Below are 72,089 nucleotides of genomic sequence, written 5' to 3' on the forward strand. Positions count from 1 at the left end.
GGCAAAGAAACGCGCGGCGGAGACAATTTTCGCGTCCCCGCGACTACCGTGCTGCGGGCCGCCGCTGCTTGATCCCGTGTTCGAGGCGCGCGTGCACGCCAGCGACACGGAGGCAAATTGCACGCTTCAAACAATCGCCCCGCTCGGGCTCTTTCCGCGCCACTTAAAAGGAAACCGGCTGAGGTTGGGACAGTTTCCAGTTTACTGAACCCGTCTGCTCGGCGGGTTACAAAAAGATGCCTTCCCGACGAGCGGGCCGGCCGGGAATGCTGATCGCAGAAGGAAACGAGCTGCTTGGCGGCGGCCATCGACGTGGCGCCGGGGCCTGCCTCGCTAAATACCTGCCCGCTGCGCGCCCATGCATTAGTGCGCGCTGTCACGCGCTGGTGTTGGCGCTTCGCGCCCGCTTGAAGCAGGCAGTGCAGTGGTGCTGTCCCTCCACCTTCCTGTGATAACATTTGGTCCGCGGAATATCCGCGTCACGTACCATTATTCAGGTCCCGCTTTGGATACGAAATGACACCTGTCGAAAGTTACCGATATCTCATGGATAACGTGTGACAGATATTGGCACATACTTGGGGAGGGGGGGGGGGGGGGGGGGAGATATACAGAAAAAAAAAAAAGCTTCTCCCAGTAGCTCAGATTTTCCTTTTCCTAGTCAGGGAAATTGTTTTCCAACCCAACCCAGCCCATGTGTTATCACTGCGTTACCTAATTAAATGTGGCATAGGCGACTGCTTGCTCGACGTTCAAATAAGGGGACATTCCAGTTGAGATTGAACTTAAGTGCGTAAGTACGCGCGTGCACCAGGCAGGTGTCTGATATTTATAAGCGACGTAATTTCTGGGCGACTTGTTCTAGGTTGACGCCGCGGAATGGCACATTGCATGCAAAGCATATCGCGTCGGCCTGGAGCGTACGATGTACACTGCGGTTGAGCTTTCTAGCTTTCTGACAAATGTCGATGACATTTCTGTTATGCAGGAGCTCTCACATGACGTTATCGGTGAAATAGCCCGTATGGAATGTCTAAGCCAGTGCCGTATACAAACTGGTTCTGGAACATTGCCAAGACCGTTGGCATATTCCTTTAAATGTATCCAGTATGTCCCTCATGCACGTGCCAGAAATATTCACCGTATGCGGGAAATGCAGCAGAACGATCATACGAGAGACGTCCTCGGGACGCAATAAGCCAGTAGCGCACTCAGGATCTCTGTCAGGGGGGAGGGGGGGGGGGGGGAAGGAGCAAGCACTTTGCATAATATTCAATTTCCTTGCTTTAGCCAGAGGAATGCAACACCAAATAAGATGCCTAATAGTTATAATAATATAATGACACCAAGGATGATGACGATGTTTATATCTTCACCGTTTTACTCAAAGTAATTCAAAAGTGAATGAATAAATACGAGGCAGTGATAGAGTGTTTTTGTTAATGAGGAAAATTCGACCTCAAGCCACCTCCTGAATTGTAATGGCAACGTGAACAGAGCACTGAAGCTACACGTTGGACTGGTGGGGCTGGACGCGTGGAGGGGGGGGGGGGGGGGGGGATGTTTACAACACCCGGAACCCCTCCCCCCGTCGGTGCGCCACGGCATTAAGCACACCCCACGGACATCCATATTGTTGCAGTGCATGTCTAAAGGATATTCACTGGATATCATTTTGGTCACTGGTATATCGCATTGAGGACCGCCGAATGGTTTTAAAACAATTTGAAGCTTTCTTATTTTAAGGCGTATGCATACGCCTATTTTAAGGCGTATGCAATTATCCCGACTTCTAAAGGGCCACGAGAGCTCCGTATATTTCGATTTGAATATGTCTTCAGTGCCCGAATGGACTACTTAAATATGGGTAGGAGAAGAATCAGGGGAACCAAGAGGCTCCATTTATTTTTAGTAACGAGCAAATGAAGTCAACAGATAGTGAAGCGAAGGAAGGCACAGAAAACATTGGCTATGTGTGTCTCTTTTAATTGAAATGCAAAATAGTGATGAAAAGTAAAATGAAATTACGTGAAATAAAAGACAACGTGCCGCAGGCAGGAGACGAGCCCACAACTTCACGCGAGCAAATCTCTAATTCAGCTCAACCGCATGGGACTCGACGTCTCTTACACACACCCACGACTTTAAATGCAATCTTCAGCTATTAGACTCGTTAGTGTGTTCACTGTGCAATGTACCTGAGGCCTCGCAACAAGTTTTATTCGATTGCAGTCGATATTCATCAGACAGATAATCCATGAAGGCTCTACTGCATTTGCGCCATGACCATGGCTTAAAACTGCGGGACTGCCTTGGTTCATGGTGAAACACTCAAGCAACAAAAGCGTTTCTTACATTTTTTTTTTTTTTTTAGTACTACGGGACTTAATGCGACTTCATGAACAGCGTTGTGTGTTCGTTCGATGACCGAGTGTATTATATAACTTTCATCGCATACCTGGAGTAGTACGGCCAGGCATACATCTCCGGTTTTCATTAAAGAGAGTATCTCTCTCTCTCTCTCTCTCAATTCAGCTACGGTGGCGGCTATGCTCGGCCCATCTTTTCGGGCTCATAACGTGTTCATCAATTTCTCCTAATGTCTGTTGCCATGCTCTTTCGTTCTTATGCAAGTTGAAAAGAATGGACCCTCGTCTGTTGATCAGCTTTCTGAAGCGCCGCGAGAATTCGGCGAAACTGAAAACCACTCACACTGACTTCACCGTGAATACATCTACACTTCTGTTGTCGGTCAATCAGGACTGGCGTTTCGGGTGCGAGAACATTGCTTGCAGTTTTGCGGCCTTTGGGAATACACGTTTCGTCAGTGTCTTAAAAGCGCACCTCGCCACAGTACGCCAGTATCCGCAGTTGTAAATAAATAAAAAAAATAAAAAAAATAATGCAGATCCAGCGCACATGCTGGCATCTATTTGAAGTTTTAGTGCAGCGGTTATTGAAATGCTATGAAACTAAATGCAATGCGTACAATTGTGTTTATTTTCATCTTATGCAACGTGTAATCTCATGCAATGTTTATTTCTTGCTTCGGGACAGCTTATACGACAGGCCCGAAGCACAGCATAGGCCACAGGAGCCCTGGACAGTGGGCCCCTCTGCGCGCAGGCTGAAGTGATCTCTAATTACATAGCTGTTACTTGCTCCTCATACTTGCACTACACTGTTCACAAGCTATGCCGAAAAGCAAGAACTAAATGAGGCGGATGCACTGCGCGATACGTCGACACAGCGAAGTCAGGGAGGACGGAGCCGATGTGTGATGCTTTTCAGGGTAAGAGAGAGAAAGCAAGGAGAGGAAAGGCAGGAAGGTCAATCTGACGAGAGTCCGGTTTGCTACCCTACACTGGGGTTAGAAAGAAAGGGGAAATAGAATGGTGATTAAAAATGGAGGCATCAGAGCAGTACGACAAGTACATAAATACAATGAAGGATTCCGTAGCCTTTGTGTCACAGGGGTACGTATCCAGTGGTAGACACCCAATGGCCCAACGATGGTGTAGTCAAAAATATAAGCAATTTAAGAAAATCAATTAAGCCGTTAAAGATCAACCGCTATTCCATTAAGAGGTATGTGCGCTTTATAGATACCCATGAGGCTACGTTATATGTGTCGATTTTATGCCGTGATTTATTGTCTTATTCAGCAGAAAAGAGGTGCACTCATTGGCACTACTTCGTCGGTCAAAATTTCGTGGTGCGCTGACACAGACGCGACGCGCGAAATCGTGTGAAGCAGACAAATAAATCTTTGCTTCAAGAAAGGCTGGTTAAAAAAAAAAAAAAAAAACACCGCCCAAGCACTCCGTACAAATGGTTAACCAGCGAAGCTGAAACGTGTGGCCCCGGTGATTAGCAGTGGGTTAATCCCGACGCTGTATTGAAGCGTTTCTCAATTATTGGTTACATATGTTTGTGTTTCTAGTGGAACGCAAGCGCCAATGGTGGGCGGATGCTGCGAACCACGACGCCGAGCTAACTCGAGATATCGAACGCATGCGACAACGGCGAGCCGCGGAGACGGCGTTGCGGGCAGAGCAGCGTCAACGTGGCAATGGCGGGAACGCGTTCGCTAACGACGTCACTAACAGCGCTGCCAATGGCGCGCGCGCTTGGGTGCGACGTAGAGAACGACGTAACTAAAGGCGCCGCCATTGGAGACGTTTAGCGAAACATAGGACGAACGGTTTTTAGTTTCGCCCAACCATATAGAGCTTTCGCTGTAAAACATAGAGCGGAGATCGACAGTTAGATAGCTATAGATGTCATACTCTGAGGGCCGAAACAGGCGAAGGAAACGCTGGCATTTCTCCGCGTTCTGATCCCGTTCGTGAAGCGCTACACATTATTTTGCCTGCATAGAAGATGAGCGCTTTCAGTGTTGTTCAAACATCTGAAGCAATAGAAAGACTTGTAGTGATTTTCCTGTATTCACTGGGTGGCAAGTAAGAAATATAGATATCAAGAAAAAATGTCACAGTTTCGCCCTAAGGGCGAAGCAATGAATGCGATAGCAACACAGCAATGTCATACGAAGTACGGTGAGCGGCTTTGGTAGCAATATGAATTGTAGTAAACATGAGCTGATTAAGTAAGCAGGTGTGCTGTGGCGTAAGTCACCGACATGAAGAGAGAGACTCGATGACCACGAGAAGGCGCGTGTAAGACGGTGGTGTTGATGAGAAGCGCTTCCCGTGAGCAGCGCGTGCGAAGGGACACACCTGTAGCGCTGCACTGCCGATCCGTGCAGCATTGCATGTGTAGCGTGCGTTGGAAAATGTGGCCCTGACTATTACTAACTGAATGAACAAGCGTGGTGTGAGCGCGCACAAACAAACATGAATAGGTCACACTGAATGACTACAGACAACGACTGTCAAAACGCTGGCAGCAAGCGCATACGCCGCAGCAGGGCGAAGGTACGTGCGGTCTATCGCTTCAACGGAAACTGAGCGGCGAATGCACAGCGCATACAAAGGTCAGAGCCGTGTGGAGATAAGAGACGGTGCGGGCGAGCGACGAGCGCGGTTGTTGGCAGAGTAGAAGTGCGCCCCCCTCCCCCTCGCTCCCTCCGGCGCTGGCTTCCCCCTTGTTGGCAGAGTAGAAGTGCGCCCCCCCCCCCCCCCCCGCTCCCTTCGGCGCTGGCTTCCCGCTTCCTTGCTTGCGCGTGGAAGATTGAGTGCGTTCGCTCTCCGTGATAGCGCGCGCTCCCCGCACGCTTCCGCTCGGGCATACGGCGCGCGGCGAAGATTTTATCTATACGGAACCTCACGGCGACGGCGATGCCGACGGCAGAAATCCGGTTGAAGTGTCCATATAATTGCTATCGCAATAATATTCCGCCTTGTTCGTACGACATATTGCTGGGAAATAGCGCATATAAAACAATTCGACTTTGTCATGTCCTTCCTCAGTCAGTGTTTTATTTGCTCATGAACGATGTCTAAGTCTTGTCGTTCGCCCCTGCCCGGCTGAATGCAATCAGATTAAAGGGACCAGACGATCAGGCGTCCCCGGGGCATCCTTCTTTTACCGACGGTGCCGTCCCTATTTCGTGCCATGGCTGACGCCAGAGTATATGTTCGCTCGTAAGACGGGCGCAGATACCGTGAGCTGCAATTAGAGCACTGCACGGGCCGATTTTTTCAGCCAGGGCCTGGCCCGGGCCCGGTTTTACTTTGGGCTGCCCGCCCGAGCCCGACCAAAAGTTTTATGGCGAGACCCGGGCCCGGCCCGGGCCCGTAAATAATCTGTGTTACCTGCCCGGCCCGGCCCGCCACCCCTTTACCTAGGCCCGAGCCCGGCCCGAACCCGGCCCGAGACCGAAAAGATCACCGAGTGGCATTAAAAAATAAAATAAAGAAGAGAATGAAAGGAACTTATTCTTAAGGCATAAATACGTGTCATATGCAATTATGAACACCATTTGAGCGGTCTGAACACAAATACCAGCGCGCGAAGTAGTACGAATGACCTGCCGAGCAGTATCGTCAGCAGTTTCCAACGGCGCGACCTTGATGCGGCCCAATCCACTTCTATCGCAGCGCCGCCACAGTAGTTTTCCACGTTGGGCGCCTCACTGCAAAGCATGCGCCGCCCCAGCCGGTTGTCCCACTCAACCGTATTGTGTACACTATAGCCGAAGCGCAGCCATGACCAGTCGTGAGCGCAGCGCATGGATGGAGTAAATGGAGAAAGAAAGCTTCTCGTTCCTCCATGGTGCAGCGTAATGCGTTGCTGCTAGGCGGCTAATTGAGAACATGCGTGCAATCATGGATGGACGCAGTGCCATATTTCAGCCGCGTGACGAATTATCTTATCTTACCAGTCATCGTTTTACTAATTCGCCTTTGAAGAATCAGCAAGTCGCGAACGCGCTTGCACTGCGCTGAAAGCATTAATTACATTGATTTAGGTAAGGAATACAATGACATCCTTTGGTTTGAGGTGAGTTCGGTCTTTCTGGACTTTTACATTCTGTTCAAACAGCACAAAATACGACGGAAGAAGAAAAGGGAAGTACACAGGAGTAGCACTGCTAGCTTCCAGCTGCGCCGGGGCAACAGGTTTTTCAGAGTCGAGACGTGTGAGGATAACTCGCTGCACGTTACATGCACACACCAAAAAGTTCAAGCCCAGCCCGGGCCCGCATAAAAATACCCGAGCCCGGCCCTGGCCCGGGTCAAAAAGCACATGCCGTGCCCGAGCCCGTTAAAAAACTGCCCTACCCGGCCCGGGCTTTCCGGGTAAGCCCGAGCCCGTGCAGTGCTCTAGCTGCAATGCCCCCAACGCTGGCTCTGGCATTGAATTCTGCTATGAAACAGCAAACAGCCTGCTGCAAATCGCCAACTAGAGCTGTGTGAGGGTATTATCTCGGTCATTTTGCGCACGTTCAAACACCCAGAAAGAAAGCGCGCCAGTTTGTGTACAACATTGAAGCTCCCCCTGTGCACATTGCTCTCTCGCACCACAATTGAAATAAATGTGGCACTTGTGAGTGCAGGTAAAAAAAATAAAAGATGACGCGACGGGCCATGTTTGGCTCTAAGCTTCATCAACGTTCAACGTGTTATCGGTGTTGTTCTGTGTTAGTGCATGCCATTGATGGATACTAAACTGCTCCGCCCTGTTCATACTGCACGGACAGTAGGTTCTCAAAACTGGCACGCACATGAAGCACAACCCGCTTGTGTCACCCATCTGCCCTCGAGTTAAAGCTATCAGCGCATTTTCGTTCCCCCATGATGGATACTATAACCAACCAGCCTCGGCTCAAGCTAGACCATATTATGTTTTGCGCTCAACTGCGCCTGAGATGAAACCAGATAAGATAGTTCAGCTTTCTTTTAATAGCGAAGCTGTTTAAGCTAGAGGTAGTCCGGTGGTGTATGCTCAAAATGTGGGCCAATCCTGGAAGTAGTGCAGAAAAGGCACATACCCCTGTGAACTAGCGAAGCTGTTTAAGCTCGAGGGTGGTCCGTCGAGTGTACGTCGCAAAACCTCCGCTGGCGATGACGTCACTATGCGTCGCCTAGCAACGCTTCGCCCCAGCTGCGCCGACCGCGCCGAGCCTCGCCTTAGCTTTGCCGAGCCATGACGTCCCCGCGCCGTGCGGAGGGGCTGCCGCGGCTGCGCAGAGGTGGAGCTAAGCCGTGACGTCACTGCGCCGACCCACGGGATATATAGCTCCGCGTCGCCGCCACGGCGACACAAAAGCCCCGCCGTCTCCGCGCCGAACACATCGCCGCGAAGATGGCGCGGCCGAAGAAGAGCGTCACTCCCGAAGAAAAGGAAGCGCGGCGCGATAGCGGCCGCGCCGCTATTCGAGAGTGAGTGAGACGACTTCGGTCCGATCCCGCCTATCGCACCGCCGAAGCGGCGGCGAAACTTCGGCGATTCGCCGAAGATCCGGAGTTACGAGCCCGCAAAACCGAGCAAAACCGTTTGAGCGTCCAGAAGCCTCCAGATACTTTAATGACTGAGTGTTCGTTGCCCTTTGGTCTGCCGATGATTCTGGGGTGATCTTGTGCAAAACGTGGCCGAGTCTCGAAGCATAACCTCGCAAAAACTTGTCCGAACCGAAATAAAGCTAGGTGGGCCCGGGGTCGCCAGCTTCGCTGTTTGCCCAGTCTTCGCACCACTAGTGTGAAGCTGCCCCTAACTTTTTTTTTATTGGGGAGAGACAGAGAGGCCTGGCTGGGGACAAAGGGTGTACGGGCATGGTAATATATGGAAATGTCTCACGAAATCGTATTCCGGAAGCTAAAGCGTTTCATAGCGACCCGTGATAATCAATATAGGCTTTCATATCTTCAACTCTAGAGGAAGCTGTGTTTGTGCAAGCGGTATAAGATACATTTTCAATTCGTCTTTTTCTTCAACTTCTTTTTTGTATGCCCTGCCAGCGTATGAACCAGTGTTTCAACCGAGGTCAGGGGAGAGGCTGCATCGTTAGACGACCGTAAATACCTCCAGCGGAGTTGACGGTCGCCACCGTCAGTGGTCGAAGCTTCCGCAAGGCCTTACGCCACACAACTCGGCGCGATAGGCGAGCGCATGCCCACGCTGCGTGCGCAGAATGCAAAGCTCACAATGAACTTCGCCTTCCAGATACGCGCGGCTCCGCCCAAAGGGAACGTACGTTGTTGTCTATAAACTTGTTTCGAACGAAACGATCTTGAGTCACTAAATATTCAATGGCTGTTGAGTTGATTTTGCTACACCTGATGCGTATCGAATTGCCCGTGCATCGTCCGAGCGCATACGAAGGCAGATTTTAGCCGAACGCCACGGCAGCGCGAGTTTTCCTTGAAAGTGCCACGTCAATCTGGGTTTTTTGCCATCTGCGATCCGTAGCCGCGGCGAAGGCTTGCCTCTGTTCGCAGTTGGTAGCGTGTCGCCCTTAGGCGTACTCGAGAGGAATTATCGTTCACTGCATTCTTTACGGTTGCTCGGCAGCTCTTTCGCGACCACTCGTGGGAACCAAAGCGACATTTATAATCCGCGGAGTCTTATTTTTTGTGATGTATGGACGACATATTTTGATATCCTGATAACGTTGTTCTCTCGAGAATGTTCACCTATGTCGGCATGCAAACGTAAGAGCCGAAAAAAAGGGGAAAAAAAGAAAAAAGATTATTCATCATAAATTGAAAAGAAATATCAAAATGCAACTATATAGATTGGAACTGCATATATACGTACTTTTATCTCACTGCAAATCTGAATTGTGCGGCCTAAATACGCATGATAACAGCATTGTCTGATATGGTCTCTCTTAATTCACTCTTCACTCCCCATTCGTGTCGTGGAAATCCAGGCTAAAGAAGGCGTATCGTCAATGCGTTGGTCATAGGAAACGGGAGACGTTCACAACTTTGCTTGATGGAAACCTCTGCGACTGCTCATGGCAGAAATTTCAAACACGGAAAGCGCCACTGATGATTTAGAGGAAGTGCTTCAATTGGTGCACCACACACCGCTCCGCACTCAGGTAACCACTTCACTTCGGAATTCTGAGCTTGTATAATCCCTTCCGAAGGCCTTCTTTCGCGTCGCGTGATGGAACCGCGCAGTATGTGACTATGTGCGCATATTTAGTGGATTACAGTTTATGTCATGTTCGATTTGACAAGAGTTCGTTCCTGTAACAAAGCTAACTTGAAGTCTAAGACAGCTTCGTTTCTCTGTATATCGGGACACGAACACGCATTTGACATCATTCACCCTCTGGCAACCAATTCTTGACGTTAAGGTAAACTGAAATGTCATTGTGAGGAATTTCCTTCAAAAACCGTAGAGATAAAAGAAAAAGTCCCGTATCTCTCAAATGTTACTTTAGGGCTATAGTGTTCCCTGATGTGCTCAACCAGAGACGAGCGGTTCAGTGCAGTTTTGCGACTCGCGCTCATCGGTTCCGAAAACCTACGTTTCCCCAAGACTTGTGACTCTCGCCTGAACATCACTCACGCTTGAGGTTTGACGTCTCATCCGCGTCAATAGGCCTTGAACACTGTCTCAGGTCTTGTCAACAGCGCTCATTGACTCCACTCGCACGCAGCTTCCTCCCGTCATTTGCTTGCTCCCTATACAACCAAGTAACCTGCAGCGTTGCAGACTACAAAGCTGTCTTCTCGAAGCTGTCCTTGCGGCATGTCAGGATTGAAACATGGCGACTCGAAGACGCCGGCGTCGAAATACATTCACCGACATTTGGCGCCCACTCATGGTGTTTTTAGATCAGCAAGCTGGAATGCCATGTGGACGTTGCTTCGGTCCTGCTAAAGCCCTGCAATGCACAGGGCTTGTGGAAATTGTGAAACATATGACGTGACATTGGGCTATAAAGAAGGTGTTCTATACAAGCAATCCAAAACAATAGAACACATTCAGCAACATATTTTTATTTGTATCTCAGATTATACGGCTGTGTTGCTGTGCACGAGTTGTTGAGTTACGTAGCTCGCAGTCCGGGTGGCTTTTGTAATTAGCTGAAACAAACGTTTATGCACGACTGCAATAATGTGTAAAGAAGAAGCTGCATAATCACCTCGTTATCGAAGTAGCCAACAATTCAATTCAACCAGAATCATGCTACTCAATTTCTCCTTTTTCTACAGCCAAAAATAAAGGAATAAATTAATAATATAGTACAACAGTAACAAATAAATGAATTTTAAGAAATTGTCATGAAAATAATAATAATAATGATAATGTTGCCGCAACGTGAGTCTATTCGACATCGTCTCTCCGCGCCCTCTCTGACTAGGCCATAACAGGATTTTAGTACCGTCCTTACACCCCAAGCCTATGTCACCTGGTGATAGAAAAAAAGTTATCACGCCTGCTTACAGGCAAAACGGCTACACGAATTAAGTGTCCAAGAACATTTTACATTACGTGTCATACAATATACGTCTTTCTCTGATATCAGATGACACCAAGTAGAACGACATATGTGCCGACATATGTAGAACAACATATGGCGTCACGTGTTACGTGACGCCATCGGGCTAAAAAGGATGTTCCACCTCCGCCCACCATGGTTCTGAGTCGCGCTTGCTAACACTCCTAGGGCTAGATCTAGTAAACATAAATACCCAAGTTAGTGGACGAATTGATGGCCGTCTCTGTAGCACAATTATTGGTAGTGCAACTCACGCGTAATGCGGAGGTTTCGGGTTCGGCTCCCGCCGGCGACAAATTGTCTTTTCATGCACTTTCATTTCCCTTTTCTTCATTATTATCTACATTCCAATTTCAACCACAGTTAATTTCCCCGATGCTTTTCTTGGCTTCATTGTCTGTTGGCTTTATGTTGTGTGATCCATGTAGTTTACAAACGGCATAACAAATCAATATTTTTACCAAGATTAAAAAATAATTCTATATTTGCTCTCTACATTCCTTCGGAGCGCTGGGGGTTAGGCGCGAAGCTCATGTGTGTAACTATGACATGCTTCCGCGTCGGGGTGGTTTGTCTTGTGTTTAACTGGGAATTAGGCGGGATGTGCACCATAAGATGGGAGGCCACAAAGGAGTTAAACTGCAAGAGAAGCTCGATCCAGTGAATTTGGTTAAACCATAAAAAAAATAACCGGTAAATTAATATACTATAACTAAACTATAACGAAACACTATAACAGTACTTTATCATTCTGCCCTCTTATACCCGAAGTAATCAGTAAGGGATTCACTGATTCCCGTTCAAAGTAGGGCAAATATGCATTTTCTTACGCCTAGAATCAAGCATACGTTTTGGGGTGCTACAGCAATCCTGTTTTGTATGTGCATTCTTTTTTTTTTTTTTTTTTTTTTTCAGTCTTGTCAGAAATGTTTCAGTATGCACGAACAGTCATCCTTCCCAGTCTCTCGCGCGTTGAATACGGGTCTCATTAAGCAAAGATCTGAGGTGATTCGAACTTTGCTGCGGAGTTCAGTCAAGTTGTAATCGTCCATCTGATATCCGACGGCAACGGGTGCACGAAATATCTCACCACATATGTCATAATCGGAAAACATGCCAATTGCCGGGGCGTCATTGTCGAGCTAATAGCTAATAGTTGATCGTACTGATGCCTTCCTAGATTTATTGTCACTCGCGACGTGTAATTACCTTTCCCAGCAACTTTATCAACAGGTGTGTACGTTGCTTTGCTAGATGTTACATAGTCGAGAAGTGGGGACAGCCCCAAAGGTACAAGCACTGATCGATTTGATTGATTCTGGGGTTTTACGTGCCAAAAACCAGTTCTGATTATGAGGCACGCCGTAGTGGAGGGCTCCGGATTAATTTTGACCACCTGGGGTTCTTTAACGTGCACTACAACGCAAGCACACGGGCGTTTTTGCATTTCGCCTCCATCGAAATGCGGCCGCCGCGGCCAGGATCCGATCCCGCGATCTCAAAGGTATAATCGTATAAATTGTAACGATTATGCTATTCACAAAGCTGAAAATATTTGCGTATTTTTAAACGATATTCAGATCATTCAACGCCTCTTATTATTGCAAAAGTTGTAAAGGGCACAATTACAGGACAAAATTCTGGCGTAATTGAGTTTATTAAACACCTGGCATATCAACCGTGGCGCCAGTAAACCACTCGTTTAGTGGAAGGCAGGGTGGTGCAGGATACTACAGCCACCTCTTGAGCGAAAAGAAAAGCTCAACACATGACCTGTGCCAATCTTGGAGGCTATGCTTTATGTGAGCTTCCCATTTCTTCAACGTCATCGCGATGAAATATCTAAGTCAGCTCTGCCTGGCAAATAACTGTCTAGCGTCGTTGTACGTCCCTCTCCCTTATGTATTGCGTGGTGCCCATAACACCCTGATAATCCGTCTGTCTCGCCTTCACGCGTGCATTCGTTGCCAGAATTTCTTGACGTGCATCTGTGATCTCGGAGTTTCCTGATTTCTCGAGTTTTGCAGGAGTGACGCGCTGTGTCGCGGCTATCTGCTCCTCATTAAAGCCCCTTGATGTTAGAAAGTAGCGACACGCTTTGATCTACGCCGCAACACCCTCGCCGGCGCGGTCAACCTCCTCTTTTTCTCCCCCTCTTTCGCGGAGGCAGCGCATCCGCCACGCTGAATGGCTGCGGCGCTCGAGACTACCCCGTCAGGTGACCCCGACGTCACGAAAACGGCGCGAAACTTGCTTTCGCGCGCCTTTAGTTTCTCCCGCTCGCCATGAGCAGTCCAAGTGGTGGTCGCCCTGCCGCTCCGAACGTGTGTTTCCCAAGTTTTTCCATCCTTTCGTAGGAATCTGAGATTCGTTCTCCGTGAAAATGCCTTGCAGCTGCGCGTTTCAATGCAGCAGCAGGCCAGAGAAAGGGCAAGCCTTATTTTATATCCCCCGAGGTGAACGGAATGTCGTGCATCGGAAGCAGTGTCTCCATAACATCGGGAGAAGGGATTTCGCCCCTTCTAAGCACGCATTATTTGCGAGATGAATGTTGCAGCTTTCCTCATATTTGTGGATGAAGTTGCATGGAGATTTTAATGCTCTTCGCATAGCCGGACTCTTCGTTCAGTTTAATACAGAGCACCGATAACTGTGCATATGGTTTTTTTTAAGTGAGTCGGCTGAAATTTTCGTTGACTCTTCGAGCCGTGACAAAGCTTTTTGTGTTTTCGCGCGTGCGTTAGTTTTCAAATGTATGTAATTTGTGAGTTAATGCCTGTAACTCATATTTTGTAGTTGTGTGCGTGTGTGTGTGCGTGTTTGTGTATGTGCGTGCTTGTGTGCGTGTATGTGTGTGCATGTATGTGTGTGCGTGTGTGTGTGTGTGCGTGTGATCCTTGCGCCTGATACTTGTGAAGCCAAGGAACTATTTTACTCTTATTGCGTGCTTATTGTATCTTTGCAAAGTTTCAATACTGCGAGCAGTTTTTTTTCTTTATGTACTTTATGTTGCGAAGGCATGAACCGCAATATATAGGTAGATAAGTGGTATTATGTATTATTCGCGCATGCTCATTAAGTACAAGCCACGCGCTTCTGATAATCTCCCTCAATTCTGATAAACTTGACATCTTGAAGTCTGTAAGTTAATAATCAAGTGCCAGTCTTAGCAGTTTCCGTGTAAGCAATCAGCCTTTTTTTTTTTTTTTTGAGAGAGAGACTTAGGTTACTCCCAGAAGTGATGGAATGTAATTTCTCGTCGTTTCATAGTGACGGAATACAGGCGCGTGTGTAAAGTTCTATGTTGGCTGTTTCGCAAACACAGCACGTATTTCGCACAGTGGCATTGGTACAAAGGCTTTTGGCCCACTCATTTTGGCGAATTCACTTTAAGTAAACTATCACATTTCTTCTTGGTTACCTTCTCTGAGCCTTTTAAGAGCGAAGATAGTGAACCAAATTCTCGTTTATACTCTACGCTGCTTATATTGTATGCACCCAATACACCTCCGCGTTATGGACAACCCAAGTGGCGACGTAGAGGTAAACAGCTCAGCCACTGCTTGGTACTCAATTTCTCGGAGCGCTTCCGCTTGTATTTATCGAAGCGTCCTAAAAAAATGGCACGACGTTCTATCGGAAACGTACTTTCGTCATGACAGTTTCACAAGGGATAAATTCCCATACAACGCTTCAAAGGGCCGAATAAACAAGCGCGCGCATTGATTCTAATGCGGCTGCGGCGAGCCACTGGAGGGTTCAGCGCCGCGCCGGCCCGGTGAGGGGGAGAAATCCGAGGAGAATTGAGGAGGAAAGCGCGCGCGTGGGGGAGAGTGTCGCTACTTTCTAACATCAAGGGGCTTTACTCCTCATGGCTTTACTCCTCACAGGCTCACTCGGACTAGAGCAGGGCCACGCTTGCGAAGGCTGCCTGGACGACGTAATGTTTCTTCCTAGTTTATTTCCTTCATCCATGGCTAATAAACGGAGAGTCACGTGCAAACAGTTTCAACTTTGAGAGCGCACTCCTCTGTGTACAGAATGTTTGATGCAGTCGGTCACTCAGTTATTTGATGTATAGTATGCCTTGTTGACCCCACAAGCGCAGGAGGTTGGACTATTATAGACGTTCTTCCATGATTACACTCGTTCAGTACCTTCCACCGTTGGCCAATATGTTTGTGCGCACGTGCGGCTCGTTCTTGCGCTAAAATCTGCACATGTAAAGCAATGCAAGGCAGCACATTATATTCAGTCACCAGAAATCTAAATATTTCTGTACAACAAGATTGTCCAGCGACTCTTCTGCTCTTGAAAAATACACGGTGCTTTTTTTAACTGCACCAAATTTTTATACATTTCCTGCGGCAGATAGTACAATACTAACCATATATTTACATGATCAGGTGGCCACTACACACCAGGAATCAAAATGCTTACTTAAATAATTACCATAATTACGCTAATGAACTGTTTAATTAATTACTTTACGGCACACATTTTAATCTGCGAAATGTAGCTAGTGAGCATGCAAGGCATATCGACTTGCAATGAATTCTGAGGATGGCGCCGGTTTCGAGATATCTGCCGTCAAACTCGCGCTAAAAATACACTGTTGTTCCACTTACTTTTTAAAGAAAACTGTTTTATGCACTGAAGCACATAAGTAACTGGAACGCCAATGCATTTCGTCGAACAAATTGAAAATTATTATCTCGAAACAGACGTAGTCCTGTGAATTCTTACTAGTTACAATTCGTAGATTGAAATATGCGCCGTAATGTAGTAAATAAAAACTCAATTACCGTAATTATGATAATTACTCAATGAAGTGTTTTTTTTTTACTGATTTCGCTTGTGACTACTGTTACGAAAAATATTTTAAGCAAGTGATGACGGTTTCGGAAACTCTTTTCTGTGCGCCTTTCACTATTTCATCAGGTGCCCCCATCTCTTCAACGTCATCACAACGACATATGTAACTCAATTCTGCCTGGAAAATATCTGTCTGGCGCTGTTGTCCGTCCCTTTCCCTTATGTATTGTGTGGTGCCCGTGACACCCTGATAATTTGTCTATTTCGTCGCGCTCATTCTGATAGGCGCGAGATGCAAAAACGCTTGTGTACTCAAATTTAGGTGCGCGTTAAAGTACTTAGATTTAGTGGTCGAAATTTTCTGGAGTCCCCCACTACGGCGTGCCTCATAATCAGATCGTGGTTTTGGCACGTAATACCCCATAATTTTTTTTTTCACGTTAAAGAGTCACAGGTGATCAAAATTAATATGGAGTCCCCCACTACGGCGTCCCTCAGAATCAAATACCGGTTTTCGCACGTAAAACCCAAGAATTTAATTTTATTTCGTCGTCATTTCGTTCCGACTCTGTGGTGTCTCGCCCGCTTGAAATGTGTCCCTCGCCGCCAGCCCCCACCCGCCTCCCCTCGTTATCCGGCAGGGCACTCGCCTCGCCACCTGCATTCGAACGTCCGGTCGCCCGTCTCTCATCTGAGCGCGAAGCTCACTTCAAAGAACGCGAGGTCTGAATAACCTGGGAGCTACGTTGATCAGAGTTTCCCAGTGTCGCGAAGACAGGAAAAGTGGCGTATTTCCAGAAACAGCAAAGTTCTTCTTGGATGTTATATGGTAAACCATTAACGTACGTATAACATGCGTACTCTTTCTTCCTCTTATTTACGTAATTATGCGGAGTGGTCATTTTGAAGTTTTATGGAATTTTTAAAAATCGCCTGTGGCAGATGGCATAATTCTTCTCAAACTTGAGCTGGATTATTCGATGATGCGCAGGCATTATTAGCACGAGAAATCGAAACACATATCCAACTAATTACCCGCGATTAATTAATTAACCTCCTAATTAATTACCATACTACGCATATGGCAATTTACGAATTGTAGCCGGTGAGTTGCAAAACGTATCCAATTAAAATGAATTTTCAGAATGACATCAGTTCTGTCGCTGCTGGCTGGGTGCTGATGTCTTGCCGAATAGCTCATACTTAAAACAAAAAGAATAGAATTGCGCGCCCGATGCAGGCATCGAACCTAGGTCCCCCAACATAGCAGCCCGATGCTCTAACCATTAGGCCACAATCGGTTTTCATGTTCATGAGGATGATGATTTTTCTACTACGGCACATACTCACTACGGGGAATCGGCCAGGAAGTGGGCGGTGCATTTAAAATAATTATGAAGAAATAAAGAAATGCAAGGTTATGTAACAGTCGCCACACTGCCTATAGCACGGGTGCGCGAGAGCACATGCGCGCGCCCCAGTTTGCTTTACGCCAAAGACGCAGAAATGAAATGGTCACATTTATAGCATTTCATTAATCGCTTCACGAAAGCTTCGCTTCGCATATATTCCAAAAGGTGCGTTGAATCTGCGTAACCTTTTTCCTTGTTTTATATTTATGTGCGCCAATTTTCCGACCTCTGGTTGTTTTGGCACACAACATTAACATTGATTATTATTATTATTATTATTATTATTATTATTATTATTATTATTATTATTATTATTATTATTATTATTATTATTATTATTTTTTGTTATTTCCGAAACTTGGCTCTGCAGTGAAATTTCCTCCTCAGATTTTTTTCCGCCACATTATGACGTATTTCGCAGTGACCGGGACTTCAGTGGAGTTAAACAAAAAGGCGGTGGCGTACTTATTGCCGTTGACGGCTCACTGACATGTGTAAGGCGCAGCGGCATAGAAAGTGTACAGGAATCGATTTGGCTTGAAGTCAGCCTAGCGCGCTGTGAAAAATTGTTAATCGGAACCTTCTACGTTCCACCGAATATTTCTCCTGTTTTGTTTGATGAGGTGATCTCTTCTATTGAAAGTGTCTTATCCTCCCATCGAAAGCACAGAGTATCCTTCTTGGTGATTTTAACACACCAGGAATTGATTGGAAGACGCTTACATATTCTCATTGTAATCATTACATAGAGAACAAATGCAGCCTGTTGTTAGACTTTCTGCCCTTCTGTTCTCTTCAGTAGCACAATTTGATCGCCAATTCCTATGGCAACGTTTTAGACCTTTGCCTCTCGAATGCTCAAGCTATAGATGTCTCCCGTTCTGACATTTCCCTTGTCCGTCCCGATAAGTTTCACCCCTCACTGAAGATAACTGCCTCTGTGTCAGCCTTGAGGCAGAGCTTCTCCACTGGCATTAATGAATCTTCTCGATTTGCTTTCAAGCGGAGTGATTATGTTGGCTTGTATGATTTGAATGGGCTTGGCAACACCGCAGCTATGGTCACGGCCACTTACCTGCAACGCCTTTTCGTCTTGCAGGCATTGATATGGTCCCGCGCTCTACAGTACGACGACGTTCTCCCTGGCCAGTCCCCGGAGGCGCCCTTGCTTCCGGAACGGACGTGTGCTGATAACGGCACGGACCCGCTCCCTCAGCTGGAGCATCTACGAGCACTGACACTGATATGACCCCGCGCTCTACAGTGCAACGACGTGCTCCCTGGTCAGTCCTCGGGGGCGCCCTTGTACCCGGAACGGTCGCGCGCTGGACACGGCTCGGACCCGCTCCCTCAGCTGGTGCATCTACGAGCACCGGTACTCTCAACTTTGCCGCCCCGATGCCCAGTGCACGAGCCAACACATCCACTATCGCCACCACCTCACGTGACCCCAACGATTGCTAATCTTCGGATTACATCCTCCTTGCCACCGGAATACATATATATCTCCAGGCCCAGCGCGGCCTTCAATGGGCTTGGCAACACCGCAGATATGGTCACGGCCCATTACCTGCAACGCCTTTTCGTCTTGCAGGTAAATAATCAATATTCACTATATGCACGTCACACTCGTTATGCGGTGCTTCTGGTGCTGCCAAGCCCACAGTGTTGTTTTAAAGTTGCAATTGCTTGTGCGCATGTCATCAAACAGATGCTAGCGTTATCAGACGACATAGAATTAAACCCAGGTCCCACCACCCATTCTAACGAGACGCAAACACCCTGCGACATATTTACGGCACTCTGCGAAATCCAGTCTAGTCAAACTTCCATGCTGCAAGAACTTATATCCATCCAGCGCAAGCTATCGCAGAATGACAGTGCTATCAAAAAGATTAACGACCGGCTAACTGAAATAGAAAACGACTGCAAATCGATAGTGGGTATAAAAGAACAAATCGACGATATCCAAGTTCTTTGTGACCAAAACGCGAAAGATATAGTAACAATCAGAGCAAAATTGGACGACTCAGAAGACCGAGCACGCCGTTGAAACAGTATTTTTTGGTTTTTCAGACATCTTCTTTCTGGGGTTTTACGTGCCAAAACCAGTTCTGATTATGAGGCACGCCGTAGTGGAGGGCTCCGGATTAATTTTGATCACCTGGGGTTCTTTAACATGCACAAAAACGCAAGCACACGGGCGGTTTTGCATTTCGCCTCCATCGAAATGCGGCCGCCGCGGCCGGGATCCGATCCCGTGATCTCGTGCTGAGCAGCGCAACGCCTTAGCTGACTGAGCCACCCCGGCGGGTGGTTTTTCAGACAAAGAACGTGAAACATGGTCCGAATCTGAAGCCTCAGTGTTACAATTTTGCAGTAAAGAACTAAACGTAACAATTGATTCATTGGATATCGAAAGAGCCCATCGGCTAGGGAAGTACAAAACAAACAAAAACAGACCAATCATTGTTAAATTTGCACATTTTAAAATTAAAGAGAAAGTTCTATCCAATGCCTATAAACTGTAGGGTTCCCAGTATCGAATTTCGGAAGATTACTCCCCCAAGACACTTAAAGCAAGAAAGCATCTCGCTGCGTTCGGCAAGGCCCAACAGCAATTCTTTAAACTACGACACGACAAACTCATCATTGGTAGCAACACTTATACTTACGACCACAACGCAGAAAAGGTTGTTCCTCGCACTTTAACCAGATAGGCCCCAGCAGTATTAATCCGAGAAGGAAATCATTTTCGTTCCTATATGCGAACATAAGAAGCGTTCTCCCTAAAGTAGATGCTCTTCAAAACCTAGTTAACACAACAGAATCAGATCTGTTCGCAATCACTGAAACGTGGCTTAACCCTACTATAACCGACTCTAAGATACTACATTTTTTCCCGGATTTCAATATTTTCCGACGTGACCGCAGCACTAACAAATGTGGTGGTGGCGTATTAATAGGCAGTCATAAAAGTCTTCAGTGCACCGAAATTAAGACAACCTCGTGTTTGGAAATTATGTTCGTTCTCTGCAATGCTTCCTATCCCCCCACGATAATTGGAGTTTGTTATCGCCCTCCTGGTAGTGACCCCCTTTTTGTCCCCGAATTCCACGAGGCCCTTCGCTCTTTAACCGAATCTTATCGAGATCTTCCGATACTGCTGTTCGGCGACTTTAATTTTCCGGCACTATCCTGGACTAACCTAGCATGGGTAGCCTCCAAAAATGGTACCGAGAGTGATTTCATCAACTCATGCCTAACTTTTCGACTAACGCAACTCATCAATGAACCCACACGCTACAGCGACAGTTATTCTAATATTCTAGATCTTATTCTTGCCTCTGATCCCGACAGGGTATCAAAAATGACGTTTTTACCAGGGCTCAGTGATCCATTCAGTAATTCATGCATCTTACTCCTGTAAACTCTCGCATCCCACAAAGATAACTAAAACAATAGCATTGTACGATAAGGGGAATTATTCTGCTATAAACTCTGAGCTTGAAGAATTTGCTACTTCTTTTCTAACTGACATTTCAAAGCGTTCAGTCGAGACCAACTGGTTACTATTCAAAAACAAAATACTAGGCCTGTTCTCTAAGCATGTGCCCAACATTATCGTAACCGAAAAAAAGTCATCCCCATGGTTCAATGTCACACTGAAGCGACTGAACAATGAAAAGAAAAGGCTTTTTCGTTCCGCAAAACGCTCCAATGACGCATGCGCGTGGAGTAGTTACTATGCCATAGAAAAAGAGTTCGAAAGGCTCGCAAACAAAGAAAAACTTTCTTTTTTTTTCACAGAAATTGCCCACTGTGTTACAAAATAACCTAAAAAATTCTGGAACATGATTAACCCTAATCACTCCCAACCTTTAGCATTGTGCGACGGACAAAACCATCCAATTCCTGATCATGAGGCCGCCGAACAGCTTAACAACTTTTTTTCTTCTATGTTTACTGCCGAACCTGTCGACAATTTACCTCCCCTTTCTTGTCACGGCCATACCGTGATGCCCGACATCACATTTTGTCCGAACGGCATTGCAAAACTAATCGACTCGTTAAAACTCTCATCCTCATGCGGTGTGGACGGTATCAACGCGAAAATGCTGAAAAACACGAAATCAACTACTAGTGTTATACTCTGCCATACTTTCCAGCAGTCACTATCAACATGAGTGGTGCCGATGGACTGAAAAGTGGGTAAGATTGTTCCAGTACCCAAAAAAGGTCCTCCATCTTTGTGCAGCAGTTATCGCCCTATTTCACTTACTACCATCTGTTCTAAACTAATGGAACATGTGATCTACTCAAACATTGTTACTTTCTTACTGCAAACTTCTTTCACTCCAGTCAACACGGCTCATGTGACACCCAACTAGCTTTATTTTATTACGATATTAGTTCCAGCCTTGACTTAAACATACCCGTTGATGCTCTCTTCTTAGACTTCGAAAAAGCATTCGACAAAGTTCCGCATCAACGGCTACTCCTAAAACTTTCTCGGCTAAACATTAATACACCTGTATTGAATTGGATTCGCAGTTTTCTCACCAATCGACAACAGTTTGTCTATGCTAATACCCACTCATCTAACCGATCCCCCGTAATCTCTGGTGTGCCACAAGGCACTGTACTTGGACCCCTACTTTTCCTTATTTATATTAATGACCTCCCAGCCAATATATCTCCCACCATTCGTCTATTTGCAGATGACTGCGTCGTTTATCGTTCCATTACAAACAACGCAGATAATAATACCCTTCAAAACGACCTAAACCTTATCGAGTCCTGGTGGAACACATGGTTAATGTCCTTATATATAAAGAAAACTTCACTAATATCTTTCCACCGCAGGTCACATTACGAGTCAGCACAATATATCATTTTCGACTCCGCAATATCATCCACTGAATCTTATAAATATCTTGGTGTAACATTTTCAAGCAATCTCTCCTGGTCTACCCACGTAGCTAACATAGCTAACTACGCGAATCGCACTTTGGGTTTTCTTCGTAGGAACTTAAGACTCACTCCGCCATCAGTGAAACTAATAGCTTATCTCACATTTGTTCGCCCTAAGTTAGAATACGCATGCTCTGTTTGGGACCCTCATCAATCTGACCTATCTAATATTCTAGAATCAGTACAAAATCGTGCAGCTTGTTTTATTTACTCTGTATATTCTTACCATTCCAACGTTTCCGAGCTTAGGGCTCGTGGTCACCTCACCAACCTTGAATTGCGACGTCACATATCTAGGCTATGCCTTTACCACAAATTTTATAATGCTCCCTTCGAAGTTCCAGCTATCTTACCAGTCCATCGCTTATCCAGCCGCACAAACCATCCCAGAGCAGTTTACCCTCCCCCGGCGCAACCACGCATCTTCAATCATTTTTGTGAAGACAGCACGCGACTGGAACCATCTACCTACAACTAACCGTGCACCACTCCGATCCACATCAATTCAAGACAGCACTGGAATCACTCCTTCACTGCAATTAAAACCCATCCCTCATGTAATACCCCAACTGGGGCCTTTGAGGTATAATAAATGAAATAAATGAAATGAAATTTCTTGTCCACCAGAGATTGGTCCCTGGTCACAGATAAAATCAATGTTGATGACCAAATAGATCAGTTTACGGAGCTTGTTTTGAGCGGTATGCGCCAATACATTCCTCAGTACAGTCCTAGGCACTCTAAATATCCCCACTGGTTCTCATCTGAACATATAACTGCCCTAAAGCATAAAGATCGCGCGCACCGTAAATCCAGAATTCCTGTGCCTAATGAGTGGAGAGAAGAATTCGGCTTTTTTCGAACTCTCTGCAAACGCCTCTATAAGCGGGATCATGACTCATATACTGCATTCTTGGAGAAGAGCGCCTCCGACCGGCCGGCGGAATTTTGGAAGTATATCCGCAAGCGTACTAGTAATCGCGGAGAGTGTTTTCGCCTACTCAACTCTAGTGGAGTACAAGTCCAAGCAGTCGCGGATTGTTTTGCTGCCCATTTCTCTTCCTTATATAAACCCTCAGGTTTAAACGCTGGTGTCAGTGAGCAGCACACAACGGCTCCTACATCTAGTCCTGTGTTGTTTGATGAAAAGCTGATCAGCGAATGCCTTAAGCGTTTGAAGCCTTCCCTATCTTGCGGTCCTGATGGCATCCCTTCCGCAATCTTAAAAGCGTACGGTGGTATATTTGCCCAAGTATTGACATTTATATTTAATAGCTCTCTGAATACTTCGACTTTCCCTGGCACGCGGAAAACTGCTCGTGTTTTCCCTGTATTTAAGTCTGGCTGTAAAACCGTTGTCTCAAATTATCGCCCAATTTCTCTTCTATATGCCACGTATAAGGTTTTTGAGCTTGCTCTTCACAGCGTATTGTCTTGCACTGTGAAGAACACATTGATTCCGAATCAGCATGGATTCCTCACCGGTCGCTCCACTATCACAAATCTCGCAAGCTTCATTACGGTGGCTAGATGGGTAGGTGTGCCGACCGGCGCCTCTGGAGCGTAGTTCACCGCTTCTCCGCATCATGACGCAAAATTGGCGCTGCGGACAGTAGAAAGGTTCCGCAGCGCACGTCGTCTGCTACAGGGGGCTGGCGGACTGGCGGCGAGCAAAAAAAATAAAGCCCGTATTGGAATAGTTGTATGTCGTCTGTTCGTGTCAGTTTCAAAGGTGAAGAGCTCCGCATCTCTCGTACTGTTTGTAAGTTCCTAAGCGATGTGGAATGTTCCAGGTAGGAAAGATGACCGGCGAGATTAGCGGCGGCGTTGCTCCACCAAAGAAGACCACCAAGGAGACCTACTGCTTCGCTCCAAACTGCAAGTCGGGCTCTAAATTTGTGAGAAAGACAGCGGAATTGTTCCGCTGTCTGACAGCGGAAATGTTCGCCCCGAGCTGCTCAGTAGCTTGCTCAGTATCGGTACGGTGGCTAGATTGTATCGGCGACGTTAATGAGCAAGCGGTACACCGAAAAGCGTACGTCCATGAGCTCCTCGACATTGGAAATTTGCAAGCCGCACATGAGGTGCTCAGCGCCTGCGACATCGAGCACCGCTGCGCTGCTACAGGGAAAAGAAAAGTGATTCTAGACTGATATTCTATATAGCAGGCTATGTAGCAAGGAAGTTCCTGCAAAGAGCCAAGTGCTCCGATTGCTCAGGGACATTACTAAATTCAACAGAATGAGTAGGTCAGGGCTGTTACTCCCTTCTGAAGCACTAAAAAAACTGGTAGCATCGCTCGAAGACGCCTTCAAGCTGTGCTTGTTTAAATGAGTTACGAAGGAACAGTATCGCCAACTTTGCATCCTTTCTGCAGCTGAATCCCCCGAATTTGATCGGCTGTAAGCGGCACAAGAAAGAGCTCACAAACGATGTTGTGAAATTCTATACAATTACACGCCTTTACTTTCTTGTAAAGGGCAAGAACATGGCGCGCGAAAGCAACAGGGAGAAGAGGAAGCACCTGAAGATGAGGCGTGTGCTGTGAACAATGCTATATATGATGTGGTGGACCAACGTTGCGGCCTTGCTGGCGCTAGCTAATTTATGTTGGTGTGTCTGCTGACTCAAGTTACGAGAGCTTTTCTTGTATTTTAAATATATTCATGAATCTAGTCCAAGACATATTGCTTTATTTTATTACAATGAAACAGTGAACCATATGCACTTACCAACACAATTCTTCTCGCACCAATTTAGATACCGTAACTGATGCAGCAATAAAACAATAGCTGGATTTCTCGAAATTGAAACATTAGAACTCGCTAAATATCATGTAAGCACGGTTCCACATACCGTATAAAACCATTGAAGTATTGTTTTATGCATGGAAAAAATGCATTTACGTCTTTAATGCAATGGGCTGGAGCGCCGCGTTTATATCAATAAATGTGACCGATTGCCAAGCTAGAAAATTTACTTCAGCGTTTCGTTTTTTCTGACTAGACGTCAACAACAAGTTCCTCATTCTGGCTTGCCCTACACTGCTCAGAACGGTATTATAACGCGCACTTCAAAGATACAATCAGAGGCAAGCGATACTATCAGACACGCAGCTCGTCTACAGAGCGCAGCCGCCGTTGCGCGCCGCTGAACCTTTCTACTGTCCGCAGCGCCAATTTTGCGTCATGATGCGGAGAAGTGGTGAACTACGCTCGGTCGGCACACCTACCCATCTAGCCACCGTAGCTTCATGACACATATCTCCGCGCCGGTACTTCAAAGGGGGCAAGTAGACACCATATATTGCGACCTCAGTAAAGCTTTTGATGTGGTAAGCCACTCCCTGCTTCTCATCAAGCTTACGCACTTTGGTGTTGACTCGTCAGTTGTGAATTTCTAGCGCAGTTATCATCTTGATACGTCGTGTTATGTTAACGTCAATGGCCAAACGTCTTCTTTTTGCATAGCAACTAGCAGCGTCCCTCAAGGGCCAGTATTAGGACCACTCCTTCTTAAAAATTTTTAATAATGACGTTCATTCTGCTATTCGGAACTCTTCTTTCCTTCTATATGCCGATGGTATTATTATTATTATTATTATTATTATTATTATTATTATTATTATTATTATTATTATTATTATTATTATTATTATTATTATTATTATTATTATTATTATTATTATTATTATTATTTGATTTGAGAACATATACGCAGGTAAGGGAAAGCGAGGAGCAAGGCTGGCAACTGCCACCGGAAGGGGCACAACGCCTGCCTACTCTTTAGAAAGGAGGAGACAGAAACGTAGAAATGGAAGACAGGAAGGACGGGAGGAAAGAGGAGAGAAAGAGCGAGATGACAAATCGCAAAGAATAAAGTAGAACACAGAGTACAGGTGACATACAGCAACAGTCTCTAAGTTACAAACGTGAACATAAGTCAGTTAGTTTCAGAAAAGTAAGGAGAGCGCGATGATCTTGATCGCGTCGAGACGCACAACCACTGGGTTAAGATATTTAAGAAAATTCACACGGTTGATGACTGTCGCACCCTGCAGTCTGACCTGTTTTCTTTTTCTAAATGGCGCAAGGATAATAACCTTACCTTGACTGCTGCTAAGACCAAAGTCATGACTTTCACACACAAAACAGCAAGTATTTCTTTTTCTTATTCTGTAGATTCTGTACCTTTGTGTAAGGTCTGCGAGATCAATGGTCTCGGTGTACTTTTTTATGCAACCTTATAATTTTCTGCTCAGACTATAAACGTGTTGCAATGCGGGGTATGCGCTCTCTTGGCTCTGTCTGCAGACTATCGAGGCAATTCAAGTCTACTACACCATTCCGCAAGTTGTGCACAACCATCTGTCTTCCTCAACTCGAATATGCGTCGGTCGTCTGGAAGTGGCATTTCTAGATCCAACAGTGACATTATAGATCGGGCCCAGAATAAGTTTCTAAGCATATATCATCACCGCTTTGCTAACACGGACTCTGGGCCCTGCTCTAGCACTGTTGGATTATTGCCATTGCCCTTACTTTTCTCTTCAAACTCCTTCACGGTAACCTCACGTGTCCCGAACTCCTCAGCTGTATCATGTTTCGTATTCCGCGCAAGATCACCAGAGAACATATACCTCTCCATGCTCCTGCCTGTCATCACCAATACTCAGCCGTCCACAGAATATAGTCTTTATAACGCTTACTTTCGTGATCTTGATGTCTTTTATAACTCGTTGTCATCGTTCTTTTCCGAGCTTTCCCTTGTTGTGTTATAGTTTCATGCATTGTTCAAGTGCCCTTCTTCTTTCTAGCGTATATTTTATGGTAATCATTCTCATCACTCGTTATTGACATTCTTCTAATACTTGTATATTTTATGCACCTTAGAGTGAATATTTTAGGCCTCTATAGAGCCTCGTTCCATTTTACACTTTCCATTCACCGCGTCATCGACTTCCCGATACCATTTCTTGGCGCTCTTTGGTCATCCCTGGCCCTTGCGCCAAAAAACCCTATACATCATCAAGTGCCCTTCTCCTCCTTTTTCTTTCGTATTTACTTTGCGCTTTATTGTAGGCACTCTCTTCTTCTCGCAATTTTTCTGTTTATTCATTCATTTATTAATTATATTCCCCGGCAGTGTTTTTGTTTTTGGTTTTTAATGTATGCGTGTGCCAGCACTCAGACCTTATAGGGCTGTTCCTGGGCTCGTTAAATAAACACGATTGACTGATTGATTATTATTATTGTCATCCAAACTTACGAACACTACAGAAAAGAAAAAAAAGATCAAGGAACACCACGCGCCCCCACCTGAAAAAAAATGAAAAAAAAAAAACATTTTGTACGCATGCGCGAGCAGCTCGTGTAGTGCTATCTCCTCTGTTTAACGCTGAGACAAATGTTAAAGATAGCTGAACGCGTTGACGGCGGGAATCATGCGAACACAAGCAGTCAAAATTTTGTCAATGCTTTGCCGCTCTTTATGAAATTGCACATTGAGCATGAATGAGACGCTCAGTCCCTTTGGCATTGCACTGCTACGTCATTAGTCGCCCTTCACACCCATCCGAAGTTGCAATTGAATACGTAAGCGAAATTAGCACCTACCATGCGCGAGCGCGTTTCCAATCCTTTGGTATCCATCATAGATAACGTTCGCAAAGTTTGCAAAGACAGTGTTTCTTATTCGATTGAAAACAGCTCTGCACTGCAGCGCCGTTGTCGTCGAAAACTATTACAGTTGTGCGTTTTGCATGCATGACTCTCACGTGACGGTAGCTGCCGGCTTCAAGTGTCTCGAAATTCCGACGTGCTTTCGCGCTAATCCTTGTTCACGGAAAGCGGTGTACGCACTTTTCAAGATAGCGCTGCTGCTGACTTGTCTCATGTGCCGGCTGTGGCGCAGCCGTGCAGCAACGAATTCGGGGACTACCATGCCGGACCCTGCGCCAACTACGGCATCTTCCGAAGTGAGTGCAATAATTTTCTGGTCGCTCATTTTATAACATCATTAAACTGCGCTCTGCATTGCACGGCCGCTGTATAGCGACGGCCTTCGCTAAGCGTTGTTTGATATCCTCGTTGGGATAATTTTGCACGGTGATTAGACGACGATTTCGAAGGGCACTGAATTTTTTCCACACGAATTTTCTTTGTGTCGCTCATATACGGCCTAAAGCCTTGACGCAGTTAGTGCTGAAGCATGCGATAAAGCGCGCAGTTTAAGCATCTGAGACTTATCCAGCGCTTCGTGGGAAACAGAAACGCCCTATCCGAACAGGGAAACGGTGATAGGACAGGAAGGTCTTGTAGTTTTACTGCGTAGAAAGCTATACACGCTAAAAAAATATCGTGGCGACATACTCAAATGCTTAAAATCATGATGCATGCGTCAAGGCTTGCGCATATCGAGGGTACGTGCTACAGAGACGAAAAATTTGTGCCTGAGCTAGCTGAGTTAGCTGACTGGCGTTGCGCTGCTGAGCTCGAGGTCGTGGGTTCAATCATGGTCGCGGCGGGTGCATTTCCATGGGGGCGAACTGCAATAATCCCATGTACTTATATTTAGGTGCACGTTAACCTTTTACTTGCCAAATAGTTAAATAATCCGGAGTCCCCCACTACGGCGTGCCTTATAATCGGATCGTGGTTTGGCACGTGAAACCCCATAATTTGATTAATTGTTCATGTTTAATTCCGACGTGGCAGTGCACAGCTACGCGAATTATTAATATCCTGCGAGCGTCGACCACACGGCATGTAAGCGTCTTATAACGGCGAGATAGGCAATATAGTACGCGCAACGATTATTTGGTTATATTGTATAAGGCTACAGATTACAACAGGACTGCAGTTAACATTCTAAAATTATTTCGTGAGGAAGGCCTTGGGCTGCATTGCACAATTAAAAAAATTTCTGACGACAGCCTACTTGAGATTTCTAGATTTGGCTATAAATTTTGCACCAAGACCTGCGTGTTGGCGCTACCAGCCATGATCTGTTCATTAAGCCCTTGCTATTGTTTGATCCAACCATTCTAAGGTCGTAAAGAATGTTATCATCTTTTCTTGCCTGCGCCCTATCCTCTCAAAATCATGCGACCATGGCATGACAATGAGCTTCCAGGAGCAATTATCTAGGCTATTTGCTGCGGGCTACCCAAGATAGTGTATAACTACTGCATGTGACAAGCTCGTGAGGTGGGTAAAACGGAAATGCATGATGATGATGATGATGATGATGATTTATTGGCATCCCCTTTGAAACGGGGCGGCGACAGATAGTCACCTAGCCTGCTTGATTTAATCAGGTATACTATACATGTTCTTTATCTAGCATTTTTGTATACCTCTCATTATTTTTCTTTTTCAAAAATTTACCTTGTACCGCTGCCTATGATTTTAAGAGATCAGGTCGTATCCATCTTTTCCCTGCTTTTTTTCCACCAGTACTCTAATCGTCTCTTGCTGATCTCTACGGCTGATCTGTTTGTTTCCTTCCACTTTAAACCCAAGCGCTTCTGGGAGTTGCACGTTACCTACGGTTCTCGCTAGGTGGATCCCGTCGCATTCCATTAGGATGTGCTGAGTGGTCTCTGGATCTTTACTGCAGCATACACATGTCTCATCTAGTTCCCAATATTTGTTCCGATATGTTTTCGTCCTTAGGCAACCGGCTCGAGCCTCAAATAGCAAGGCACTGCCCTTTGTGTTATCGTACAGATTTTCCCTTCTGATTTCTTTCTTCTCATTCTTGTAAATCTCCATTGTCCTTTTCATTTCCATTCTTTGCATCCAATTCACGGTCTCTATTTCTCTCACTTTCTTTCTGATGACCCCTGGTTGTCTATTTACAGTTTCGATTATCCTGTACTTGGTTGCCAACTTCCTTGACCTCTTCCTCCATTCTGTGTCCACGCTTTTCATGTAGAGATACTTGTGCACTTTAGCCGCCCATTTATTTTCATCCATGTTCCTGAGCCTTTCTTCAAAACTAATTTTGCTTTGTGCTTCTCTGACTTCAAAAGAGGCCCAACCCATGTAACCATGCACTGCCTCATTTGTCGTATTACCGTGTGCTCCCAAAGCCAACCGGCCTACTGATCTTTGGTTAACTTCCAAACCCGCCAATATATCCGATTTTAAGCATATAATGGCATTTGCGAATGTTAGCGCTGGCACCATTACTCCTTTCCAGATTCCACGCACCACCTCATACTTATTGTGGCCCCACAGTGCTCTGTGTTTCATTATTGCTGCATTCCGCTTCCCCTTTATTTTCAGATTATCTTGGTGGTTGCTTGAGTAATTCTTTCCTTCGTTTATGTGTACGCCGAGGTACTTATATTGCTTCACTATGGGTATTACTTGCTGTTGAATTGACACCACGAAGTTACTCGTGTGTTCATTAAAGATCATAATCCCTGATTTCTCTGTGCTAAACTTAAGGCCTAGATTTGTCGCTGCGTTCCCACAGATATTCGCAAGTATCTGTAAATCTTTTTTATTGTCCGCTAGTAGCACAATGTCGTCTGCGTACATCAGTCCAGGGACCTTCTGTTGCACCATTTGTCCATTACGCATGTAGGATAAATCAAAACCTAATTCGCTGTTTTCCAGTCGTCTTTCTATGCCCTTGACGTAAAGCGTGAACAACAATGGTGACAGAGGGCATCCTTGCTTCAATCCTTGGTGAATTCCCACCATTTCATTTCCTTTTCGGCCTTCCCATGCCACTTGTACTTGGTTGTCTCGATATATATCCCTCAGCAGCTCCGCGAAATCGTCTTCTATGCCTTCGTATTGAAGAATATCCCACAACAATTCCCTGTCTACGTTGTCATAAGCTCCTTTAATATCTAGAAATGCTATCCATAAAGGTCTTTTCTGAGCTACTGAAATCTCTATGCACTGAGTTAGTACAAACATATTGTCTTCTAAGCGTCTGCCTGGCCTGAACCCATTCTGTAGTTCCCCCAATACACCGTTTTCCTCCACCCACTGCGACAGTTCTAATTTTATGGCTTGCGTTGTCATTCTATATATCACCGACGTTACTGTAACTGGCCTGTACGAGCTCGTCTTATCCTTATCTCCTTTGCCTTTGTAGATGAGATTCATCTTGCTTTCACGCCATCCAACGGGAGTATTCTTTGTTCTAATAACTTGCTCTATGGCATTAGTCAGCAGTGCCTTGCTTTTTGGACCGAGGTTTTTGATTAGCTGTATTGGGATTTCATCGGGTCCTGCTGCCGTGTTGTTAGGGACATTTTCTGCTGCCTTTTTCCAATAAAAGCTTTCTATGCAAAATTTTGATCTCTCAGGCCTCTCTGTTGTTGCTGGATCTGTTGTCTGAACTACGCTTTTTCTCGTGCCGAAGTTATGCCTGATAACGTCTGTGATGTACCGCAGCGCATCATCGCCTTCATAGATGTTACCGTCTTCATCCCTTATAGCCGTTTGCGAGTTTCTAGTTGGAGCTCCGAGTGCTTTTATATGGTTCCAGAATCTTTTTGGGGCGCCTTTGTCTCTTTTGTGAATGTTATGCACCCAACGTTCACTTGCGCATTTAATTTTCTCTTGCACGAGCTCACTCGCAACCCTTTTCTTTTCTCGGTATGTATTCCATCTAAGGAGCACCTCTTCTTCTTGTAATCCCAACTTTTTGGCTTCTCGATGAACCCTAGATGCCTCTTTACGCTCTTCTATAGCTTGTTTAATTTCCTTGTTCCACCACTTACGTGGTTTCCTCTTTCCGATCCAACAATTGTTTTGCCGTTTCCGCCTTATTTCATGCTGCATAACCTCCACCAGTTCCTTATATTCCCAGACTGCTGTAGGAAAAGCCTCAATTTTCTTCTCTATGTTGTTTTCGATCTGTTATTTGCTCGTCATTCATTTTTAAAAACTCTGAGGCTATTGGTTCATGTTCTGCGCTGGTATCTCGCCCAAACTTTAATGCTAAACGTCTATGATCGCTTCCCAGGCTATTTTTTCCATTTTCGTCTATTATCATTTGGTCTAGTTGTTCGTAGACCATTTTTGAGACTAAGGCGTAGTCAATACATGACTGCCTGTTTCCGCATTGCCACGTTACCTGTCCATGACACTTATTCTCCCTGTTAACTACTATAAGGTTCTGTTCATCACACAAATCCAGCACTAGAGAGCCGTTGTAATCAGTATATCCGTCTAAATCGTCCATGTGCGCGTTCATATCTCCCACTAATATCACCTGGCCCGAGTTACTGAACTCATCGCTTCTAATGCAATCGACCAATTCCTTATTTTTTCTCTGCTATCACTACCTGTCCATAGGTAAGCTACTCCCAGCCACGTCTTTTTACCTTGCCATGTACCACTAATCCATAAATGCTCTTTACATGTCTCGTTTACCCTTCGCCACTTCAGACCTCGCCTAATTAGTACGCCTACGCCTCCGCCTTTCCTTGACCCGGTCATTCTGTTGCACCCTTCCCATACAAGGTTGTCAATAACAGGCGGCTGCTCCAAATCTCGTAGATGCGTTTGGGTCAAGGCGTACGCGCTAATCGCTTCATCATTCAGTTGCGTTTGAATTTCCAGCCATTTTTCCTGCTTGCGACCACCCTGCATGTTAATGTAGCAAATTTTACCTTCTCTATTCTTATCCTTTCTGCATCTTTTCCTGACTCCTGGTCGCCTAATTCTGCCCTTTACTGGTGTTTCGCTATGTTCAATACTCAATCCTGCTTCCTGATTGCCTGGGGCCCGCCTAAAAAAGCTAAAGCTCGTGCCGCGAATCGACGTCCGACCGGTGTTGCTACACTTTCACTAAAATGTATCCCGTCACACACAAAAGCGCCTTCGCGGCCTGCTCGGTGCACTTCTCGGTTGATGTCAATGACCGTAAAATTCATTGCTTTAGCTAGAGTCCAAATTTCCCTGTTTACTGCTAGAACTGCCCTTTCAATTTTATAACCCTGCCTTTCAACCTCTGGCACCGTGCACACCGCGATTTGTACTTCCTTTGAAACATTCCGCAGGTCGGTGACCCCTTTGGCTGAAAAAGTACAAGAGCGTCGCCATGAAAGGAAGCCGATTGTTCATTCCATGCATACACAAGTTGTCGCGTAATTTGATGAATATTGTAAACAATTAGTGTTGACGCAGTGTTTTCTTTCACCGGTTAAGTTGTCTAGGCTTTATTATCTTATTAGAATCAATCTATGAGCTGAGGATAGTGAGGTGAGCGGATGTGGCGTCAGCGATGCGCATTCATTTCTCCCATGCTCAGTTGTTGTTGTATACCAGCTGCCGTTATTTTGTGGGAAAATGTACGCCGGTCCGAGCGGCAGATGCGTTACTCTGAGATTAAAAGAGAACAAGTATGCTCTGATCTTACTCCAACTTAGCGGTCCATTGCACAAAGTGTGGCAGTGCTCTCTTAGGTCAGATTCTCGCCCGCAGTCCTAATCAACCTAACCGTTAGATAAGATGTATGAGATGTCTCCCAGCTCGTCGAAGGGATTTGATGTCGTTTCCAAGAGATTAGTATAGTTGCTTTGATGCTGTGTTCTTTTAGCAATGTAGCAAAATGTGGCATTAGCAGCAAAATGTGATGCTAGAGAGGTAAGTGACCGATCAGCAGTGTTAAATGGTCAGGCATGATGTACGCTGAACGTGCTATGAAAACTAAAAAAAAAAAAAAAAAATCGTGATAACATTGTGTGGTTGAGTGCCAGGTCCCATGTTTACTTGATATTCTTTCACGTACAATATGGAAATTATCTGTTTTTCGCATAACGATGCAGTTTTATGGGAGTATATTATAGGTCACTGCAATCAGTGTTTGAATACCAGATAACTGACCAAACTCTAGCGGAGCACCTCGATTTAATGCGTACCGCCGACCGCTCGTTCACAGGTCTTCGGCAGTTATCAAATTTCTAGAGCACACAGCAGAATGGTGGGCAAAAAGTCGTGACAAAGTTGGAAAGAAACATAGACGAAAGTACGTAATAGTGATGTGCCACAATGCATTCTGACATGTCTAGGAAAATGAACTTCTGAAATTCCATTATGCCACTAACGATAAGAGCGGCACGTCACGAACTCCGCTCAGCCCCTGCACGTTAATCGGTTCGGCGTCAGTCTCAATAACAAGGAACACGATGAACACCCGACTTTTGATGCAGTGTTCTTTCTTTCCGTCGGTCTTGGGTAACGCGCATAGTTCACGGGCAAGATTTGTCCAACGATGCAAACAGGTGCTACCGTGTAACAAAAACAGGCGATAACTTTGGCCGAATACTTTTTGTATTCTCTTAAATATGCTTTTTTAGAAACCATGTCTTATTTCGAAACTAAAACAATGAGAATTTTGGGCTTTTGAACTGGAGCGCTAAAGAGACAAGGACAGCCAAGGGGACGCACCACGGCTGCCTTAATAAGTTTTCGTGCGTATCTTTTGCGATCAATAGACTGTTTTAATTCTTACACTGACAAATGGGCGTATTGCGTATGGTTCCATGTCATGCAAATGTGCATTCTAAAAAATTAGTTCCATAATGTTAAACAAAATTAACATTGAATTCTTACATTGAAAAGAGATCGAGATTCTTTGCAGGAAAAAGTTTAACGCATGATTGATGATAGCGAAATATGATAGTGTGGTGCAGCTACTCTTCGAAAGTAACCGCGTGGCTGTGGAAATAATGAATAATATCTTCAATTATGTAGAACTGAGTGAGATGATTTCGGGGGAAACGTAGAACCTGCGCTATTCTATACCGATTTTCATGAGGTTTATTGTATTTAAGAGAAAAAGTTAAAATCTAGCGGCTATAGGAAGCAAGGCCCATATTCACTAAAAAGTATTACGCTTGAACCATTCATAAGAGTAAAGTCTAGCCAATCTGGGCGCTGGGCGTATCAGCAACGGCGGCCGATCAGTTGTAGAGGGCACTTACGAACGAAAAGATTCGTGAATTGGGCCCCAGATATTTATTTAGCCCTTCACATTTTTAGAACATTTGCTCGACTATCGTGTTTCCAACTCCATAACTCCGCAACGAAAGATTATATATATCAACCTATTAAAATTTAGGAAGACATTTGCCCATGTGTTAAAAAAAACCTATCTGTTTGCATGTAAATAGAACGTGTGCTCCAAAGCACTGTCTCATACATACGTGTCATCAGAAATCTGGCAATACTCATTTGTACTATTTCGTTATATTTTGCTAATTGCTTACTTGTACGTAAATATGTCTGGTGTTTCTTGACACAAATTGGCGTACATCTAACACATGCATACTGACCAAAAATGGCGCTAAACAACAAGGGACGAGAAATAAACACGATACAAGCGCAGACTAGCAACTGTAGTTTATTTTCAGAAACACAAATATATACCATGGCACAAACACGTGTAAAATCTTAAGTATTAGTGGCTAAATAATCAATTTGTAGTTTATGCAGCATCCCAAATGGCCTCGCGACGCACATGTCACCGGACTTGTGAATAAAGAATGCGCAATTCCTACATGACTGCTGGTATCTCTACTGAATCAAGTGTATTTTCATAATGTATGAAAGCCATATAGAGAGGTTGATTGTACTCCACAAATTTCTCAATTACCTCATTGATGGCATAGATGCAATCCATTGTAGTTTATCCCTTCCAGAAGCCAGCTTGTTCTCTTGGTTGACTGTTCTATGGGAAATTACCTTGGTGAATATTTCATTCACCACTGAAAGCAGGCTAATGGGCCTATAATTCTTGAAATCTTTAACGTTTCCCATCTTATGGATTAGCATATAGTTAGCATTCTTCCAGCTCTGTGGTACACCTGAAGTCGTGAGACATTGCGTATAAAGAGCCTCAAGCTTTTCAAGCATATCTCCTCCCTCGTTGATTAAAGCGACTGTTATTTCATCTTCTCCTGCCGATTTTCCCCGCGACATATCTTGCAAGGCCCTTCTAACTTCATCGCTGGTTATATAAGGAGCCTCTGTATCCGGTTCATCACTGCTTCGGATGAAGATTGCATGGTTGCTTTGGGTACTCTACAGGTCAGCATAGAATTATGCTGCTTTTACAACGCCATAGAAATTGCTGATGACATTACCCTGCTTACCCTTAACTGCATACATCTTGCCCTATCCTGTGCCGAGTTTTCTTTTGATTTCACGCTGCGGCCGTTCTTTACTGCTTCCTCAATTTTCCGACGTTATAATTTCTAATATCACTAACTTTCTTCTTGCTTATCAGCTTTGAAAGTTGAGCGAATTCTATCTGATTTCTAAAGTTACACTTCCATGCTTTGCAGTTTCTTTATTAGGTCCTTTGCTATTTAGGACAGCTTACCTGCTGTTTGCTATGGCGCCTTACCGCCCACTTCAATAATACATGAAATAATGTAATGCATTTTATTTGCCGTATTGTGACTGAGCCGCTTGTATCAGAGGCACCAGAACATGTTTACTTAAGTTTATGTACGGATAACATATTTGACATTGAATACGCAACCACCCGCTCAAGAAATTTTGAGGTTGAGCATTCGATCTCACTTATGAGGTTGAGGTGAGATCGATGGAGGCTGCTTAAAGTTGAGGTGAGGTCTCACAAGCGCACTAATCTAATTAGAAGTTGAGGTGAGGTCAAAGATTTTGAGGTCGTTTGCCCGCCTTTGCTACCTAGCTACCTGGGTATCGCAAGAAATGAGGTGGCAGACAGATTTACTGCAGCGGACGAATAGCTACTGTGATCCCCGTTGCATTCACCTCAGCCGCCGCCAAGAATGTACTACACGTCCTGCGTCACGAACTCTGCAAGGACATGTGGTTTGGTGAACAGGCAAAGTCTTCACTCCTGTACAGAGAGAGAAACGAGAAGGGAAAGGTAGGCAGGTTAACCAAGGACGTGCCCGGTTGGCTACCCTACGCTTGGGGAGAGGGAAAGGGGAAGAATAGATAAGGAGCGAGAAAAAAATTAAGAGTCAGTCATTCAGAGTCAGTCGCAGAGGAAGGTCCACTGTCACAAGCACTCATACAGTCCAGTCGCCTTCAAGAAGTGCAGAACTTTTGTGGCCTTTCGCATGCAAGAATGCGTAGGCCATGGTACCAGGATCTTTTCCTCTGAGAGCACTCTGCTATCTAATATGCTGAGTTGAGCTTGTAGAGCCCGTCGTTAAGCGTCAAAGGATGGGCAATGACACAGAAGGTGCTCTAGAGTCTCATCGCACCCACACAAATTGCATGCCGCACTGTTAGCCATTCCTGTTAGGAATTAATAGCAATTTGTAAATGCTACGCCCAACCACACGCGACACAGTAAAGTTGCTTCGCGACGGGAGAGTCCAGGTGGCAGGTGAAGTCTCAAGTTAGGGTCGAGAGAGTGCAAGCGTGAGTTGCTGAAACATGGTGCATTCCATCTTTGAAGTGTGTGGCGAGCAAGTGATTAAAGTTGCCCCGCAGCGTCCGTTCTTGAGAGCGGTGTAGGTACTCGCTGATAGCCGAGCGAGCAGCTTAATCTGCGCTGTCGTTGGCGACAATTCCGTAGTGGCTCGATTGTACAGAGTTGACCCATTCCTTTATGGTTCTCACCGAGCCAAAAGATTGACCGCACGTTCGACATGTTCTTCAATTATCTACGTTTAGACGTAACTTCTCGAGGTTCTAGTTTCTGTGACCACCTCAGCGCTTAAATAGAGCATATTATCACAGAATGCCCTCAATATTACCAACAGTGGGTTCTGCATGATCCTTGTCTTAACAGACGCCTTCTCACAGCAAGCAAAGTGATGGGATCGGGGTCAGGCCCTGATAAGCAAATTGCCCGTCACCATTTTTAGTGGCACATAATTGGTAAACTGCCTATGACTGGCATTAGTTGATTTGTCTGTTCTGCACAGTTCGGGCGCTCTAGAAGCTCTGGTAGACACACGTCCCGAGTGGGAGCACCGAACAACAGCCGGTCATAGTTTTGAATGCTGCATGAATTATTAAGAAGCACCTCACGACCTTACAATGTGGATGAACCCACCTCTTTAGCTGTACTATAAGCACTGCCCAGGCGTAGCTTTTTCGAGTCTAACTGGGTTTAATTTCCGCGTTTGCATATGTTTTGTTTCTTCTGATTCGTTAATTTTACATTTTGCCTGTTCATTCTGCTTGCTTTTAGTTAACGATCAACCATGAGACCCCTGCCGGAACTTCATGCTCTCATACCGGGCACTTCAATAGAAAAAAAGAAAAATCGGGATTATATTATTATATACGCTTGTACGTGTGCTATAGTATGTTTTGAATGTTAGAGCCGGAAGTATGTGCTTAACAGTCATATTCAAGTGACATCTGCGCAACCCGAATAAAAGCAAATCACACCAACAATGCAAATTATGATTTTTTTGTTGTTCTCGATTCAGGTACAGAGCCAAACTACCAACGTTGCTTCGGTGGAGTTCAGCCACCTTTTACATGAAACAGACGTCAGCGTGTTCGAGTCTGCTGAGCGTGTTCTGCAGATCTTGCAACTCGCCGATGAGCGGTTCCGTGGAAACGACGCCCTTCCTTCTCTTACGGCCCCATGCAACGGCGATGGCGAGCGTACTCGGTGTTGGGCACTCAACTACCAGCAACGGTGGAACCAGCTATTGAACGATCGCGGCGTCGAATTGATAGAGCTTCCCGAGAACGCATTCTTCTGCCGCACCCTGGGAAGCATTTCCGAAGAGCTTCGAACTTCTGAAGACATCCAGACACTCACCTTGTGCTTGTGGTTACTGCGCCAGCACCAATGTGTACGTGGCGTGAGCATGACCGCGTGCGTTGTAACGTCGCAACACTCTGCAATGTTCTGGAAGCTTTTTCAGCTAAGTAAGCGTATTACGTTGGTCGAGCTCCGAAATGTCGAGCATAACGTAGAGAGCCTCTCTATTCGCAGCTTGTTCCGGGACACCTCGGAGCATCTAATCGAGCTCGTGCTAGCTGATTTCTCTTTCTCTGAGTCAGACGCAAGTGACCTGGCAGCCCTCTTGGACCGCAGCAGGAGTCTCAGTAGACTAGTCCTGATAAATCTGAACGTTGAGGCACACTCACTGGACTCGATTGTCGCAATAATCAAAGATCACGATCGACTCGAAGAGGTAGAACTGACAGAACGTCGAACGTCGACCGCAAGTAACACCGTTGCTCGACTGCTTGAAGCTCGCATCACGAAACTGCACTTGAATGTAGACTGCATCTGGGAAGCAGCTTTGCATGCCCTGGCCACGAAACTAACGCTCGCTGAACTCACGATCACCTCGCGCTCGACGTTCCTTTCCGCTCTGAGTCCACTGGCGCTCGCAGTGGCCACTAGCGAAACGCTTAAATGCCTCGAGCTTATCTTGGACGCACCATGCACAGTAGCCAACGAAAGTTACCCCGACTGGGAAGACCTTGCAGCCATTATCACGCAATGCCATGCGCTTCGCACGCTTAGAATAAATGTGCCTTCTTTGGTAGATGCGGCTCCGGCGGCCATGTCAGATGCAATTGCAGGGAATCGGTCGCTGCAAGAACTTCACTTTGATGGTTGTGTGATTCCTTGCCACAGCGCGCTGGTTATGTTAGAGGGTCTATCGCGCAACTCGACACTACAGCTACTGGGCATTATGAATACAGATGGCGTTGATGCGGAGTATGAGCACTTGCTATGGTTCATGATGAAGAACTCTTTGTGCCATAGGGTTTCCGTTCGTTACGAGGGTTGTCAAGCTAAGCTGTTGGCGAAAGCCATAGGAAACGATGGAATGCGATTTCGCAATTTTAAATTTTTTTGCAGATACGCTCCGGAAGCGAACGTTGTGTTTCAGGCTCTTCCTTGCCTCAAGGATACTCTGACTACCCTGTCCATCGATAGCAATGAAGAAATATGTGACACGGGCGCCGAGTCCCTAGCCAAACTTTTCAGTGACAGTCTGATTCTAGAGAATGTCGAGCTCGACTTTCCCTCAACTCCCGACACTTCACTGGTTTTACTCCAAGGTCTTGCACAATCTCGCTCCATCACGTCCCTCACCTTGATCGGCTGGGCGATCGGTGGGGCTGACGACGCAGTGCCACTCGCCTTTGAAGACCTGCTCCGCGTCAACTCGAGCATCATGGAACTGATTCTTGTGCAAGGCGATTCGGGAGACCTTGACATTCTCCAGAAGCACCTTGCGATAGGATTGGTCGAAAATCATAGCGTCTCAGAGCTGAGCATCTTGTACGGTCCCGGCGTTCTCGTGTTACGGGACACGGCTATCATGCAATCGCTCCGCGTCAACCGCACGATGGCGTCGCTTGCTGCCAGGTTGCTTTTGGGTGGGAGGCTTAGCAGAGGGGCTGTGCATTCTCTGGAGCGAGTAATATCGTGTGATTCAATGATGCCGATTTTACGATCTCAGGTGAAATTGAGCAATGACGTCATCAATGAGAAGCTCACAGAAGTACTGTCTAAGATCCAAAGCGAACTTTTCAAGGTGGAGTGTCTGAATAAGCAACGCGCATGTCGCTCCCCGCCGCGTCATGATCATAACAGCCAGCACTACGAACTCAGAAATATTCTTCTCAGTGAGATTGGCAAATACCTCAACCTTTCCGACGTTCCTTTAAAGCTGTGATAGTACAAGTTCTGCTGTGTGTTTTGTACTACATGAGCTGTAATTTTTTTTACCGTTACCTAATTAGCTCTATACATTGTTCGAGAAAACGTAACTTTTCTTTCCTGTGGTAAAAAAAAACATTTTTTGCACATAATCAGTGTCAAATGGTTCATTGGTTCGGTCTTTAATTATCATGCCATATCTTACTGTATGGAAATAAAAGGGTACGCTGTGGTGCTGCTATTAAAGTGATTAATTTAAAAACACCAAGAAATACTGTCATTACTGGGAATGAACCATCTGAAACGTGGTGACGACTGCATCTGTGCGCCACACAAAAGCCTCGCATTGGAACTTTCCATTGAGTTTTAGGCTGTATATAATTGGTTTTACCTCGCCCGAATATTTCATTACGGTTGTGGTATACTCAAAACCACATTCACAAAACTCGGAAATCTGATTGTTATAACCGATTATCGTTACCACTAGATCGATCCCAAAACTGTTGTTCTAGAGGGTTTGTAGATTCGCGCAGGCGTGTGCCGCTAGTTCCGCTATCTTGGATGGGCCAGTGTGTCGTAAGAGTAAACCTTAAAAAAAAAAATTTCGTCCTACGGATATGTTTTCGGCCAAAACGCCCCACTGTAAAGAAAAAAAAAAACTGCATGGTTGTAATTAGCGCAGAGCCAAAACCTTAATTTTAGAGTGTAAATAATAGATGAAATGTATTAGGCTATATTCAATCCAATAAACATTCAAAATGTGTGGTTCTGTGACAGCCAGAGCTTGGCATCACACTCTCCAAATCGCGAAGCGCCCATAGGTTGCGAAAACCTGTCTGTGCATGCGCAAGTTTGTCGAACTTGCTTTTTCATCGCTGTGGGATATTTATACATATCTCTTTAGTGTTAATAAATAAGTTGAAAATAATAATTATAACCACTCTGCATGTCTTATTTGTGCGTTTCTCTCTCCCTCATACGTATCACGCGCTGTGGTTCCCCTCATGCAAGACCATCTATAGCCCGGATTGGCGTTTTCGTCAAGACCTCAGCCCATATCGGGATCATGTGCTCAGACGAATGTATTTTATGTTTCCCCAGATGGGCTCCGAGGTTCTCAAATCAATCAATCAATCAATCCTAATTAATACAACAATAAGGGAATACAATTCAACTGAATATGCAGAAGGAGGTCCCATGGTTACAAACCGGCTGTTTCAAACGCTGCATGAGGATATTTCATTCAATTTACAAAGAGTATTATATTTTTATATGTGGTTTATTTTTTTATAGCGCCAACGCAATAAAAAGTTGTTCTTAGTGATGTGGATGATCGATAAATATGATCTTTATTGTGTGATGATTGTGAGGAGTGGACTGTGGTACATTCACTTTTAGATAACTGCAGTCGAAAAGTCTTGCCTGATGCACTTGTATCTTGAGAGCCTCCGTTTATGCTTCTACGTGAGTTATATTTACGGTGACGCCGTAACAAGGCAGTCAAGCATAATGCTGTTCTTGCGCAATCACCCTGCTCCATTAGCATGTTCAGGAGGAGCTTTCGGATAAAAACAAGCGCTGTCACAGCATATTTGCTAAAAGGCTTCTGTTCTCTGGCGACTTTGGCTCATGCTTTGGTGTCAGCTTTGCGTCACTCCACCTTGGCCAGTTTATCCCAGTGTTTCGCAGCGTTACAGCTCATTCTTGCTCTTTATGTAAAAAGAAAATTTGTAAACATTGTGGAGAGTCTTGAACACAAATGGATCAATTGTTTGAAGTAATGTAAACATTTCGTTAGCTGAAAACACTGCGTTTCAGAGAGATTGCGAGAAGCAGGGAGGCTAACCAGTCGCACATCCGGTTTGCTGTCCTGCATTGGGGGAAAGGAAAAAGAGACGGGAAGAGAGAGAGAAAAGAACTAGTTGCGGGCAAACTTGAAGATGTCTGTAAACCAAGTCTGTAAACGGTTGGAGACCTGTCAATTTTAGGTGCTTGAACAACAGCTTTGTTGCTTTATGCGCCAGCAAAGCGCACGACCATGGTCCAGGGATGTTCGCTTTGGAAAACCGTTTTGAGTCTAGCCCGCTTATTGCTGTCCAGAGAGAAGGGCGCTCGTAATGGCAACAAAGGCACAGCAGATGTTCAATAGTCTCCTCAGTGCCGCAAAAGTCGCCCATTCCAATGCGGAACGCGTAAGCTTTTGTGAATGCCACTCCGATTCAGAGGTGGCATAACAATAACAATGTCGCATCGAAGCGGGAAAGCGTGATGGCAGTTGGAGCTTAAGAAGGATCCAGTTTACGTGGATACTTCGAGAGACTAGGAGACGACCAATAAGTGTGCGTCATGGTTCGGGCCAGAAGATATTTTTCTTGCTGCGTTGGTCCTGAATCGGGAGATCGGAACCGTTCGGGTCGTTTTACAGTAGTACCGGCCAGCCTTGTCGACGATGTCAGTACCGGCATGCCCTGGTAGCGACTGAAATATGTCGTGCGCTTTATTGAGAGCTTGATGGTCATCCTTTCTTATCGTCCTGTACCGATTGTTCATTAACACTGTGTATGTAATGGTAGCATGGTGTCGCGGATAGCGCGAATAACTGTGAAAACAATGGCTTTTCCTTTTACTTCACGCTTTCACGTGAAATGAATGAGCACTGCTAGCAACGACGCCCGAATAATGAAGTACTACGATTTACTTTATAGTTACGCCACACCTTTCCCAAATGCCATCTGCCCATAGTGTAACTTGCGTTCTCCTGCAAAGCACTGCTATATTAATTTTCGGGTCTCGAAATCTAGTATACATACACAAGCCGCTGACCTTGACTGTGCACCCTTGTACTGTAGTTATTTCTAGTTTCGCTGACAGCGTCTTCCTGTTACCTTCTTTTTGTCCGAACAAATGATAGTGTATATGATTTAGCTATACTCCTGCCGTTTCTTGGGCATTTTCGTTCATTCCGAATTCTATTGCGGCGTCGTTAATAAAACGGGCTCGCGCGTAGCTTCGAAGATCGCGCGCGCGAGGCAGTGGGGGCGCGTAACCATGGCAACACCGAGTGTTGTAGACTGGCAGCCGGAGCGTGGCATGGCGCCGACGGAGTACCGCTGTCCGATCTGTCAGAAGACCAGCAAGAGCTTCCGGTCACTGCTGCATCACGTGCAGTGGTGGCATGGCTTTTGTCGGGATGGCCCGCCGACTCCGCAGCCACGCGGCGAAAGCGATGTGAGCCAGCGTTTCTGTTCTGTCGTAGAGCTTGCCCCAAAACGCTTTGTCTTGTGCACCTCGCTCGTTCCGAAACGCCCAACGATTGAGCCTTAAAAATAAATAAAAAGAAAAAGCAAATTTCACAGCACATATAAGCGTATAAAATTGCTTCGGAAAACTTATTCTTGTAGTGTTTTTATAAAAAAGATCTTGTCTCATAGAAAACTACTGAACTATTTATTGCTTTGATATAGTGCTCTATAGTTCCGAAGAAGACGACGACGAACTGGCCCCTGGGGGAGCTCTTATATATATTACTCAGCCTCGCAATTGCTTTTGTAAATGTACCGTGCAGATAGTCTGCTGTGTAATAAGTGCTTCATTTGTGCAACAATACAAAGCACTTTTGCGGGATTTTCTGTATTTTCTGTATTTATAATCGAAGAAAAAGTACAATGTTGCTCCTGTCGCTATATTTTCTTTCTAGAAATGCATGCTTACTTCACAATTGATTTAATTGCTTCTATGGGAAATAATTTATTGACTTATTTTAGATACTTCAGTACCCGACGAAAACGAAATGCACGATAAAAGAACGCGTAAGGAAGGGGCAAATGTTTTCATTTGTACCGTGTATTCAGCCATAAATTTCGCAGTGAGGTGACCCCATTAAAAGTAAAATTGTATGGTCGTACATAACCAAATTTATTTCAAACAAGCCAGTCGGAAATAGCTTCGTCACAAGTGAAAACAAAAAATAAGTCAGAGTTTGGGTCACCATCTCGGTGCCGTACGACGTCTTCACTGCGCTGTAGTAGTTGATGCAGCGAAGACGCAGTTTCGAGGGATGGCTGGGAACGGAGCCAGTACCCCCCCCCTCTCACTCTGATTATTCCGCCTTTCAGAACATTCCCAACTACAACCTGGTGAGAAAACGAGACGCCTACGTACGTGAACAGGCCAAGCTGCGTGCCAAGATCGACGAATTCTTTCACCGCACCGAAGCTAGAATGACGTTGGATCACGACGCTGCAGGGCCGCGTTTTCACTGCAGAGAAGGGCCGCCTCCAGCAGCCGTTTATGAAGAATTTTGGCCCCGCACAATTTTCAAAGAGGAACTGTCTCCGGACAACACCGTGGTGTATGCTCGCGACGTTAGCTGTCGGAAAAAAGACAGAGCCATCGACCAAGCCACCGAAGCCGCTTCCTACCAGAGCTCCGGGCCATTCACAATCCCCAAAGACGCCTACTCAGCCGCTGGGAACACGGCTGATGGTGTCAGCTACCATGTCAAATCAAAGGCCGTCACTCGAGCCGTGCAGACTAATCCACGTCCGACACGACGTGCAGGAAAGCACCGGGTGACGTTTGCATTTGACGGTCCGGTAACGGTGCAGTCAAAACCTCCGTGTAGACCTCCAAGATACACGCGCCGTATAGGTAAGAAGTGTGTGGGAAGGACAAAATGACACCGTATGAAAAATGGCGGGGTGATGTGCAATTCCCTCAACCCATCGTTTCCATGTCGCTTTTGCAACATGGCTCCCTAAGCAAATATCAAGCAGGTGTTTCCAGAGGGTCATGGTTGCATGCGCGCCGCATATGAAGAGAACAACAATCATAATGATACTGTCATATTATTATAAAGTGTTATCACTTACAACAATGTGATTGTATGACTGTGGTTATAACGTGCCTCCGGTGAACAAAACCACAATTATAATTTTATATTTTTACCAATAACACTTAATAGCCTTTATTATTAAAGTAGTGCTTAGCTACGCTTATTTGCGCAGAGACAACTAACCGTCGAAGGTTCACGTATTATTCACTCGCCACATACTAGTTCATCGATACTCGCAAAGGCACGCGTATTAGTCTGGTAGCAGTAAAGATCTGATGAATAGGGCTGAAAACTGGGCGACTTGGTCATAATTTACGATTAAGCTGCAGTGCCTTCAAAGACGAGTGGACTTTTTGCCCATTTTCTCCTTATTCGCCAGTGTTTGTCGTTGTGGGTGCTGCGCAGGTTATGAAGCAGTAAACAATGTTTTTAAATGTGATGTTCAAGCATTTACAGTGTCAGCTCATGCCAGCTGCATTATTTTGTAATATAGAAAAGGTATTGGAATCAATCATCAAATATCTGTCTACCGAGGACCTGCTGGTTTGCCGTCGGGTGTGCCGGGCTTGGAAACGCATCATTGAGAGACCCCAGCACTGGCTTCACATTAAACTCAAGCATGCAATCGTCTCCACCCAGGTAAATACATATATAATTTCATCTTTTCAGGTACCCATCAGAGCCATTTCTTCTTCTTTCTGGGGTTTTACGTGCCAAAACCAGTTCTGATTATGAGGCACGCCTCAGTGGAGGGCTGATACTGAACGTCCGACAGGCGGATCCTTAAGACAGCAATGTTTTAGCACGTCACGGCTGTCAGCAACCCAAATAGTGGCATCAAAAAAAAAAAAAGTTCAGCATGACATCCGCGATGACAGCTGTGACATTCCGGTCTCCTCGCGCAGGGGTAGCACATGGGATTTTCTCTAATTAATATCCTTGCATTTTATTATTTCTGTTCTATCGCTCCATATGGGTGCTTTAGAACAGTTTCGTTTAGGCCAAGAGTGATGCATCCAGCGCCGAGTAAATGATCTTGTTGGCACAAATTTTCCCAAAAACGAGCCTCGGGGCGAAATTATGCTCTTTTTCGTAGTATTTTTTGCAGGGGCTGCAATATTTTCGGTTCTGCATGGCGACACTGCGTTATACAAAGCCACAGGCGATGTTTTGTACACACAGATGCCAGGTCAGTTTTTTTTTTTTTCGGCGAATAGTATAAATTTTATGACACTGCTCCGCATAGTCGCCTAGAATATCGAAACCTCTTTTTTGTCTTTCTGGAACGCATACGCAATGTGATGAAAACGTACTTCAAAGCGGCAAAAAAAGAAAAAACTGTTCACATAGTTGCGAGTTCGTTTTCTCTCTCTCTCTCTCTCTCTCTCTCTTTTTTCTTCGTTCACGCACACGAGGTAAGTTTTATACGCTATCGCGCCGCGCTTCTCGTTTCAGATTTTCAGCGAAATGGCAAGATGGTGCTCAGCCGTGCAGAGCATATCGCTTGAAGGTATCTCTTCATTTTTTTTTCTGATATACCTATAGTCAAAATATTTACATCCGCTTCAATTTGTCCGTGGTATCGCAGCCAGGGATACTGCGCACACGCAGCCTCATCTTTCTGTTCTCTTTTTACAGCCCTCAAAGCGGCTTTGGGGGATCTCAAGCAAGCGCCAACCGACGCTAGGTGCGCATCGAGCTTTCAGTGCAACAATACGCACGCACGCAGTACGCGCGAATGGTGCCTGATATGGTTCGTTAGTCATTATATCCCCGTGAGACTTCTGGTACATTATAATGCACATTCCTTCAATCGTTTTCAAAACTAAATCGGAAACGAATACGTAAAATATTCATTCTTGATATTGATACATGCATATTGCGTCAAAGTCATGCAGAAGTGTGTGATGTTTAATCATATTCTTGCCGTCAACTTTCGAGAAAATTCACACCACTTTGGTCTAGGTCGTTGTGCTCGTGTTCTACACCCATGTGTTCACTTTAACAGCGAACTACGTTTTACATGGGGATGCTGCCTTCAGAATCTAACCAGGTTGGGTATTTAAAAAAAAGTGTGATTTTCATGTTTGCAACGTGCCACTCGTTAATGAGAATCGACTTGAAAAGCGATGATGTCCCCGAGTTTTATTTGAGTCTTATGAGGATATAGCAGAGCCAGACCTCTCAATGTAAACGTAAAGATGATAACCAAACCTCGACGCGGAAATAGAGAAATGAGTATAATGCTAGTAATGTCTTCACAGCTTTCCAAGTTGCTTCCATTCTGCAGGGCTCACCTTGAGCACGGTTTGGAGAAGCTCCTGAAGGCTTGTTCCAATACGCTGAAGGTGCTTACAATCATCGGCTGCGACAATGTGCTTACAGACAGGCAAGTTTTTTGGTAAAAATCACTGCATATTTTCGTTATGAAAAGCCTCATATGTAAGAGCACGGCCGCTGGATAAAAAAAAAAAAAAGTGCGGCCTGCCCCGTCAGGCGGGCTGCAATTCATCCCAGCCGTATAGTTGCATTCGCGGCCGCTTGGCTGACCCGAACGGCGCTACTTGCGCGGGATGGGACGCGTCGGCTTCCCTGGGCGACGGCGTTCCCCGCATGATTGATTGATTCATTCATTCATTCATTGAATAGATTAGCTGATTGATTCGTTGATTGATTGATTTATTGATTGATTGGTCGATTGGATTTAACGTCACAACGCGACACAATTATTTTGATTGCCTAGGTTACTTAACGAGCGCCCATATCTCGGTACACGAGCCTTTTTGTATTCCGCCCCCTCCCCCCCCCCCCCCCGGCATGAGGTGCGGATTTTATCAGACGTAAATAACGAGCTATGAAATAAAGAATGGTAACATACTCGTTATTTGAGACCGGCAAAAATAAACTACATCTGCAATGGATGGCATAAAATAAGCGAACTGAAGGTTTAATTTTGACGGTTAAGGCATCCATCCATAAGTTGCACTTAAAAATATAAAATTCATTAATCATTTCTTGTTTCAAGATGTAACTTGCAGTCGTTGTGGCACGTCACACATGTCAGTTTAATGCTGGTAAGATTTAGTAATAAATCCTTGTTTAACTACGACCGAGTGAAATAATGGCGAGGCAGTCAATAAAATGAGTGGAAATGAGTGTCCCGCTTGGGCAATGTCTGTGTAACTGCATGCAGGATCATTTGGCTGGCGAGCTCGTGTCCGTTTCTGGAAGTAGTGGCCTACATAACGGCCTCTCACGTGACCCTTCCAGAAGCGCTGTGGTCCCTTGGAGCAGGATGCAGGCGTGTCAAGACGCTCATTGTGCCGCCCCTAGACCCACTGTGAGCCATTACTTAAGGATTTTATTGTGAATACCATCGAATGCCTTTATAGCGAAGTGTTTGAGGCCTGCGAAACCATTCTTTATACAGGTAACTTCGTTGCAAAGGTCGCGCACCACACCACTCACAATAGAACCGGGAAAGAATTATTCCTTAGTTATACAGGCTATTTCGTTGTAGAGGCGTTCGTTGCAGGTGCGCTCGACCGTAATCGGTATGCTAACGGCCTATTCGGTTGGGAGCACAGTAGAATCCAATAGGGCACGGACGGATGGACAGACCCAGAAAAGTGGGCGAAGTACCCTAAGGATGCTAATCACATTAAAATTACTATCACTGTTCAATGACCCTTCAGAGCAACTAACTGCTCTGAGAGACACTGTTTAATAGATACTGCAGATATTTTCCTGTCCATGCACTTAGCATCCTACCCCCAGATGACAAGGGTGGTACATGAAATGACCCAATCGTCAATATAGTACACACGCACAGTGACGGCACTCACGAATGATGACAGTATTAACGCGACAGTGTTAAAGGCCCCGTGTCGCAGAAAATCCGGCGTCGGCGTCGGCGTAGATGTCGGCATCCGTGGCGGAGAAAATCATCCCGAACCACCCCGACCGCGCAGGCGCTCCACGTGGCGCAACGTGTTAGTGAACAAAAATTGAATTTCTCAAAGTAAAGTCTATCAGAAAAATGGCAAAGTACGACTTAACCACAACCTACAGACATGGTGGCGTCGGAGTGTTATTTGCATGTACGAGAAAACATAATTCTGTTACGAGGAAACTCAAACACAAACCCCTTTTCCAGCATTTCTACCATACCAACAGCGGCGCGCTCGGGTAGGCTACTTGCGAAAATATTATCCAGATGGCGTTCGCATCCTCGGCAGGTCAAATTGGGACATGGCCTGCCTAATGCGTTTTGGACACACGCGCGCGTCGGGGCAATAAAAACAATTAATAAAATAATAAAAAAGGTCCTAGGGCCTTCACATTTTAATATAAGACGACTTATATTGTCCCTAGAAAAACGTCTTCCCAGCAATGCATTTCTGTTTAAAAGTAAGCCGACTTAAAGGGGATTGGTGTAAGCTTGGTCTTTGTAAGCTGGCTTTCCCACGTTCTCTGCTGCAGTGAAGCCTACTCAAAGAAAATGCGATGCGAACGGGGCCCGATAACGCTATCGCGTTCCGCTCTTAAAGGCGGAGCTTAAGCGTCCTCCAATTTTTAATGCTCAGCGCAGTATCTCGAGTTTTCTTCCCCAATCGGACGACCTAACACGGCGCTCGTTTAATAAACTGTCTTTCTTTTTTCTTTTTTGCACGAAGACGACCTCGGGGTTGTGACCGTAACATTCCTTCGTCATGCCTCCTTGAACAAGGACTGTTACATCGCCGTGTTCTGCGTGGAGTATAACGTTTTGCCACTTCAAATAATAATTGCTTAGAAGTCAGCGCATGACGTTGTGTCCCTCCGAATTGCCAGATGTACAGCCCCCCCCCCCCCCCCTCCCGAAATGTTCCTTGTAATATGATGGAAAGTTAGGCTAGTTGTTATTGCCGTCTCATCAGCAACCTAGCGCGCAGCTAAATACGAGAGACGAAGGTGTTGTACGTCTTCGTCTCTCGCGTCTTTTGCTGCGCGTTAGGTTTTTTCATGATAATGTTCCTGCCTAGTGTGCAGCCGTGTAGTGCAAAACAATTTAATCAATATGCAATAGAAGCATTGAACATCAGGTGTAATGTCGTGTTACTGTTCCAAGCAGAACAAGTCGTAAATGCTGCGCATTCAGCTTGCTCCTAAAGTTCTACCTGTTTCGTGGTTCATTTCGTACATTGCTGCAACCCGATCTCAAAGCGAAGTATTCTCCGACAGCCACCACTTTACTGCGGGCGGGCGGAGTACCTCGTTCTTCTGGTTGGCCGATACCGGCCATAGAGCAGTCTAAAATTGTCCACAGGGGCGAGTGGGTCTTTGTTTTATTTTGCTTTCATCCTTATATCTTGTCATTAGAAACCTTCTGTCTTACTTATTATAAATATAGACACCACAGCATATAATGCGAGTATCTACACAACAGTTCGCTACCACAACAGCTACATTTTTCATACAACGGTACTTTACAAATCATGAATGGTTCGCATTACATAGACGTCAACTACAGTTGAGTATGCCAAATTATTTAATACAATGATCATTAGCCATGTCTTTCTAAATGCAGAAAGAAGCAAGGATATGCTGGTCATAGAGTCTGCCAGATGTTGGGAAAGTGCTGGCCTGAACTGCAAGTGCTGTGCATCGGGGGAAGGAGCCTCACACTGGCAAGCCTCTGCTGCGTTTGTATGCATTTTCTTTCGTTTTGTTTTCGCTAAGTGAAAAGAACAACAATAATCTATGGCTGCTTCGCGCTAACACGCGATCGAATTGGGCAGGCTATATAGGTAATCTTTTGCCTCATGCTTCTTTCGCCCGCCTTTTGTTGTCTTTGATATACTTTGACATGCACTGAACCAGAATAGCAATTAGGGCAATTGGGTCGAAGTTCAAGATTCAGCAGCGCAAACACCGAAGGGCAGAAAGAAATGGTATATGATGAAATATTTTTTTTTTTTAAATAGACGAGATTTGTTGTCTCCGACTTTCCCGTTTCACCTGTATACAATTTCCTCCCAACTTTGACATGACCCCGATATCTTCCGACTTAGTTTTCATATCCTTCGGCCTGCTTTCTAAAACCTTGGCATGCTTTGGATAGCTATCTCTAAAGTGGGCTATACCTGCTTATTTTATTCTTACCTAATAAGCAACAATACATCTTTCAATAATTTGCTATTTACCTTTATACATCCGATAGACACCAGACATTCCTACAAAGCAATTCCGCATGCCTTTGGGCAATTTCGACTGCAGGTGAAGGCTTTCAAAAAACCTTCGATGTTGATTTTATTTATTGTGCCTCTGAAACATAGCAATTCATTCATTCATTCATTCATTCATTCATTTATTTATTTATTTATTATTTATTTATTTATTTTATTTATTTATTTATTTATTTATTTACAATATACTGAGCTCATATTGCAACAACAAGGTGGGATTTCATACATATTAAATACAAAAATAGAAGCACATGTCATCAAAGGTAAATCCTACTCGGAAGTGCGCATCATAAGAAACAAAAAATATATTGAAAACGTTCTGCAGCAAAACAGTGAAAGAGCGCAAGTATTTCTGAACAAGTATCTCAGTAGGGATTAACGTGTTAGTTTAAAAAGCATGCTGATGAACCACAAATACGATGGAGAGAAAGAGAGGGAGAGAAACAAAGGAAATTAGGCAGGGAGGTTAACCAGAAAAAAAATTGCCGTAGTTGAACGTGGTTAAACCAAGTTTGTCGAGCGATAGCAAGGTTTTGCTTGCTTTGGGAAAGGACACAGACGTTGCTCGGCGCCGTCAACAACTACCGCATCTACAATTGCACCACAAGACAACACAGGCGCGGCAGCAGCGAGCTAATTGACCTTCATGCTGTCTCGCTTCAACGCGAACTAAGCGCCGAAAGCACAGCGCATACGAAGCTACCAGCACTCGGCGCACTTTGTACACATCGCAGATCGCTTTGAAGATGAGGCCCACGCGACCGAGCACTTTGTCCACATCGCAGATCGCTTTCAAGATATGGGCGCCCACGCGGCGTACGAAGCAGCCGCCGGTAGTGGCAGGCTAGTTTGACCTTGGCTGAGCTTGAAGGTCAGATTTACGGAACCAGGCGCTTTGTGGGGTTTGTACCTGGAGTAGTAGAGCTATCGCTCTAAAAGTATGCTTTGTTACCCTGCATGGGGTGAAAGGGGATTTAAAGCGATAGTGGGGAGGAAGACCGAGTATATAAACAGGGATCGGTGCACAAAATTGAAGTCATGAAAATACGATGAAAACGTGAGGAATACATAATAAGATGTGCGCTTGTACAAAAAAGCAGTACGTATTGTAGCAGCAACACTAAAATATTTCACAAGAACGTTCTTACGCTAGAACTGGCCGTAGGATCAAGGGCCAGTCAATCGCAACGTTGTACATGATATTAGCAAAGGCCAGCGGCTAATTACAAAGAGCACTTACGAACGAAAAGCTTTGCGAATTCGACTCGTGGGTCTGACCATCCGCTGAGGAGCCCGTCTGCGCCCATTCGTCGCTTGTTTTGCGCATAATTTCATTGCTGAGACATTCAATCACCTGCACTGGAAAGTTTAGTACCGGCAGCAACGCACAGCCCAGTGAGCGGACTCTCTGCAGCTTTCAGTGGCTTCGATGCGCCACTTATCGACGCTCATCTCGACAGCAAGAGTCGGGATGACCCCCCCCCCCCCCCCCTGCTTCTGAAAAAAAAAGGGGGGGGGGGAAGGGACGCACGGATAAGTTCACAATAGTTTCCAGTTTTTTTTATGCAATATAATCTGTTGCTTATTTTAACATATATAATACCTAGCCTCGTGCAGATGCTACCGAGATCTATGAGGTCGCGGGGAGCGTGTGCCAGAATTTTAATGTATCGCTAATCCATATTTCGTCTTCATGACCGCGGCATACCAAGGTACGTGCAGCGCTCACAAAGACAGGGACAAAGAGAAGAAATACGCTGGACCAACGCCTCCTCTATTTTTTCAATGCCAGCCAGATGCGGCCGATCCAATGGTTTCCCACCCTCTCCGATCGCCCTTTCCTACTCTCACCCGTCGGCTAGCGTTCGCGCCTGCTTGCGTTCGCGTGACGCAAGCAGTAGTATACCCTCTGGGTAGCGTCACATCGCGGCAACTCACTAAACTAAGGCGCACCAACGACTCCCATTGCGGAGCGAGCGATTGCACTGGCATTGAAAAAATAGAGGCGCTGGCTAGACATACAGTGATGGTCACACTAAGCTGTGTGTAATTAGAGACGTGCGTGATGCCAATTTAGCCTAATTTTAACAGCGAAGCTGTTCTAAGTCTAGCCTTCTAAGTCTGTCAGGCGGTGTCACGCAGGTCACGTGACCAGATAGGATGATACCACGCCGGGGGATGGCTGGTCACGTGACCAGCAGAGGAGGAGAGGGCTAACGCTGAGGGGGAGGAGGTGACCAAAGAAAGGCCGCGCTGGGCGCGAGGAGGAGAAGCGATGGGCGTAAGAGAAGGTGTTTCTGTGAAACCCGGCTCGAAAATAAAAATTGCTCGTCGGGCTGCGGATTCGAACCACCAACTTCCAGATTGCGAGAGCACCACGCTGACCGATTCGGCCACTGTTTTTTTTTTAATTCTTACGTGGCATTTATTGCGTCATGTATACTCGTATGCGAGAAAAATACTATCTGCGAAAAACGTACAAGCACCAGCAAACACATCTCATATTCATGGCCTAGAAAGGACCTAAAAACTCGTTAAGCACACCCTGTACACACAAAAACTACAAGTAGCTTTGATCTTAAAAGGGCGGCAACGACAAGCAACGTAACAAGAGGTGGTGCCCGTCCGATTAAAATTCTGTCAAGTCATACATGTCCTTCAAGTGACCAATCATTTGTGCGTAATGAAAATGGCGCACTTCTACGCTGCCAACAACCGCGCTCGTCGCTCGTCCGCACCGTCTCTTATCTCCACACGGCTCTGACATTTATGCGCCGTGCATTCGCCGCTCAGTTTCCGTTGAAACGATAGACGGCACGTACCTTCGCCCGCTGCGGCGTATGCTTGCTGCGGCGTATGCTTGCTGCCAGCGTTTTGACAGTCGTTGTCTGGAGTCATTCAGTGTGATCTATTCGTGTTTGTTTGTGCGCGCTCACACCACGCTTGTTCATTCAGTTAGTAATAGTCGGGCGACATTTTCCAACGCACGCTACACATGCAATGCTGCCCGGATCGGCAGTGCAGCACTACAGGTGTGTCCCTTCGCACGCGCTGCCCACGGGAAGCGCTTCTCATCAACAGCACCGTTTCACACGCGCCTTCTCGTGTTCATCGAGTCTCTCTTCATGTCGGTCTACTTACGCCGCAGCACACCTGCTTACTTAATCAGCTCATGTTTACTACAATTCATATTGCTACCAAAGCCGCTCACCTTACTTCGTATGACATTGCTGTGTTGCTATCGCATTCATTGCTTCGCCCTTAGGGCGAAACTGTGACATTTTTTAGTGCCATCAGTATCTTTATTATTGTCACTATAATTTGCTAATGAATGATCAGTGTATTAGTACTAGGACAGGTCAGCAGATTCACACATTTCCTCCTTATTTGGGGTGAAAATGTTACTATACGGAGCAAAATTATTATAAGATGATTACTTATCTTCGCCATTGTTTCTGCGAAAATCACGTGTCGCTGTTTTAAATGTATGTCAGGAAAATAGTGGCGTTTCGCTATTTCTATTTCTCTCTGTACCCACGTCACAGTGAGGTCCTGTGTGAACCTGTCATCCTTAGAGATTGACAGGGGACGAGACATCGATGAGGCATCTGCCGCTGTTCTGGCTGAAGCTGGATTACATCGAATCCAGCAGCTGTACTTAACGCACACCGTCATCTCACCCGGAGGTGCCATAATATTGCATGGTAAGAAAAAGAATATTCTATATTTGGTCTGCCATTTTTGCGAGACGATGACATGCGTGACATATTATACTGACACGCTGAAAACTCCGTGGTCTGCTTGTAGCATCTGCAAAAAAACTCTATTGACTTCCACATGCCAATATGTGATAGGACACTGTCATGCATCTAGTTTGTTAATGAAATTTTCCGTTCTTCCTAATTTATTCAGCGAACATTTTGTAAGTGTTTCTAATTTAAGTTAGTTTTATCTCCAGTAACTAATGAATCGGTCGTGTTTCAGGCAATAATTATAATCACTTAACATTTAGGCTATTGCAGGAAAAACCAAAAGCGGTCATTGTCGGGAAAGAGTAAGACTGCTGATACTGTCCGTAGTGGGTGTGAACCTTTTTGAGCTCTACCTAAACAATCAATCAACCGTGTTCCCAAAAGTGTTTGGATAAAATAACGGATGGCGAGGATCTACTCGCTTTATGCATGAATTTTTGCCGGGAATGTAATGATGCAAGCAGCAAAATCCTCTCTTGCTTCGCTGTCAGGCGATGTATTCGAGCGTACGCGTTGTCGCATCAGGCTGAGCTCATGTGGAGGTCTGCGATAAAACCGAACTCGACAAAATGTCACTGATATCATGCCCGTTAAAGAACCGCGGGTGGTCCAAAATAATCCGGAGTTCTCCACTACGGCGTGCCTCATAATCAGATGGTGGTTTTGGCACGTAAAACACCATAAATTGACTATTGTTGTCATGACATGATAACAACTTGGTGTTAAACTGGCAGCCTTCAACTTTGTTTCGAGAGGTAAGTATATGCAGTGCCGGCTTCCTCTGGTAAAGTATTGCTGCGATAAACAGGACTAAGCTGTAACCACAAATGGAATGGAAAAAATAAGTTACGAGCAATATCATCATTACTAGAAATCCGCGCACATGCTTGCTGATTGATTCATTCATGGGTTTCAACTCCTTTATTACGTACCAAAGCATCATTGGGGCTACGAGAAACGCCGTAGTGGCGTCTTTTGGATTAATTTTGACAACCGGGGGTTTTTCTATATATATATATATATATATATATATATATATATATTTGCTTCCACGGAAATGCAGCCGCCGTGGCCGCAAATCGATCCACGGTTTCGTGCTCAGCAGCAGAACGCCATAACCATGCACTGAGCCTCCACGGCCGGCCCGCGCTTCTTGGCACTAAGTAAACAAGGGGTACAAAAGGCCATGACAATGTGAATGACAATGTGGCGAAAGCTTGTACAAATTGCCGATGTCTGTCAGCGCTATGTAAAAAAGAGACAGATATGTGTAGAATTTTAGAGAGATCGGCGGAAGGTAGACTCTTCTCGCCTGCTGCTTTGCGCTGGGGGAGGGAAAGGGGAAAAAAGGCTAGGGTGACGATAAATACAGGTTTGTGTCTGATACACCCATCACAGGCGAATCATGACATAAACTGCTCAGAGACACAAGCAATGCTCAGATGACTTGCAAGTTAATTTGTAGTTCAGGCAGATGTGAAAGCGCACACAATAAACCAACTCATCGAGACCGCTTGTGATGTTCACGTGACTTCACGTAAGAGAATGAACTCCGGCAAGTCTTGGCCAAAGTTTTCAGCTCCGTCTACTCTCATGTCTGCAAAAGCTCCGCTTACAATTCTATAATTTTTTTACAGCGCAGCTGTTAGCCTCTCGGTGGTCGGCATTTTTCGTGCCCTGTCCATGGACAAAAATTATCATCATCAGCAATGGTTGATACTCCCCTAAGCACGCAAAAATGCAATAGCTCATTCCTCTCCTAATGCAGAGGCTACAAGCACTCAGTAAAGTGACGCGAACAATGCATGCATTCCAATCAGGCATACAACGTACACAACAGCGTAAGTTTCAATAACGAAAAAGCTCAAACAAGCATCTATTATCAGCAGCAATGGCACATACCTCCGTAAAACTGAGGCTACAAGCGCTCAGCAAAGTGAAGTGAACAGTGCATACATTCATTGAAATCACCCATGCAAGACACCTATACGTTTCAAGAAGAACAAGCTCAAAACAAGCACCCAAACCATCAATAAATCATTGCATACCCCCCTCGGCAGTTGTAGTGGTGGTTTTGCAACAGCTTCGCTGGACCTCCATTTTCGTAGGGCTGGGATGGCGAGTCATTGTTTTTTTCTTAATATATCTTCCTGCATATAGTCATGGCTGAGGCTTGATACAGGCCTGGTTTATGCAGGAGGCTGTCCAAGGCTGAGAGAAATTAGCGTCGTTCTGCACAGACGGGACTTCGATTCCGCGTCGGCATTCGGCAACTTCGTCGCTGGTTTTGGGGTATGCAACATCCTGAGACATTTTGCCGCTTCCCTTAAGAATTACCGCACTGTATCGAACATTAATTGCTGTAACAGACTCCCGCAAGAGTGAGGAAAAGCTCGACATACTCTGTAATTTGATAGATTCGAGTTTCGCAATTTGAGATCGTCGAAATGCGACATTTCTGAACTATGCGAACGACATATTATTCTAAAGCTAGGTTTAGAAGCGCGGTTTGTTGCTTATTTAGAAAGTGCACCATGGTGATGGAACAAAGTATTCGGTGACATTCAGAAGACAAACGCCGTGATATTTGCGGTGGTGCTGGTTTCTTAGAAATCGGCCTACAGAAGACGAGATGGTAGCAGGTCACTTAATTTGCTGACTTTGATTGCTACGTTATAATAAACAGGTGCATTTTAGACTTTGGTTGACACTCTGCAAGAGCTAAAAAAATCCAAACACATTGACTGTTACAGAGATCGTGAATGCCTGAGTTTCTCATTCCGTAAATAGTAGCATTTTCTCAATCTTAGTCCAGTGTTACAGTCTCATACACTTGTTAATTTGTTCAATATACGGTGCATTTTGGTACTGCCGCATACAACAAAATTCAGCGGCAATAACACCGTTCTTTCTTTCATGTTGGTGCATTTCGCTTGCCACTTTCCAGGCGTTGCAACAAAGGGAGCCGTTCGACACTTTCGTCAGGCTGGGCTTCACCGACGAACGAGACTATCTTGCCGAAGACAAGAAATGAACTGAACGATGTGGATGGCATTAAACTATACTTACATTTCAAACGTGTATGCTCTTCAGTTCCGAGTGCAATATCTGAGTAATACTACAAGATCACATGGTCAGGTTCCTATCTTGCCGCAACCAATGCCATTCGTGTTGATGAGCATTGTTACCAGTGTACATGTGTGCGTGTGTGGTGTGTGCGTGCGCACGTGTTCTAGCACATACGTGGCCTTTTTCGCCACCAGCCGCGGGCAACGTAGAACAGGACAGTTTTCCGCACAGAAACAGAGCGGCCTTCTAGAAACAGCGCCTCAATATCGATCTCTAAAGCTATAATGATTTTGCTGGAATCCCACCTTCATTTCCTGGAATCCTGACATTTCATACAATATTTGGCGCGTTCTTCAGTGATTCTACTTTTTCCCACAGACGTAATGAAAAAAAATGGACATAAGTAAATTAAAACTCACTAGTGCCGGGCTTGATGAAATTCATTTTTCTAACATAAATTAATTACTTACCACATTGCTGCCCCCCTTTCGCGCATTATCAATTTATTTTGAAAACTGGGTCAGTTTCATTACAACTTAGGAAGGTTAAAGTTATCTCAGTGTTTAAGAAAGGCGATAAATTCGTCATTTTAACTGCTCATCAGCTCGGCTTCCGACCAGCTTTTTCTACTGATCTTGTTTTGCTCACTTTTACTGATAAGATTAAAAAATCTATCGATGTCGGTAAATTTGCAGGATCCTTACTGATGGTTCTATCAAAAGCCTTTCACTTCTATTAAGCACAGCATTTTTGGAACCAAACTTCAAGCTGTTGCAATTGTTGGACCTACTTTAACACTAATTAATAGTTACCTATATAATCGCCAACTGGTTGTATAAATTCGTCCTACACTATCAAAATTTATGACTATATATACTGATAGAGGCGTTCCTCAAGGTGATAGTCGGACCACCTATATTTTTTATTTATATAAATGACCTTCCTCAGATTGTTAATAACTTTGAGCCTTTTTATGCAGATGACACGTCTATACTTGCTTCTGACGAATCCATCCACTCCTTGACTCTAAAACTAAACACAGACCTCAAAAAACATTTCAACCTGGTGGCGATATAACTCTCTCAGCATTAATCCTTTTAAAGACTAACTTCATGGTTTTCATTCAAATCACAAGGTTCTTTCCCATTACCCTACGATCAAACTTAATGGCATGTGCATTGTTCCCGTTAACGAACGCTCCTTCCTGGGTGTTATTCTTGATGTCAATTTAAAATACACAATTTTGCGCACTTGTGAAGAAAACTAGCTTATGGCATTAGAATTTTAATACAACCACGTCACTATTTTAACACTCCGACCTTAATTACACTATACTATCCCTTCATTCACAGTCACATTAACTATTCCATCACGACTTGGGACAATAGTTATCTAACTCATTTATCACCTATACAATACATACAAAACCAAGCCATTAGAATACTAACTTTCAGTTCATATCACAGCAGTGCCTCTTCGTTGCTTCATAGTTTTTACATACTGTCAATTTCTAGTTTGAAAAATGCTGGCTCTCCCGTAATCGAGAGTAGATGTAAGCATGAAATGGTTCCCGGCGAAGCAGATTGGTGCCGCAACGCAGGCCCGAAAGCTTACTGAGCCGAAGTGAACCAGTTTTGAACTGAACCTCGTTGCAAGTCTCGTCTCGGCCAAACAACCATCCGCGGCGCGCCGGACGCCTGGTCCCGCAGTGTGGCGCCATCTCTCGAAGGAGGCGCCGCCACACCCGCGCCGCGAAACTCACGGACGTTGAAAAGAGCAAAGGTAACCCTGTCCCAGCACCAAAAGATGACTATTAAGTGTCTGGTGCACTGTACCTGCCTACTGAACGTCGCTATTCGAAATGACAAATTAAACGTCAGCCTACTAGAAGTTACAGCTTCAGTGATATTGTGAACAAACATTAGGAAGAAATAGATGCAATATTTTTGTAACTTGTTTGGGCAGTAACTAGCGTATGTAATTCGGTCCTGCACAAGGGGTTGGGGGCCAGAGACTACATTTTCTCAAGTTTTTACTGCTTGCCCGGATGATTTTGTTTTGCTCTCGCAACGATGCCCGGGTGTTCTCATTTCGTTCTCGCCCCATTCTCGTCTTGAGTGCCAGGACAACGGCTCTGAATTTTGGCTGGAGGTCTTTTGAAGGTCGCAGAAAACGGGAGCTAAAAGCATTTCATGCTTAATATTATCTTGCCATTATCTTGTTCAAATCATTTAATCATCTTATACCATCAAGTGCATTTTGTAGTGTTGATCTTCTTAACACAAATCCTACTTGATTTGCGTCAGATGGAAATGTTTTACTGCCTGTAATACGGAATAATTATAATCGACATACCACATATTTTTCAGCGTTATCTATTTGGAACACTCTACCAACTTATATTAAGCACTGTTCATTACTTGGTGCATTTAAAAAAGAATTGCTTTCTTACTTACTGAATTACTAGGTTTATATTCATCTCTTTAGAATAATGTTCATTATCTATAGTTTTCGTTTCGTATTTTTGTTTTTATCAGCGTTAATTTTCTGATTACAATACAACTAAGTTTACTGCTGCTATAATGCTGTTTTAGTTTAGCAACTACTCTTGTCAGTACCTTTTGACAGGAGGTCCCCCTAAAGCCTAGTGCCTTTCGGACCTCCTTCTGTATGTTTATCTGCGTGTTGTTTTTTGCCATATGTTGTTTTTACTATTTTGATTCATGTCACAAAGTTGCACCACTGATAAAATCTATGGTTCGCAAAGTACTGCCATGCTCTTGTGGACATTACTTGTCATTCGCATACAACGCTATTGCTTTAGCACGTTAAAAACATTTCTCGACGACAAAATTGTAGAATACAAATGTTAGAAGATTTATTTCTAGTCTATTGACTGAGAAATTTCTCTCATACTTTATTTGAGAAATTTCTCTCATGTGGTATACATTACTTCTGTGCACGCCAGACGCGGGAAGATTTAAGGCGCTTGGTTTACTAGTCTGGTTCTATGCACAGACGAAAAGTCCAGGCTAAGCAAGCAATGAATAGTAAAAAAACTATATACAACTGAGACGTCGTCTTTTGGGCCAGCAACAAAGCCACACTCACGTATTATTTCTTTTTCCACTTTAATCTTATATGGCACATTATTAATTGGTGTTCCACACTTCGAGCAGCTATATTTATTGTTATCGCTTATTTACCTAGTCTTTGGATATTGATTCATGTGATACAACCTTAAAAGTTAAAATTGCTGTCTCAAATTGTTTCGTTTCCGGTTTCTCCTATGTTTATTCGTAGCAGCAGCTTAATTCAGACTCCAAAATGTACACTTGGTACTACTTCATGCAATCGGCTACAAAGCGATTACACGTCGCACTTCCATGTTATTATAAGCGTCAAAGGTGTTCGTCGCTGTTCACGTTTAAATTTTTGACCACTGTACGTGCATACGCTGTGTGGGTGCTTTATTCTTCGGCCTATAGGCTCGGCTGCGGCAAAGTCAGCGCGACGGAATGTCCCTAGACCAGTCACGCCGGTTGCCTGATAGAAAAGAGAAAAAGTTGAAAACTGAACAAAGCAATGGCGCCAGGAAATCACCACGCCACTGGGCGCTGCACAGGCCACGTATACTTTTCGTCGTCGGTATCGATTCCATCGACAGACAGACATAATGGCATAGTGCTTTCCTCCCATTCCTCCTCCGGCAATGTTATGCGCTTCTCCCACCAACCTGTCTCTCTTTCTTGTTCGCCTCTTCCCTCGCTTCCGGTCGTTGTTCTCGCTGCTAAACCCGTTTCATCTTTGAGCAGCCGGGTGACTGCGCAATTGAGTCGCCCAAAACGTGACACGCTTTCTTTCTCGCTCCGGTGGCCAGGCGGCGACCGTGGGCGAGATAAACGGTCAGCGGCGGAGCTGTTGCACGATGTGTGTGCTGTAGATCGCCGCTTGCAACGCGGATTGCGCAGAGTGAAAAGCCACTCTTCCGTTTCTCGGCCCTGGCGTCGCTCGTTCCCAAAGTGTGTAAACAATGACACAATGCGAGTGCATGCCGTGGCGTAACGATTTCGTTGTGCCCGGAAAAAAAAAAAATCTGAGAATACCTAAGTCGGCATGGTGCCACGGACATTTGGATTCAATGAAAAGCTAGACGTCCCCGCAAGACGTACGGGCCGCGTGGAGTCCAACGTCAGGGTAGAAGCTTGGGCGAGTTGGTCGTAGTTCATAACGGCGGTATTGCGTAGCGCGCGAAATGTAGGAAAAAAGGACAGAGAAGAGTAAAGAGCGCTACCAACGAGCGCTACCAATGAACGTCAGGTTCACCCACGAGCCTCAACGCTGACGGCAGAGTGAAGCTATCAAACCTTATCAAAGCATTTCCTGCGTCTCCAGTTCATCCCGAATCGAATAACTCGTTTTGGGCCCTGTGCATACACACATAAGTGAGACATGGCTGTTCAGGCAACGGAAGCTGCTCGCTAACAATGACCATAGTTTTATACTAAAGACAGCAGGGGGGAACCTTCTTCAGAGACTGCACTGCAGTGAGCTGGAATAAAACTAGATGTGGGCAAATATCAACTTTTTTTACTACGAATCGAATACGAACAGTAAGTATCGAATATCCAATCGAATATCCAATCGAATATAGAATAGTCAAACGCAGACGCATATATTTACAGCAGGAATATTTATTTCCATATACATACTTAGGTAGCACAATTGCACTGACAAGCGAAAAAAAAAGACCACTCACTATCAGAGACAATTACGATCAGTTGTAAACGCAACATTACTAATTGTCATTAAAAACTGCAGGGTTAGCCTCTCAACATCTTTAGAGCCTGCTTGCAAACAAGCTTTCGAAGAATAAATGGCCGCTTTATGACTCGATTTCCAAAAACGCTAAATAAATGGTTGGCGAAAAACAGAGAAGTTAAGAAAAAAGAAAAGTGAAAGTTGTTGAAGGACTTGTGTACCATATAAACACATGGAATGGGGGCCCGTTTCAAGGAAAACATCACTGGTTGTAGCATAAAAGATAAAACTGCTGCATCACCAGACTGTCATAAACACTAAATGACAGAATACTACCCCCAACCTCCCTGCCCCGATGGTGCGCCACTTAGTAGTAGTAGAATTAAGGGGTATTTCCGCGTGATAATCGAAATCGACCACAGACACGCTGCATTCCTGCCCCGTGCAACACGACAGAGGTATACGCCAGCTGCCCCAAACGTGCTGCGCAAAACCGCTTAGCAAAGCTGCGCTTCCGACGAGCCTCGCAACGCACCCTGTATAAATTAAATACATGGTCATAGCTCCCTCGTATCACGCCTCCTTTGTCTTGCAGTACTGCGCCACCTGAGTCTTGTACCGCGTCCGTCAGAAGAAGTTATTTGCGTGATGGAAACGAGTGTGTCCGCGCAAGTAGACTGGCAATCGCTCTTCCACCTAAGTACGTGCAGAGTGAGGCATTAAAAGGTAATCCACTAAGCCTCCGTAGCGGAGGACTGCCGTCAGACCACCGAATGCGAAGCACGTAAGAGGAGGATAGACGACGTTGTCGGCGCACTCACCTCGTGCATGCGACGTGTCGATTCGTCCTCCAATAGCCATGTGCTTCTAGCCGCTCTCAATAACCATACCCTTCCCTTGTTAGAAATCAAGTAAACGCGACTGAGTTCCGTCGAGAAGGCATACGTTTATTATTTTTAGCAACTCACTTTAATGTCTCCAGTATTAAATTTGAAAAGTGATGCCACGGCCAAAAATTGATTTTAACAGTCTGACTAAGCCCAAGCAAAAAAAAAACATCGGGCTCAGGACCACGCGTGCCACCAGAGGAGGCAGCTGTTCGACGGAGACAGAGTGAAGTGCGAAAAACACTGCAGAAAGGCCAGAGAACGAATGGGCAAGGAATCGAGCGCCCTAAAACCAAATCGCCACTCAGTGATTGAAAGTTTATCATGAATTGTGCTGCACAAGCAAAGAAGATCCGTGATTTTACATCAGTCTAATCTTGCAACGTTCAACTTAAATTTGCATTTTGCCGCATTAATTTGAGCACCTGGGATTCTTCGAGCACCACCAAGCGTTTTCTTTTTTTCTACGTTTTTTTTTTTTAAAGCAATGTCTTTCTTGAGGAGTTACCCCCCACTTTACCGTAACGGGCATGTTTCTAGCCTTTTTCGTGCGTCGATCCAGAAGATAGATCGTGTACCTGTGCTCCCTGTGGTATCGGTACCATTGTACCACCGTGCCGTACCACCATGCCGTACCAGTGGTATCGGTACCAGTATACTGGTACCGTGCGGTACCGTGTGGTACCGTTGGTAGCACCGTGCAGTACCCATGGTACTGGTGGTAAGGGGAGTGTTCTCGCATTCTTTCCACGTGACAGCTATAGCGTTCTGAGATGCTGTCGTTGAGACGCTGCGGGCCTCAGAATAAAGTTTGTAGTTCATACACATCATTCTCAACCCCAGCTAGCTTAAGAAATCGACGTACGTCAACTAGAGGCTGAATCGCCTTCGAACATTTTTTTTTTCTATTTTACTCGGCAGCCATGAAATGAGAATCGAGGCCGCGAAGTTGAGCTCAGCAGCAAAAATTACAAGTTTTCTTCGGCGCTCGCGTCTGGAAGTGCTGCGATAGGCACCGAATGAATGGAGTGCAAAGAAATAAGGTGATGCAACAAATGGGAAGACAGATGCGAAGTGCCGCTGGTAGATCGAACCACGGAATGTGGCACACAGCTAGTGGTCGGCATAGTGGGCCGACATAGGGGACCCCCCGGAGGGCAAGTACCTTGTCAGGAGGGCAAGGGCCTTTAGTGTTGCCTCCTGTGAAAATACTGTTGAGTGCCTGTAAATAAGATTTGAATTGAGTAGAAATCGAAAAAGCTGCTGAAAGCTTGAAACAAGGAAGTCATCGTGGCTTTCTCTCGCCACAGATGCCCATAATTTCATTCTGCTGTCATAAAGTTGCGCCCTCCCTCCTTCTCGTGCCCAACAACACGTCTCAAGAAAACTGCGATTACTATTTAAGCTCATATGCAGGAAGAGCTGCTTTCGCATTCGCAGCGATGCAATGGAAGAGACCCTGCTATTAGCGATAACGTCTGTAGACGGTATACAGACACCTGTAGACGCTACGCCTCTGAAACGCGTCAAGACAGCTGCTGAAATCGCTGAACGCAATCGTAAGCTAGCGCACTGCGGCTGCCGAACGGTGTACACATACATGGGTGGCTGAGTGCGAAGCGCGGTGAAGCGCAGTAGGATCAGCAGAGCGCCGGAAAAAAGCATGGCACAGTCATTCTCGACAATTGTGCCGCCACGGGCAGTCTTCAAGCTGCGTCAAGCAGCTTTTTGCCCTCTCCCTGGCTACTCTGTAACTATGAGAGAAATAAACATTTCATTGCCATTTCATATTGTCACTAACCCATTCTCAAGGACAGATTGCAATTCTTTCCTCACCCAGGTTATGTGGGCATAACAAGAAAATCGCGCGACAACATTTGCATCGCATCTAACACGCGGACTCACGAGGCTATGATATGTGCAATTTACTACCGACCAAAAAAGTTTACGGAACAAGGGATCTGACAAAACGTTGAATATCTCCGCAGCCTCAAAACGCAGCCTGGTATTCCCATTTCCAGCCTCTACTGGTATATGCGAACCGCATTGTGATGTACGGTTTTACTACTTTTAAAGGCTGCTCGGATATTTAGCGTTTTCTGAGATCCCGTGGTCCGTAAGCTTTCTTGCTCGATAGTACGTGCTGAGACAGTGGAGCACATATGAGTTGCTTGCCCCCAACATTAATTAATTCATTCATTCATTCATTCATTCATTCATTCATTCAAAACAATTTATACACATTGTCTTGAGAGGCATAGCAAAAGGCCCGGAAAGTGCCAGACTAGGCTATGACTGTGAACGGCAGACAATGATATTTTCGTAAGCGCCGATAAACAGGCCGTTTAGTGTAAAAGTTAATGGGCGCTTGGCCGCAAATAACATCAACGAAGCGAGCCGTCAAGACTCTCGTTAACTCAGGCCGAGATTGAAGGCTTGAGACGCGAACTTGTATATAGTAGACTGGACAATATATATATATATATATATATATATATATATATATATATATATCCAGTCTATAGTATATAAAATTGCCGCGCGACTGGCCATTCGAGGCACTTAGCGTGTATTCGCGGGCAGGCGCGGATCCAGGGGGGATGTCCGGATGTCCTGACCCCCCCCCCCCCCCCCTCAGATTTCTGCATCACCCCCTCGCTGACAGGGGGGATGGCCCTGTCGCAAAAAAAAAAAAATATGGCCACCAGCATTCTTCAAAAGTATTTTTCGTGAGTACCGGTGGTATCAGCAATGTAGAAGTAAAGCTAGCTCGCTCACAAGCTTAGTTGTATTCCGTAGGAGTGTGGCGTCAGGAAGTTGCCGTAGTTATTTTTTCTCATGAACACCTTGGACCTCCTGGCGGCTGCCGTGCCTTACTCGTCCCGTCGGTGGCGTCGAATGAACGAGGGGACGTCCCTTTAGCCAAACACGCCGAGGTCCGCTCGAGCGCCTTCGCGCCTGATTAACTTAGTTTCCCCTTGGGGTCAACGGTTGCCTCATTGGCTGTCATCGGTTCCGCGACCAACCTGCTTAGTGAAAGAGATCTCTTGCTGAAGTGTTCATATATAAATAATAACAACTAACAGCTAGCCTAAGAACTACGCATAGGCAACTTTTCTTAACTGTAGCACTCATTGTGATCACAGTTACACGTTGACAATATCCAGTACGAGCACAGTACCGTTCGTACGCTACAAGTTTTTCATTGTAACTTCGCGTTTTTATTGTCGTACTAAGCCTAGGAGGCTGAAGCCCGCCGGATCCGTTTATCTGAGTGAGCGTTCTCGCGGAGCGGGGCGAAGCCTCGAGCCGCGGCTGCGAAGTGGGGGAGCGTGACGTCAGCGGCCAACGCCAGCGCGCGGGCCTAGGATGGCGTCGCGTGGTTAGAGAAGCGGGAGCAGATGCGAGCCTTGTGTAAAAGGATGACGTCGCGTGGGAAACAAAACATGAAGACGCTAGCTCGCGCTCTCGCCTACTACGCCACATCGTTATTCTTGTAGGTGGCGTCGTGAGTCTTCATACGCGGTGATTCGCATATCGTAAACTACCAGCGTAGTGGTTGCTGCGTTGGAGCGGAGCGTTACGCCCGTATTCAAGAACGTTCCTCTAGTCAACACACCACCACGACTCAAGAAAGAAGATGGCACCGCCATCCCTCCACAGAAGTGGTCACTGAGCTTCATTCATGATCATTCACGGGAATTCTTGAGAATTGTCATTCTCGATTATTCTTCGCAGTGCGACAATTGAAATTTGGAGTCAGATATCTCGGAGCACGGACACGCTATAATAATTCTTCCGACGGATACTGTGTAGAAACTCGACAGTCGTTTTCAATACAAACAAACCCACTTACTCCAATCAACAAAAAATAATTGTTCAATTTTAGTTAATTAGGCTGCTCACAGCGATAATTATCATCTCACTTTGTGCCCCACTGGCCACATAACTTATTTGTACAGGTGGTCTTCGCGTGCCTACCAGTGCCTAATTTTAAGAAAACCATAAAGCTTAGTTTTGAACACCCTGTATTATCAGGCACAGCCGCCAAGCACATGGCTGTATTGGGTAACGTCCTTTTCCTATACGCTCGGAGAAACCGATGCCTCGCTTCGCTACAGGTCTTCTTCCTTTTTCTGGGGTTTTACGTTCCAAAACCAGTTCTGATTATGAGGCACGCCGTAGTGGGAGGCTCCGGATTAATTTTGACCACCTGGAGTTCTTTAACCTGCACTACAACGCAAGAACACTGGTGTTTTTGCATTTCGCATCCATCGAAATGCGGCCACCGCGGCCGGAATTGGATCCCGCGATCTCGTGCTCAACGCCTGAGCTGACTGAGCCACCACGGACGGCTACAGGTGTTGCTTTAGCCGTATAAAACGCGGGTTTATCGTCAGGAAAAACGGTAAATTTCGGCAAATAAGAAAGGCAACTATCATCATCATCATCATTGACAGAAGCTGACCCCCCCCTCAGAAAAAACCTGGATCCGCCCCTGTTCGCGGGCATCTTTCACGCTCGGAAAAACACTTTTATGTTGCACGCATTGAGCAACAGAAAGGTGTATCGGGAGTTTTTCATAGTGCTCTACAATTTTCTCATTGACACTTTTCATCTAATTATAATAATTGAGAAGTTGATTAATTAATTATGACTAATTATCTAATTAGGCGGAATGCAAAAAATAATCCGAGCATGTCTAAGCGACCGCAAACAGCATTACCTGGGTTCTGTTGAGCTATAGCTTTTGCATATTTTTAAAGTTTGGCGAAAGTTACGTGGGACACCCTGTATACATATATATATATGAGTATACTGAACAATATTTCATTACTCCTTTTTTTCCTTCTCTCCTCTCTGAGCAGGCTGGAAGACTATTACCTGCAGTTTGACCTCTTCGCGTTTCGTCTAATAAATTCTTCTCTCTCTCGCCATTCTCCCTTGCGAATAGTGTTGTAAAATTTCCGGAAATTTTGAAGGCACAAAAAATTTTGGAAGCACTGAAAAAATATTGTGGTCTCTTTTAGCCTATATCGAAGTAAAAAAGTAGTGCAGACGAGGGTCCATGCAAGTATGTGTTTCCGAAGCTTATGACAAAATATTGCATGCATAATAAATGGCGCATTTTTTCATTTGTTCGGATATTCCTTGTAGCTTTTGGAATTTCGACCATCTACTCTTTTGCTCTGTTTGGGGAAGGAAGGCTGATACTCGACCCGTCGTGGTGGCGTAGTGATTTTGGCGTTGCGCTGCTAATTAGCCCAAGAGCGCAGGCTCAAATCCCGGCCGCGGCGGCCGCATTTCGATAGGGGCGAAATGGAAAACGACCCGTGTGCAGTGCATTGAGTGCACGTTAGAGAACCCCAGGTGGTGCAAATTAATCCAGAGTGCCCCGTTACGGCGTGCCTCATAACCACATGGTGATTTTGGCACGTAAAACCCCAGAATTTAATTTTTTTTTATAAGCTGATACTCCACCTGCATGTTTGGGGAACACAAATGTTTCGAGACAGTTCTTGTGGTTCGGCGTGTATGCTACGTGATCAATTACATATTGTAGAATCACCATGGCGAAGCCTATAGATGAGACTTGTAGGCGTTCTTAGATGTATAGAATGTGGTAAAGAGGCATGCTATTAGTATTCTTTTTCTGCCAGCTACTTGAATCAGTCTAGAATGGTAAAATCATCATTCAAAATTATAATCGTTCATCCTGCGTGAAAATGCCATTTATTAAATAAGAAAAAAATGCACCGAAACCTCAGCGCCGGTACATATGTGTGACATCGCGTATTTTAAAGTTTTTTTTTTTTCTCGAACTTGGGTTGTTTTGGAGCAGGCAAAGTTGTCAATACTTGATAGGTTGAGTATGGTTATTTCAGAACCTTATGTAGTCGTTTTTTAACGGAAACAGTTAACTGTACCCAGGCAAACGCTGTCAAAATCAACGACGTCATGACGGACCCATACAAGGAACTTCAGGGTGGTTTTCCAGGTCATCTTTCATTCTTGCTTCCTTTCTGCCTGGCCAAGGCTCCTCTTACGGTAAATGTGCCATTGTGTAAGCGTAATTTACTAATACCACTTAATATATTTCTCCATTGTTCCTTTAAGGCATCCAAATTGTTCAGCTGACATGAATTAAGTCGAGTGAATCAAATTATTTCCCTGAAACGTCATCATTAACAATTAGGAGCGCATCAGTTGAAATCTGTGCAACCAGACAGTCTGCCACCGGAATACGACAGCACAAAAGCTGGGCCCGAAATTGAGAAACTTCTTTAGAAATGGGGAACTTATATGGAGGCTCTTTTTTTTAAGTATTTCAAGAATACCCCTAAAGGCCCTCAGAGAAGGTATTACATAGGGGGTGGGGCTGATACAATACAGGAGTATTACAACAATTAGTAAAGATATTAGTGAAATCGTAACACTAATGTAAACAGTGTGTATTAGTGAACAAAAATATATAAAAGTAGAAAAAGGACATCCTGCAAGCGTAACACAAATAAGCACAAAAAAAAAAAGAATGGTAGAATACATGGTGCACTGAATTGAAGTTACAATGCGTTGAAAATTAGTACAGAGCATATATATTATCAAGGGTCACAAAGCACAATAACCATGCAGAACATTAACTAGAAACAGTACATTATCGCTAAAGAGGGTCGAAATGAATTTCGGTGAATACAAATCGTGAAAAAAAAAACATAAATGTCAGTCCGCAAGCCCAGTGTGCAGTAGCTCCTTGAACTTGCTTATGCTAGTTGCAGTAGCGATATGCGATGGCAGATTATTCCGAATCCGCTATAGTACGTGGTATGAATGAACTTGCAAAACGACGGGAGTGACATGTTGGGCGCTATACCTTTGCACAGACGATCACGGCGGGGAAATGTGGCTGCAGGGGATTGAAAGAAAGGTCATCGTGAAGAATTTAATGATGGCAAAGCTCGTGAAAGAGTGAAAGACGCGCGATTTTGCGACGATGTGATAAGCTTTCTGACTGAACTCTGCTTCTTAGTGACGTCATGGTATAAAATTAACGTGAGTAATCAGAAAATATAAAGAAAATACAAGATTCAATGTTACGAGTTCGGTATGCCTGTTATGGGTGCCAAATGGCTGAAGCATATTTATTTTCGGACGAACAAATGTAAGGTATGCCTGCTTACGTATCTGGTGAGGCGCGTGCTTCAGAGTACGTTTGACTGGACCGAGCGAGTGGTTAGTTGAGGCAGTAGTAACATCGACGTGATAATGGCAAGTTAAGTTCATTCTATCTCTTCTTGATGGATTTAGATTGAAAGCTAAGTTGTTTCTTTGTAGATAACTATACCAGCTATATATAGGGTGGTGGCGTGGAGCAGAGGTAGAACACCCGACCAAAAATCTGAAGGTCGTAAGTTCGAATCCCGCTCCAGTCCACTACATTTTCAGGCATGGAGTGGTGCCTGACACCGGCAAAACAATAGTGCCGAGAGCTAGTGGGGCTATACCAATTCAGGTGTAACCAAACTAGGCTTCATCAAAGTCACTAAGCTTCATCAAAGTCACTCCCTCACCAGAACAGCAATTGGCCTCCCTGTGCAGTATTCGGCCACTACCTCCCTCATGACTCCGACAATTAACACATGGCCCTCAGTCCCCAGTGGCTGCGGAGCACCCGACCAAGGCGGCGGTCAGACCTGCGACGTGGCAGAGGGTGCTAAGAATCTCTAGGTCCGGACAGGCCGCCAATGGAAACTAAACCTGGCAACGTTCAACACGCGCACCCTCTCGAGTTAGGCTGGCTTAGCAGGACTAT

The 72,089-nt window shown here is 45.2% G+C and overlaps 2 protein-coding genes and 1 long non-coding RNA gene across 3 annotated transcripts; all 3 read left to right on the forward strand.

Annotated features, from left to right (window-relative positions):
• The first annotated feature begins 27,533 nt into the window (after positions 1–27,533).
• On the forward strand, positions 27,534–41,671 carry LOC125944415 (uncharacterized). The gene is made up of 2 exons (XM_049664872.1): positions 27,534–28,102; positions 38,543–41,671. The coding sequence occupies exons 1-2, from the start codon at positions 27,887–27,889 to the stop codon at positions 40,763–40,765; spliced, it is 2,439 nt and encodes an 812-aa protein (XP_049520829.1). The 5' UTR covers positions 27,534–27,886; the 3' UTR covers positions 40,766–41,671.
• A 5,364-nt stretch (positions 41,672–47,035) lies between these two features.
• Positions 47,036–47,973, forward strand: LOC119455856 (uncharacterized). The gene is made up of 3 exons (XR_007466212.1): positions 47,036–47,093; positions 47,222–47,270; positions 47,874–47,973. It is a non-coding gene; the product is annotated as an uncharacterized LOC119455856 (long non-coding RNA).
• A 777-nt stretch (positions 47,974–48,750) lies between these two features.
• On the forward strand, positions 48,751–58,623 carry LOC119455865 (uncharacterized). Its single transcript, XM_037717382.2, has 5 exons — positions 48,751–48,923; positions 51,153–51,271; positions 55,356–55,514; positions 57,760–57,854; positions 58,510–58,623. Exons 2-5 carry the CDS (start codon positions 51,190–51,192, stop codon positions 58,594–58,596), a joined length of 423 nt encoding a protein of 140 aa, XP_037573310.2. The 5' UTR covers positions 48,751–48,923; positions 51,153–51,189; the 3' UTR covers positions 58,597–58,623.
• Positions 58,624–72,089: the final 13,466 nt, after the last annotated feature.

This window comes from Dermacentor silvarum, chromosome 1 (assembly GCF_013339745.2).
Source record: "Dermacentor silvarum isolate Dsil-2018 chromosome 1, BIME_Dsil_1.4, whole genome shotgun sequence".
Lineage (NCBI taxonomy): Eukaryota > Metazoa > Arthropoda > Arachnida > Ixodida > Ixodidae > Dermacentor > Dermacentor silvarum.

Coding starts and splice junctions, on each gene's coding strand:
- LOC119455865 (XM_037717382.2), top strand. CDS start 51,190: ATGTTGGGAAAGTGCTGGCCTGAACTGCAAGTGCTGTGCATCGGGGGA. Junction 55,515..57,759: donor AGGTGCCATAATATTGCATG/GTAAGAAAAAGA, acceptor TGGTTTATGCAG/GAGGCTGTCCAAGGCTGAGA. Junction 57,855..58,509: donor ACTTCGTCGCTGGTTTTGGG/GTATGCAACATC, acceptor GCCACTTTCCAG/GCGTTGCAACAAAGGGAGCC.
- LOC125944415 (XM_049664872.1), top strand. CDS start 27,887: ATGCATGACTCTCACGTGACGGTAGCTGCCGGCTTCAAGTGTCTCGAA. Junction 28,103..38,542: donor CAACTACGGCATCTTCCGAA/GTGAGTGCAATA, acceptor TTCTCGATTCAG/GTACAGAGCCAAACTACCAA.